Raw genomic sequence first — 72,089 nt, forward strand, 5'->3', positions numbered from 1 at the left:
AAAGGCTGCTACAAACCTCTCATAATTTTTGTTAAAGGTTAACTGAGCAGCTAATGAAATAAAAGTAATTCCCCCACTATTCACGGATATTGCAAACAGTGGTAAAAGCCGACCGAGCTTCTGTTCTTTAAAAACTACTAAAACGTATTTAGCCGTCATGGCCATGAATAGAATCTGTATCACGACAATATACACTATCTGTAACGAATTAACCAGTGCCTTCTTACAACTTTTGACCTCATTTCTTTCCCTGTACATTCCAATATATTTCATAAAGATGATCGCTGGTTTCAGCGTTGCTCTAGTGTCAACGATATCAATTTTAGGCATTGTGGAATCATTTATGCGATTGGACATGTTGGATACCTGATACGTTTACTGCCGTTAGTTACCGATTTGGTTCCAGTCAGTATCCAATCACGAAGAAATCGTCAACAACGACATAAGCTGTTAGGTGTTATAGAAAACACCTGTTATTGTTACTGCTATTGTTACGGTCCGATTTGGATATTCCGCTTGACAGTTCTTATTGAAGTTCTTCCCCACAAACACTGATGGACCTTGCTAACACCACAAACCTCGTCTCTGGATGTTCTTCCACGCAGACACTGATGGACCGTTGCTTATACCACACACCTTGACTCGGGGTGTTTTTCCACACAGACACTGATGGACCGTTGCTAATACCACAAACCTCGTCTTGGGATGTTTTTCCACACAGACACTGATGGACCGTTGCATATACCACAAACCTCGTCTTGGGATGTTTTTCCACACAGACACTGATGGACCGTTGCTGATACCACACACCTTGACTCGGGGTGTTTTTCCACACAGACACTGATGGACCGTTGCAAATACCACAAACCTCGTCTTGGGATGTTCTTCCACACAGACACTGATGGACCGTTGCTAATACCACAAACCTCGTCTTGGGATGTTTTTCCACACAGACACTGATGGACCGTTGCTAATACCACAAACCTCGTCGTGGGATGTTCTTCCACACAGAAACTGATGGACCGTTGCTAATACCACAAACCTCGTCTTGGGGTGTTCTTCCACACAGACACTGATGGACCGTTGCTAATACCACAAACCTCGTCTTGGGGTGTTCTTCCACACAGACACTGATGGACCGTTGCTAATACCACAAACCTCGTCTTGGGATGTTCTTCCACACAGACACTGATGGACCGTTGCTAATACCACAAACCTCGTCTTGGGGTGTTCTTCCACACAGACACTGATGGACCGTTGCTAATACCACAAACCTCGTCTTGGGGTGTTCTTCCACACAGACACTGATGGACCTAAAGAATCCAAAGAGGCACTGATTATTGCTTCCAGTGACAAAAACTCGGAGAAAAAGTAGACTAGCACACAACTCCGTGTATATATTTAAACAAAAACGACCGGTACTAAACTAATTTTGTTTTGTATGGACTAGTAATGGTTGCAACTTTTCTATTTATCATCAAACACGAGGTTGATTAATTGTATTCTAATCAGACATTATACAATGTTGACATTCTACTTAGGTATAGATGTACAGGAATTATAAACTCCAATTATCAATCAATAACATGTTTTAAACCATCATAGTTCGTTTATCCAATGTTGTTTATCGTATTAATGGTGCACCGAATTCGATGAAGCAGTGTGATCCATCATAGAATCGAAATTGGAATTTCCGTAGATAAAATCTATCAAAAGAAAAATCATCCGTCAATCAAACCAATAGTCAATGATTATACCCTTCTATATCTTATGGAGTTAGAGACACTGACTAAACTAGTGATATCAGTAGATTTATCATATTTATTTCATTGGTTCATTATTTCACAATAGGTAGTAGGTTAATTGATCATATATTAAATTTACCACTGTAATGGTAGCGAGTAATTTAATCATATCTAATTCTCTGAGGAAATAAAAGAAAATAATAGATCGAACAATCAACTATTGAGATTTTATTTGTAGTCTGAATCATTCAACTTAACAATTTTTTTCATTCACAATTCTGAATTATCTCCACTTACTACAACAAATAAGCTATTCTGAAACGACCCCGCCTTTATTCTTGTATGTCGTCTGCAAGCAACGAACCGGAAACGAGTCAACCCGCGTGGTCTTTTTGTTTCGCCGATTGAGTGATCAAATTATATTATAATGTAGTTTAAGGAAGGTTATAAAATATAGAACTCGTTCTAATCTAAAAGGTAAGAAAAATGTACTCTTTATGATATTGAAGCGTTGTCATATTGACGAACGTTAAGCTTTAGATGTATATTACCTATTATATTACCATATAGTTCTTTGTCTTGAATAACGTGTTTCATACTCTGTAACAGATTCTGTCATTCTATAGTGTATAAGTACGGTACCGTGTAAACCCATTCCTGTCATATATTATAGATATAGGCAGTAGCAAACAGTGGCAGAGCCAGGTTTACGTCCGAGGAGGAGGGGGGAGTGGGGGCGAAATTGAGTATGTTCGCCTATGATAACTGCTGAGCCTTGGCAGAACCTAGATAGAGAGATGCACTCAAGGATGTCTCAGTATACCATGGGTAGAAAAGTAGCTTTTTTACCCCAATATTTTATTTGATTATACAAATACAGACACATGCCGAGGCTAAAATGAATAAATAGCCAATCTTATATACTTAATATGTTGTTCTTTTAAGAAAATGACTATTAATCATAATAGGCACCATACGAGACTGTCCTCTTATTTGCTAATACTGGCCAGACTAGCCTCACTCAAGTTAGTGTTTTAGAGAAATCTGAAATTGACCTTCAAGTACATAATTCTGAAAAGCGTCTGGAATTCGAACGAAGTTGTAGAAGTAGAAAGTATCTGAAGGAGTTTCGTCTGTTTTTCAAGTGTTGTAGTTTTACCAGATGTCTTGTTAACCACGATGTGACAATTTTATCTTTCTATTTGTAATAAGATTGACTTCAAGGCCAACATGTATCTCAAGTTTTAAGTGTTGTTTTTGTTTTTGTTATTTTACATTTGTTGACTCTTAGAGCTTCGGGTCGCACAGTGCGTTGAACGCTAACTGAGGGATCTGCGACAGGTGAAGGAGGTACAGGTGGTTTCTCTCTTTTAGAGGTTGGGAACGGTAAGGCCCCATGAGAGTTACGAAGCTGCAGTTTGTGCACTAAGGTGTCGTTTTGTTACTGTATCTTGTCTACAGAAATGTTATACTGCTCACTTATTTATTTACTATCTGAATACTATATGACACATAAAGAAGTTGAATAGATTTTATTAAATCAATGTTTTATTTGGACTGAAGTCACAAATGAAGTTCGATTACACAGTGGCGCTCGAGTTATGATGAATATTATGTTCAAGAACAGCTTTGAGACTGGGTTTTGTTAACTCTGTATCCTTTTTATAGCTATCACGAAGTCAATTCTGCACTTTTCGCAGAGTTTACATGCCTAGTAACTTTACAACGGTACCGTATTACATGCCTGATAACTTTAAAACAGTATTTCTGTTTTCTTTAAAGAGTAATTCAATATTAGTACCAGATGTTCGCCAACATTTAAACTATTTTTAGTTGTTAGTTTCGACAGATGTCTCTATAACAAACCTGTGACAATTGACCTTGTATGTTTAATTTAAGGTTTACACCAACTCTTTGAGATCAACTGTTTTTAGTTTTTGTTTTGTTTTGTTATTATTTACGACCAGTGAGTTATGTTTTACGTTTCGATTAACTCCACCTTTTTGAGAAGAAACTGATTTTATATGCCAGTAGTTTGTTTATCTCTATAAGGGTTTTGATTCATGATCTTATCTCCTGCTTCCAAGTGTTTCAGATATACAACTCGTCAAGACATTGGATGATGACTAACATTTGTCAACATTATGAGTTTGGCAATAATCGTAGCAGGCTGACGATTTGGGTTTGGAAACAATGTTTGACTTTCAGAATTGATCTATCTGAAAAGAACTCACAGGAGCATCTGTTACATCTTGTCAATTTTGTAAGATCTTTAGTTCTGCAAATTTTTCATAATATCCAGTCTTTTACAGAAGAAACAATTAGACATCCAAAAAATTGCCTTTAAGATCGAATACTTTGATAATTAGGCTATATTTCGTTTGACCATCGTTTTTAAACCATTCATCACGATTCTTGATATTGTATCCACAACACGTGACTACGAACTGTAGTTAGCTAAAAGAAAAGAAATAGAAAGATTTATAATATGTATCTAATTTCATGGGATATTATTTCATTGTCATGTATCACGGTATAATATAAATCAGATAAATCTGGTAGTTCAGCGGGCTTCTGGTTTCTCATCAATCACAGGGTTCCATATCGTCGACCTACCACAGCCGGTTCTTTACATGTTCTTGGATGTATTACGCACACCATTGTTGGTGAGGAGGTCGTAGAGGTATTTTGACTATTGCGTCCTTGACCAAGTTTCATGCATTGAGGGGTTTGTGGAATTTCGAAATAGGGTGTCCAGAATCTATGCCATTGTTAATAGGCAGGGTACGTTTCAGTGTACTTTATGGCATTTCAAGATCAGTATATAGACAATCCAACGAAAACGGATGGATCCTAATGCTTGTCCAGTTTATTGCAGATTTCCCTATGGTTTCGTCCTCTTAGCGCAAGGGATTGATACAAGTGAAACGTTGGCATTATATGCAGGACTGATACAAAAACGGACAGATCTGACTCTTCATCCATTCAATGAAGATTTCTGGGATTGTCACATGGTTTCCTCTTGCTAGTGTTTAATTTGGGCTTTTTTGTTTTCTGGTACCAGTCTCATGTTGAAAATACTCGTACAGGACAACAATCATTTAAATAATAACAGGAATACGGCAGCACACTATCTTCACCTTCGATATTATCTTGCTAGGCTTGAAAGCTGATTGACACAGGTTTATTACTCTTACACCTTTCTATCTCATCTGTTATCATTGGCCATACAGGCTGTGGTTTTGAGACGGAAAACATCATTACATGTCTCAGTCTAAGACAATCTGTGAATATCTTCTCAGCTTCACGAGGTTAAGCCAGTTGTCAATATCTTAGGGAGACACCATCTGGTAACTAGCCGTGAATATTCTCCTGTGTTCTGATCTATCTGTTATTAGTCGGCTTATTGCCATCGAAATACAATACCCGATCAATCAGTCTAACAGACGGATTCCTGTGTAGAATCTCGAAGGTTTTTTTGTCTGTCTGAAAGCATAGGTTACCATGAGGACAGCTAACAATAGAAAGATGCGGAGCTCTACCCATTTTATATGAATTTTTTCCCCGCAAACGTTTTGCCACGAAATCGACTCTCAGTTAATGTTACCTATTGACACTATTCGGCTTGTAAAAATTGGTATAGGGGTTGTCTCCCTTGAAGTTAATACAGATGTTTCAATTTGATGGGTGTCATGTCTGAAGTATAAGATCGTATAGGGGCAAGTCCACTGGGCCGACTATGCTCACTCTCCCTTTCCTAGAATACCTGTTGATTAAACTTCCATCTTGAGCGATCCAACATAGATACTTGACTTGACATCTTTTCTGATCTAAATATTGTCAGTTTGTGGAGATTTGAATTGATAAGGACTGCCACCCGACACGCCACAATTGATTCTAGAACATTACATATTGGACGACCAACAAGAATGTATCCGGTTGTATACAAGGTATCGAATATCTAGCCTAAATGATCGATATGGTTTAATGCAGGATAAAACATTAATCCTGTGTCGATGTCCTCGTTATGTTATTCTCATCAGAAACAATGACATTATTAAACAATATACGAAATCAATATAGATTATAATATAGTTTTTTATGTCTATATTGCATATACTGGGTCAATTTGGTCCAATAAATTTTAGGCCATGGTGACATAGTGACATATCAAGCCATACCAAAAATATATAGGTACTACCCTAGATCTTCTGATGAATAAAATATTGGCTTCATGTATCGGTCCCGACATGTAACTTGGTTGGTACATGACAAGTTAACGTTCGCTTCAAGCGAATGCTGATATCGCAAACTTGGTAATTGTTGGTGGTCGGATTAATGTAACAAAAAGGATTGGCTAAAATACAAATACTATGTAGTTGAAATTCTGTTCTAATTAACAGGCGATTTTAAACAATTTAATTGTCAGTATTCTGTTAGTAAAGGTGTATTATATTAAAAGTTGTTAATCTTTTGAGCATATGGTTACAATAGTTGAAAGGGATTATAAAAAGGTTTTGTAAAATTTGTATGTGTATCTGGGTTACTCATATCATCAATTTACACCACTTCAATCTTGAGTCTTGAGGTATGTGGTTCCTGCAATTCCAGTCCCTGTAATGTATGTATGAACACGTTGCATGTTTCGATGCAAACTTCGTATAAGACTCGCCTCTGTATTATAATAGAGCTAAATGCTAAACACTAAATTTGAAAAAATGATGTTAGGTAAGTTTGGAAATTTCGGAAAATTATGGAAAATGTGAAATATGAGTTGTTTCTTAGAATGACAACAGAACAATTCTCATTCTCAATTTTCAGCTGTCGATTGACATGTATAACTTTTACAGGACTTCTATTTGTTTCTGCCAAGGATTATTGGATAGAACTATGCACTCCTAGACTCCTATGCAAACGCCTCACACAGACAACATACTAACTATTGGAAAACGCCAACATTGCCTGTGACGTTCCTTCACACCCTGTATGATCTAGGTCGCGTATACCCAAATCGATCTTAGCGGGACAAATACGCTACTTTTTGACCAATCGTACCAGTCTCAGAAACGGATTTTTTTTAGCTAAGCCAATCAGTAATAGTGTTTACAATTTGCCGTCGAAATGAGCCTTTAAATTATCCTCGTTTGAATGTTAGAATGACGAGTCGTCATTTTAAAATACTCTGTGATATATAGAAAAAGACAAATATGGAAATAGTGAGTAAAATTCCTAGTTTGAAGTATTTTTGAAGGAATTTTGCGATTTTCTTACATTTCTAGTACTTTGAAGACTATTTACATATATTTAATACTAAAATCAACTCCTTAACTTCTAACACTGTTCCTTGGATATCCTTCAGCTTGAAGATTGAATTCGAAGACAGGTTAGCTATTTCACTCATTTCAAATCAAATTTTTGGCGTACCTAGATTTCGGTTTCGACAGGTTTCTCTGTTTCTCCATGTGATAATGTTCGATGTAACATGCGTTGATAGTTATTATGACATTCTGTGATATGCAATCAGTTTGAGATGCATCTTCATATACCAAAAATATACAACAGAAAGGTCAAACACTATACTTATGTACATGGTAACGTGGCATTTGATTTTAGAAATACCACAATATGTGCACTAGAAAGTGATATCATTGTATTGTCATAGTGTTACCGGTATTTGATCAAGAGCCAACATTCTATCAATATTCCTGATAAACATATGTATTTAATAATATAAAATTATGTCTCTTATTAGGTAGAAATTAGCTTAATTAATTATAGATTAATACATATAGGTATGATTGTCTTGTTTACTCTTCCGCATCATCAATTGGCAATCTGAGATTCGACTTATCCTCTCAACTCAGGTTCCGTGTCTAAATTTCCAACTATACATTTATATTGGTATTTCCAGGTCGCCCAGATGTACCGTTGTCTTTTTCGTATGTACAAAACAACCAAAGCTGTGCGTTTGCAGTTCCTTTTGTTTTTTATTTTTGTTGTATGATAACCCATTTTGATTAAATGTTGATTTTCTGCTTTTGAATTTCAATTTATAAACGTCAAACCTACGTGAAATAACCACGTTGAAAGAGTTAATAATATAACACACTTCATCAGTGGAGTATATGAGGAATGATTGACAGTATAGAAACATAGATTATGTTATTTAACCCTTTGACTGGCAGATTTTTATTAACCCTTGACCACAAAACAGCGAAAATAATAACTGTAATAATGGTTTTCTCTTATCCGTCTTTTCAGATTGTACAGTCGATGGTGTTGATTGAGGATGATGGTATGGTGCAAGCAGATGAATCAGAATGCGATGTGATTCTCGTTCGGGATGTGACAAGCGTTTGAATTGGAGTGATCTGGTAATGATTGTGTAAAATGATGGGAACGTGTACACCGTAAACGTTGAGCCAGAACGTAACACATGGAGTAACGAGCAACTTCGTTATCCCAACGGTTGGTTTACTTGCCTGCTTATAAATTTGTCTCCTTGGGCGATGTTTATACGTGTATATCGGTTTTGCTCAGATACGTTTTGTGTGTTGGTGATGCAACGAATCTTATTTGTTAGATTATTCGCTACATTTTTCCACTGTGTAACGGTCTTATAAACATAGGTTACAAATCACGACGAGAAAAATATTTAAAGTTTCATAACGAAGTGTACATTTCATTTTTCAGAGAATCTGGTACTGCTTTGGAAAAAAAAGTTTCTCTGATCATAGACGACCATTATTTGAATATTTGACACTATTTTTGATCAAGTAGTGTCAGACTAACCTTCGTTACGTGTGTTGTGTATGTGTTCTTATATATATAATGTACAATGTATAAGGACAAAACAAACCATTAAATGTATAACTAAGTATATATTTTCTTATTTGGATACTGACCTGCAAGTGACATCTTCAGTGGATTTGAAGATTTGCTTTCGTAATGTCTTGCATGATTGATGTTTGAGGATCGGTATTAGTGACGTGTGTGGTCAAACGTTACGATGACCTCAAATACCACCGAGACTAGTGCTATATACAATCATCTCCATAATAATGTTCTCGAAACCACGGAATCACTCGATAGAACCGGAAGTGCCGTGAAACCAACAAACCCTCTGGACTCCACCAAGGTCACAGTCGAGTTAGAAGCAACGAATGTCTCAACGAACCTGGCCATACTTCCGGTTTTAGCTATTTTGATATTTTTAACGTGTGTTTGTTTAAAGTGTTGTAGCTGGTTTCGGGACAGTGTTAAAGATCGTGATGAAGGAGATGTTGAGAATTCGGGATTTATTATCCTTAACGAAGGAGACAACGAATACAAGGATGTGGAATTTCGTTCAGATACAAACTCCTGTTACGACACCGTTTCCTCTTATACGTCGTTCATCAAACGTAATAATCAGTACGATACGGTTACGTCTATCCGTTCGTTACAGCCATCCAGACAATGGGACGCGTACAATACCTATAATTCTTACCGATCATTTCTGCTGCAGCGATTAGACGGATCAAAATATAACACTGTCAATTCTGTCCGATCTTTGTTACGGAATGCGACGGAAATGAAAGACGCCGAGGTCCAAGTTGAACTCGTAGACCCAGTGCGACGAATAGCATTATCACATGCCAGTGCACGCCGCCACAATTCTATCGACGCAATTCCGTTGCACAACCGCAGTTCATCGGAATCTGGTTATACGGATGAGATCAAACAGCATCGTGATCTGAAACGTGGCCATCGACATCGTGTGTCATTTGTAGACAGTAAGGGTCCGAAAAGAGTTGTTGATGGTCGATCGTTGTCAATGGACGCTTCACATTTACCGCTGACTGATGATAATGTTCACAAAAATTCCCTTTCGTTGAAACATCTGTGGGGTATTCGAGATCAACCACGATTGAATCCCGCAAACAGATATTCCCCACCAAGGAGTCTTCCCAAAAGACCTTCACCTCCACAAGTCAGACACCCGCAGCTGGTTGACGCAGCTACGTCTCCGACCATGGATCATACTACTCCCAGTCGGAAACATAGATTTAAGGTTACCAAGGCTGATGAATCTCAACTTCCAACAAAGGTACAAAAGCAAAATCAAAAACACTGTGCATCGAAATCAGACGATCCAAATAACAAAATGTTAAACTCAGCAACGTCTACAAGTGAACATTGTGACACTAATGCACTTGCGTCTTGTGAACAGCCATCGCTTTTGCGTAGCTGTCATCGACACTCTACGAAAATCAACGAACATACGAAACATATCAAAACGAACATCTGTGAAAAATCCAATGGTGATAAACCTGCGAACCAACTTCACATCAGTTGTGACTCTGACGCACACGAACAGTTCAGACGGGAACATAACAGCTGTAGACCAGCTCAGACTTTTCATTCCAACGAATCCAACGACCAGGCATACTTATCTTACGAAACGCCAGCGGCATCATTCGTAAATGCCAATGAATGCCACAATGCTAACATAGATTTCGATTCAAACATCAAATTGGCGACTATCAATGATGTTTCTAAAGACACAGATGGTTATCCGGAAATATGCTCACCGAGACGCAATCAAATTGACGACGAGGAGCAGGACGTGGGGTTCTGCAGTGACGATACAGATAGTGGCGTATGTAATGAACTAACTGCATTCCTTAATGAAGAAGACACTCGGCTTTAATTTCTTGTTTGTCCTTTAGGCCGTACTCCTCTGTCGGTCTGCCCCATATTTTGATGGAATGTATACATCAAAGTATTTGTTTTCTCTGTCGATAGTGATCTTATGGAGATGAAAATATGACTCTTGTTGAGCACAGAAGGCGTTTATGAATCTTTCTCTCTACAGAAAGGATATACTATCTATAGTAGCTATTCTCGTTAATACCTACCTAAATGTTAATAACAACCTAAACATGTACGATTTTCGTAATTTGTTTATTAAATTGTAGCCTAAACCTGATTTGTCATTTTGAAGGGTATTGCAGATTGTTGGATTTTAACGCTATCAGCTCGGATAACAAATATTAGACGGCTATATACATTTGTATGCTTTATATATGTAAGACACTTGCCTTAATCAAAACTGTCTCATTTAATTGATGCATGTATTTTTTCTTTAAACGGTAGTTCAAAACGTTCAATATCTTTGATTAAACGTAAAAAAATTATCATGCTCAGCTTAGTTTATACTCAAATTCATAAATTTGCGAAAGTAAAAGTAACATTTAATATTAATGTGATAATGCCATTGTGCGCTAAGGAATTAATATATTTTTTTCTTTGATACAATCAGCTATGCACCTGTAATAGCTGCTTCAAATTTAAGTAAAATCTCCGCTGAGTATGAAAAGAGTTACGTGACCCTGAGCCCAGAGACCTGACAGCAGCAACAGGGTTGATAGTATAATTCTTAATCAACACACCTGCTAGTACATCAGATATCTATGGAGTTATCTACCATAAATTCATGTATCTCATGAAAGTTTGAATTCTGGTTAAAAGAAACTCAAGACAGAATATTTTCGATACATCGACCCCGACTTAATCTAACTTCCCATTTCAAGTGATGCAATGACTGTCTATGATATCTATGAACATCCAATGGTTTTTATCACTCCCTTTCTTGATTAAAGCCCCCTTTGCTCTCCACGGGTACTAGACAATTCGTCCCGGACACTACTAATGACTACTTAGTGTCCCTTTTCCAACCCGAACTGACGCAGAAGGTTACTAACTGGGTCTGAGCCTTGTTGAATATATATCATAGGTTTATTATAATAAAAATATTTAACAAATCTTGAATACCAAGAATATATTTTCTAGATATAATTATTAACCAACAACCGTCGTCATTTAAACAATTTATATTGGACCCAAATGATCCAGTTTCAGTCAACACCATATATTAACTTTAGAAGTCCCCAGCAAGAACACATCTTCACAAAAGATAAATATGCCATATTATTCAGAAGAAGTTCAAAACAAAATCAGTGTAACACTGGATCCTTGCAAAGAAAGTAGGTTTCCAACACATAAACATTAAATATGGAATCGATGAGATTTGGGAAATCATTGAGCACCTTTGAGCAGTTTCTTTCCGTCCCCAAAACAACCTTGGACCAACAACTGAATGTTGTCACTCAACCCGTTAAATTAATTGCACTATGGATAGATATTAGATTAATTTCAAACTAACTACCAGTAACGGCACCCATACCGAGCGTCCGTAACGCTGAGCCCCTCGCCGGGTATTGCTGTTCTCTGTTATACATTCCTTTAGCGAACTTGTTTGACACTCGCACTGGGTCCCTTGAAGAGTGTAACCAAATATACGGCTTCTCCTCAGCCTTGGGCGTCGTTGTTTCGATACTTTGACCATCTCTAAGAGCTTGTATTCGCTTCAATGCCCTCAACAATGTTCCTCTATCAATGGTAAGTTTTGGGGCTGTTTCTGTTGGTCTCTGACTAGCAGGGGATTCCAGAAGACCAAAATTCTGGTAGTTAGATAATGGTTTGGGTTGAAACGGTAAGTCTAGTTTGGGCTTGGATTGTGTGATAACGCTTCCTGGGTAGTTTGCTTTACTGCTGTAAGCAGTTTCTCCATATGGCTGGCTTGCTTGGGGTCTATTCCGCGGTAACAACCAAGATTGGGATGAACTACTCTGATACGAGGATGCTGGTCTGCGTTTGGGAATCGGGATATATTGTGAATTGGTGTACGATCCTGAATAAGATCCTCGATTCATAAATGGGTTTGTAGATTGATGGTGTGAGGCCGATTGTCCACTTCGTGAAGTATGACCAGGAATAATGCTTCCGTGGTTTTGATTTTGATTCGATGATCCAGAAGAGTATGACTGGGAACTTATAGAATGTGGGTCTGTATTCCGCGATGGCATTATGTTCTGAAATCCATAATACGTAGAGGATTGTCCAGGCTTTTCATGGACAGGAGGCTCGGGGTGTGTGCTTATAGGGTGATTTCGAGGCTCTTGATGTAGTTGGGTGATCGGTTCTTGATTTGGTGCCACTAAATGATTATTAGACTCCGGTTTCCATTGGCCAGATTGAGAATTAGTCGACGATCTAACTGCCGATGGATGAGTGATCATTTTTGTCAGCCACGATGGTAGAGTGTGGTAGGCTCCTACTGGATTGGGGTCTCGCAAAGATCTGACCAGCGTTGTAGATGAATCACCCACTATGATTGGATTTGCATATGGCAAGGGTGTCGTGGTCATCTGTAGGTGTTTAATTGATTCAAATATATTATGATATTTCGGACGCCTGGCAGCTGGGGCCATGGTAGTTGTGGCCGTGGTGGTTGTAGTAGTTGGGGCTAAGGTGGTTGTCGTTGGTGGCTGAGTGGTCGTTGTCGTTGGTGGCTGAGTGGTCGTTGTGGTTGGCGGCTGAGTTGTTGTAGTCGTAGTGGTAGTGGTAGTCGTGGCAACCGTGGTTGTAGTCATTGGCTCAATATTCATGCTACCAATATTGTGAGTGGTTGGATCCGACTTGTGGGGCAATAAGCCTTCATTAGCACTACCTAATTTCATGTTTAATTGCTGTTCATGTACACTAACTCTAGATTCGGTAGCTGCGGCCTTCTGGTCTAAAATTGCTGAATGCACAGGATCAAGGAATCCCACTCGTGGATTGGCACCGGACATGATGGTAACTTCTTTAGGTGTACCAACAACATTGCTGCCAGTTTCAGATGGGCCGATAGTATGTTGATCAATAGTTAACATGGCCTGGTCGATGGAGGACGAGTCGGGTTGCTTGGGTTTAACTGGGTACTGCATTTGTATTTCCTTCAGCTCTGCAGACATCCCTGGTAAATTGCTGAAGCTCTTGCTGACGATTCGACCGTGTATATCTTGGAAGGGTCGGTAGTTGTTACTCATGAATTTGACAGTATTGGTTCTAGAACTGGCATGAGGATACATTGGACCACCATGAACATAGTCTTTAGCTGGGGTATCGCCCTGTTCACCCATCTTTAACATTCTTAAAGCTGCCATCTGAAATGGAATGAAATGGTCTTTACGGGTCTGTCCAATCGATATAAAAACTTTCTGACTCTCTTCAATAGAAAAGCAGGTAGGCAAATGTGCGTCCGTGAGGACTTTTTTAAGAATATGTCAACTCACCTGTTTTGAGGATATTTTCTGAGGAACAGCAAAAATAGTCCAAGTTACGCTTTCAAAGCAAGGCGGGGTAGTAAGACTTCCCTTGTAGCGATAAAACATTTCTGGATTCTTGGGTAATAAGTTGGAAATATGAAGATTGGTGATAGCCTCCCTTTCTCCTGAAAAGATCAATTTTACATCACTTCAATATTTTCTAAAAATGTTGTCAAGGATATCGAAATACACGGCAACCTCTTAAAGATATTTCACTCTAGATTATATTTTCAAGACAGATTAAACCCCCTCAAAATAATTTCAACGGACAATAACTTCCGGTTTCTCAGAGATGCAGTTGGTAGTGTAATGATCTATGTCTTGATTGATATGTAAGGTCAAATGACTCTGTCCTCCATTATGGAATTTTGGTCCGCCTTAGACCTTGAGCTGGCTACGGGCCAGGAAAGATGTGTAAAAATATATCACCTTCTCTGCGTATATTATGTAGTGCTGAAGTAATCGGTTCAAAATTAGGATTGTCTGTCTCCGAAATCTACAAAGATATCACGAAAAATAAACTGAAATTTTTTTCAATATGAAATATTACATAAGATAAAGGCATCTTACATCGATTCCAATTTATCGTTCCAATATTAGGTTTAAATCACTTTGAAATTCAAGTCAAATTCGAGCTGCGAACTAACTTTTTAATAACTAAATTAAAAAAATACAAAAGTATATAAAAGTTGGTATCTGATTGGGATAACCTATTGATGGAACTGGAATCAACCTAAACCCAATCTCTGAATGGCATTAGATTTCGGGGTTCAAGCTGCAGGAATTCTTGCTATGGAACCAGAATACCAAAGACACAGATATCATCTTACCTCAAACATAACTCCTAATACAGCTAGTCCATCTGGTTGAGATTTAGCATTAGTTAACGTTCCATATTTCGTATTATAATGGACTATGTGCATCTGAAAATATTAACACAATTAATAATTTATTTTTCCGCATACATGATATATACAGACGTTTATTGGCAATTAAAATTCACGAAGAAGATTCGAAATTCGAAATTAGAATGCCATTAATGCCTTAGCTAAAGACTTCAGTGTTTTAATCCGTGGTGAAGCTGGAATAGGTCAGGAATGGTAGTTTGTGTCGGAGTCAATCGTGTCCGCATCGTTACTGGAACCGTATATCTTGTATTCGCTTTTTTCTATTTTGTACTGTATCGCACCGAACACCAATCTGGTCACCGTACCTTCTCTATCTGCACCTTAAGCCCGAAGACGCAATGAAGTTCTACTTTCCACCTATATTTCCATCCTTGAACATAGCTGTAACCGGACCCCTGACAGAAAGCACTAACCCACTAACCCAATCGATCCAAATCAGACCACTTACCTCTAAAGGATAGTTTTTCATATCGATACCATGTTCCGAACCTCTAGAATCATCCGACCCCCAGTGGAAGTGAAATTCAGCAGTTTTAAATTCTCCTGGCAGCCCTCCACCCTTGCAGTACATTTCATTACTAATAGCTGCACTCGCTGTAAAGAATATATACAAAATATTACCCTGAAGGTGATTGCTTAAAATAAACTATCATATAGGTCCTTTGAAATTCAAATTGCCTCATGTCATTGATTTTTTAATCATAACAAGCTAGATCGGGGATTTTCATACTTTAAATTTTTATTACGCCTTTTCAGGATCCTTGATCGATTGCATTATTACCCCCCCCCCCCCCCCGTAAATTCTTACAATTTCTCTTAGGTTTTCACTGTAATCCTTTTCATATTATAGTCTGTTATATGACTGAATAGTACGATTAACATTATAATTGTCCTAACCTTTATGCAAGACAACAAAGCAACCCATTACCCGCCAAAAATTTCGAAATCATGGATTATCCATAATTGGCAACAGTTGATAGCAAGATTGATTTAAATCTACTGATACTCCGTATTAAAGAATGGTTCCCTTATTTTCATTTATGAAAATGAAAATGCTAATACTTGAATAGAAAGTAGAAGTGTTCTAATGATTTGCAAATATACCAGTTTGTTATAGTCCATAATTAATTCATAATTAGCTAAATTAGAAGAGAATTACCAGCAGAATTCCTATTAGTGACCGATCAAGAAAGATCAAAAAGCATTTTTATTTTTGTTTATCCAGACATGGACATTTATGATTGGTTAAAACTCCTTATTATATGCATTAAGAACATCATTATAAACACCAATAAATCAAATAGTTTTCTTAATTTGACACTAAAAAATAAGATAACTCATCTTTAAAATTAAATATAGACCTATGTGATATAAATTTACCTGAGTGCCCATTATTGGTAATATTAAATACATGAGAATTTGAGGAAACATCGAACTGGGAAAAATCAAACGCTCCCATATCAGGATCATAGCTGACTGATTTTGTATCTATGTTGATGGGAGATTGTTGCATTCCTCCACAGTGTTCATATTGCTGCGGCCATGAATCTGGCCCTGAAAAGATATGTTACAAATTGATATAAAGCGTGTAGGGGGGCTAGTGTACCCGGGCACTGGCTATCGGCAAACATGTCAGAAAATGGTTAAAAGCGTAAAATGGTTTGATTTCGACTACCCAATGGCGAAGTTACAACTACGATGGTCACAGATTTCGAACGTTTAAATCGACGACCAGATCCATTTTGTTGTTAGAAAGAAGACCATCAGCAACTGATGACAATCGCAATGTTTATATCTTTGGTGCGCGGCGTTCGACTAAATCCAGCATTTGATCAAATGTTGCCAGTTACTAGCAGTCGTTAAAAATTCTGTTGCGTCCAAATTTAGCCAGTTGCAGGAACGACCTGAGTCTCCTTTGGTAGTTCACTTACAAAAAGAAAACCACAAAGAATAGAATCTGAGGTTATTGTCCATTCATTCATTACCTGTAGTCACTCAATAATCATTACATGTCATATGCTTCTTAAATTTTAAACTTTAATTGATTATTTGTCAGTGATTATGATAAATAGGTTTCTAGCTAAAAATATATTCAAAAACCTTGAGAAATAAAATGGCTACTCAGTCACACTTGCATCATAAATCTAAACAAACAGAATAGTGTCGCTTTGTCTGTTTTCAAATTTATGACGAAATAAACCTATTTAAGTAACTCAAACTTTCAACGGGAATTTAGAGTATGTTTTTCCAGACTAAATTGCCCTCTGGTGACGAAATTTGATTTTCTATGTCGTCAGCATGTCGCAACTTCAAGGTATGTTTGAAGCATGTAGTTTTTACAGGTCGAACAGCTGAATAAAAATCTAGACAAAAGTGAGTCACCATTATTGTATTTGACCCAGCTGTAAATAAATAGGTAAGGATAAACCAGGACAGATCAATACGAAGAGGTTTGGACAAGGACCAGCTGGTTGGAATGATCCTTGATATTGTTTAGCTTGTAAGAAAAAGATTGACTATTTTTTTAATCCTAGACCACAAGTAAGAAAAGTTTATAATAGCCATGTTTCCTTGGACTTTCCAATATCCCTCATAAAGTGTTCAATAGTATGGCCTAAAACTCCATTATCTTTACTATCTAAAACAATTATTCTAATTTCATTTCGATGACCCATAGGACTAGAAGCACCTACATGCGGTATGACGTAAAACTTCATTTTAATTAACAATATATTGTTTATTTCATTGAACACTGTTCAAAGTATACAAGCATATGTGCTCCCCCCCTCCCTCGCTGCCCCGAAGGCATGCATATGACTTAGAGCACCCACCCGCGTAAAACAGTATGGCATAAAACAGTATGGCGTAAAACTTCATTATCTAACAACATCTTGCTCGCCGTTCATTGACAATATAATAGCTGACTGTAGTAAATATAGTTATATATCCTGTTAAATTTAGATATTAACCTGTCACCAAGGCTTCATAAAGTCTGATTCAAAAATAACTATTTATATTTTCGTCTGACAGAAGTATGTTGAAGTGTATTTTTAGTTCTTTCATACCAGTTGCGACCTTCAATGGTGTTAAGATTAATACAGCAATCTTCCATTGATTCATTGACAGTTTAGGATCTAAATAGAGTTGTCTAAGACCACTGTTCTGGCGAAATTTCCCTCGTTACCCACTGTATGACGTTATCAATTTCCATACGCTCCATCAGCTCAATCAGGACCCCTTTTCTCAAAATCAGACGATTTATCTTGCAAGTTCAGGGAAAAACGTTTAACCTTCACTTAAATTTCAAAGAGGTACGGATGTACATCAATGGTTTTCAATCAAAAAATTAAGACGGAAAGATGATATTATATTATTATACCGTTAAATGGTAAGGGCTAATAAACGATGGAATCGTGTAAACTGTTACTTGAAGCAGCACGATTATCATGACTTGCTTCCGAACATCGTGAGGTCAATTTTAAACAACAACTTGTGAAAAAATGAAAATTTACTTAAACGAGTTGACATGCTGGGCTCTGTTAATTTACCATACTACTAACAAAGATGTAGTATAAGGTTTTTGTTTGGAGTTTGGGGTTATTGTTTTAGATACCATGGACTGATAGTCTGCTTTCGATCCTACTACAGTAGTAATAAAGCAATGAGAAGAGTTAAATAATACATACCACTATTTCCTTCGTAACTCCAATGAGCAGTTTTGTGGGAGGGACCTGAAATACATAAATATATTGTTAATTATTGTGTGATAAAATAGGTTCAAAGCCTACATCGAGTCGTACTGTTGCTCTTAGCCTTGAATTTGTCACCTTAAAGCTACATGGTCAATATATTCCACCGAGGTTACTCTTCTAGTAATTGATGTGTTCAACAAATCGTGTGGACAAGGAAGAGACATAAAGTTACAAGACCTAATAAATAACAGAATGTAAACCATGTTAGGTGTCAGAAATGACCTCATAGCAATCTTGTTAAAATTGTGTAACACGTTTGTTTTCTAAAATATTTGATATAAGTGTAGTGCACTATATGGTTACAAGACAGTACTCATTTTTGGATTCATGTATTATCATGGATATTGTGACTAAACTATTGAAAGGGACAAGTTTGCCATTTGTTTGACCGATTGTAACTTTGTTCCAGAGACGGGAACTTGAGCCTTAAAATCCATGTGTGTCCAGAATTCAAAGTTAAAAAGACGACTCATCTTTTCCCTAGACTATCCCATTTATAGAAAAGGCACAGTACAAGTACTTCTGAAGACTATATACATATATTCAAGACCCATATCAATCACCGAAAATGGCGAATCTGTCTTGTAGAACGTAGCTAATTGTTTTAACCCGAAATTGGTCATGAATCATATCATCTATATATTTGGTAACTGTATAGTGTAGCGTTATCTTTTTGGTCAATTGCTATTGTGCTGTGATTAAATAAAGTAATTAAGTGTTCTTGAAAGGTTCGTATCACCATCGCTCCAAACATTAATCAAAATCTTTTTCAAACGATTGGTCAGTTACGTTACTCGTACACAGTATAATCAGCCAGAGAGGCTTTACATGATGTCATTGCTTGGTCGAATTATTGTTTCAACGACGAAGGGAGCCACCCACGTTATTCGGTTTTGTCGAATTGCTTATCAATCAAATGCGAGACAGTACCATAGCTCCAACACAAACAAATACCGATCATTTATTAGTCATTTTATTTTCATAAACTTGTTGACTTTTACCTACATGTAGTGCCCCACAAAAGATAAAAGGCAATAACCTACAGTGAAGTCGATAGTTTATCAGTTGTACTGTCGTCTAGAAGGTGTCGAATATCAGCCATATCAGTCCGGACACTTAACCAAAATTAATTGATTATGTCAAACTAGGATTTACTTATGTCTATAATTAAAAGAAGATTTCTTAAAATAGGCGTAGGAGGTCAGAATTATGAAACAAGATGAGAGACGTATTGTGGTAGATTTATGAATAGAAAGATTATTTCGTCCAAAGGTCTTCCGGTTCATCACTAAAAAGATCTATTGATATATTCATTATACACCATGTGAGTGGATACTGCTCTTGTACATTCCCCCGAAACTTGATGATACTTTGAGATATCATAGACACCAAGTGATTGCGGTGGAGATGTCCCAAAAGCCTTAGTTTCGGTGAAATTTCAAAGCACAGAAATAAGAATAATAGTGCAATTCGATGCGAGCAGTGTCCCCGATACACATACAAATTTAGAAAACCTCCTTACAATCTCTTTACCAAATTATTCTTATCATATATAGGTACTTAGTGTAAATAATAATGATAACACGCCGTAAATAAAGACATCTATCAACCACCTCCCCACCGACTGTCAGCTTTCATTTGTCAGATTTCAATTACTAGTATATCTCTTGGTCATACTGTCATTCTATCATAGTTTATTGTTTCCGGCGTTTCTAAATTGAATTATCACTCACATTCTTACTTTATGAAGACGTTTCAAAATCAAATTAAGATTCATACGGATGACTTGACCTTAATCGATGTTTCCGGCGTTTGTAAATTACATGAATTACCACATATAATTGTTTACTATGGGCTCGTTTTCCTCATCAAATTGAAACTTCTTATCGATTTTTAACCGGTGATTAATTTTTTAAAGCTTGCTATCCATATCTTATTATAAGAAGCTATTTCTATACATTCTTTGACGTGGGCTCGTTTTCAATATCAAACTAGAAATTGATCCTTGGATGTACGGATGTCTTGAAACGATTTCGGTTCAAGTTTTAAACTCATTCAATATATCCAATTCCCAAATAGATCGAAAGAGGGTACCAAAGGATTTTAGAATACGGCTTTACTTGTGACTGTTGGAGGTGGAAGAAGGACATGGAGGTGCTATGTACCTCAACCCGCCATCAATAGTTAGTTAATATGAATGTCGCTGTCCTTGCAGAATTGGTTCTCAGCCCACATTGCGTGGCGTTCAGTGCATTCCATACATGGAATTGTTGGTTTTTGAATGGTGCAGAACACGTATTCACATTACCTTGCTTGATTGAACGCTGATGCATCATAAAATATTAATTTACTTGATTTCAAAAGGTGCAGAGCGGTAAAAAATCTACCCTGTCATGGAATAGCTAGAAACGACACGAATGGAGTTTTACGTCCTACTTTTCTGCAATGTAATAGCCAGAAACAGACAGGTTGTTTGACTGTCATCATTAACATCACTATTAGCGACTCTATGTCACCAGTTTAACATCAAACACGCGTTCTAGATCAATCACCTGTCAATCAGGATATTGAAATCGGAGACATGACTATGTTATCTGTAATGGTACAGAACATGTAGACATGCTTACAAACATGGTATATCTTGTTCGTCTATATAATCCATTATGTCGCTGAATTAACTTTTTTGTGATCCTGTGCATTGTCCTTCACAAATTTTATCTTTTTGTTGTTGAGTATTTCAGAATAAATGAAAAAGGAAAGTCAAATATTAAAACAATGCACTTCGCTAAGCTCTGTAAATACCCGATAGAAAATCATTTATCCTTAATAAAGAAAATCATTGGCATTAATAACCAACCACAACAGCTTCAACAAACCGGAAGTAAAAAAGTGCACTGGCGCGAATAGCCATTATTATGGATCGTACATTGAGGAATAAAATTGATACTATAACCGTTTCAAGGTAGATATATATGTATTTCGTAACATATCGAAAGGATCTAAAATCTAGAGCATTATATGCACTTGAAACAAAGTCATAGAAATTATTATTTTTCATCGAGCAAAAATTAGCTCTATTTTCATCAAGATTTCTCGTTTTGTACCTGCAGTTTTGACGTTAATTGCCTGAATATGCATGTCGGTATTTAAGATTTATACGACATGGTGCAAATATTGAGACAATTAAAGAGAAAGATTTCTAAGATTCAGCCTTTCAAGGTAATAAAAATAAAATGACGAATACAACAGTGAATCAACAGTGATCTTAACTTACATTCTTAATTTCTAGAAGCTGTTTTGAATGATATTACTACCTTTTTTCAAGAATTACAATTGTTTTAATATCTGAATTAGAAATTAATTGATACATTTTGCTGAATTTTTTTTCCCTAGAAACTGATGCTCTACTAATTGTCAAAATTGGATAAGTATATAATGACTTTTTTATTCATGAAATATACCGCATTTTAATTAGATGAATATGCTGACTTAAATGTGTTAAGAAGAGTAGAACGTAAAACTCCATTCATTTCATTTAAATGTGTTTCATGTTGGTACATACTGATAGGCAGCATAATGCATATTCACAGTATTGTGTTCCGTGCTTATCTGACAAGCCATATGCATTTTCAAAAAATGAAAAGAGGAACACACTGTTAGGCAGCATAATGCATGTACATCCTGATATCTAAAATTAAAACAAAATTTAAAGTTACCGTCATGGTGTTTTTCTCGGATCAAAGATAACAGAAACATTAGCGATATCTTGGCCATGTTGTTTTAAGAACACTGGTAGCGGCTATTCCTACTGTGAATTCTTTAACCGTCACTAGCACCCCTCCCACACCACAGACAATAATACAACCGACTCGTTCACAATGCCAGTCGCATCTAGTGTGTACTTCAACCAGATACCTGAAGTCTAGTGATATCTGCTCGTATATCAAGTACCTGTCACTCATCTGTCATTACCCACGACAACTAGAAATATGACAACCAGCACATCCTACTTACCACACATTTTGGATGCAATTGTTGATTTTTACAATGAATTTCCCCAATTAGCACCGTTTGAAATATATCTACCTAAAGTTAACCTGGAACATGCGGTTACAAGCAAGGCTTCTATACTCCACTTAAATCAGTGGAAATGAGGCAATCGTGTTCTTCCAGATCCATTTTACTGTACATTTCTGTACTGTACTGTTTACATTTCATTTTGCATGTTTTTTTTTTAATTTAACAATGGACTTTCCACAAAATTTGCCCTAACTAAATGAGTCATTCAAAACATAGAGACTTTAAAATGTTTTCAAATGGTATATTGCACGTAAATACCTTCTTTTAATTACATTTCACAATAAAAATTAAGATTATATCAACAGAATAGGCAGTGGAGCTTCTCCGCAATATATGGATAAATTCGTAAAAGATTCATGATTCATACTAATGGTCGGCTACTTGTAACAATATGTCGGTTAATGATTGTCATGTTTCATATTTTAAGAATCTACCTGTTTTCTGATAGAAGTCATTATAGATGTAAACGTCTCACATCGTAATTCGTCTGTGGTGAACTAAGATTCTCATAAATGATATGATAAAAATTATTATGCATACAATTTATGGGTCACTAAGTCACAAAATGGACTCATGGGTAATTGTTACCTTGGAAAATAAATTTCAGCAGGACCTCCGTTCGAATAAATCACAAGGTCTAAAAATAGAATCCACCCATAAGAAATTAATGTTCTTCGAGGTAAATGAGGATAGTCTTAAAATCGTCAGACAACTAAACAGAACAGAAGATATTTGAGCAAGACGACATATTTTAAATTATGTACATTGATTAATTACATGATGTTCAGTAATTATGCAAGCCCGGTAATTTATGTTGTACTAAGACCTTGAATGAACCCAACAGAACTTTCATGTAATTTGATAGAAAAAAATATAAAAGAAAAGCAAATTTGTAATAAGTGCTTAGAAATTTATAATAAATGAATATAATGATTAAAATAATCACAACAAACTAGATAGATAACATAGATACCTAGATAGTTAGCATAGATAGCATAGCATAGATAGCATAGATAGCATAGATAGTTAGCATATATAGATAGCATAGATAGTTAGCATAGATAGATACATAGATAGCATAGCTAGATAGCATAGATAGTTAGCATAGATAAAATAGTTGAAATAGATAACTAGATAGCATAGATAGTATAGATAGATAGATAGCATAGATAGCATAGATAGCATAGATAACATAGTTAGATAGATAACATAGATAGCATAGACAGATAGATAGATAGCATAGCATAGATAGCATAGCATAGATAGCACATATGTTATCATAATATGATAGCATAGATAGATAGAAGGAAAAATAGATAAATAGAAAGATAGATAGCATAGCGTACTTAAAATTATACTATGTTTTATACATAGGTAAATAAATGTGTTCACGTGTGTCCCATGCAAGAAGTTAATGCGGAACAATCCCAAATGTACTAAAAAATGTTTTTGAATCGCACAATACACATTGACAAACATGTCTATTACTGGAGTGGCTGGTACGACAGGACAGGGCGTCCAGACGTCGCATTTTTATAATAAAACGCGTGAAAGATAGCTTCTATTGAGATCTAAATAAACTGGTAAAGCCCATATTTAGACAACAAACCGTTTGATATTTTCTGAAAAACTGGTAAAATATTATAACAAATAAGGAAATTTCTAAAAACAATAAAAGGCGGGGTGGTGTACTTTATATTTTGTTCCGAAGATTTGAAAATAGCTCGATTTTAGTTAAATATACCTACATCAAAAGATGCAAGTTCAACTTCAAAGTCGATTGTTACTTCAAGGCAAGATGATTTATGTTTAAAATAAAATGTTAAAACTTGGTTTTAAAATGGGATAAAGAAGAAAGGTGACGTATAATATGTTGGCCGCCTATTTCTATATGATACCATAAATTTATAATAATGACATTTACTGTTTCTTTACTCTGTAAATTTTAACTTCATTTTAAACTTCAACTCTCTAATGGGCAAATAATACACGTAGTAAATCCTTCATATGCATCAAGAATTTCATTTAGATTTTTTTTTTTAATTTGAATGAAGGTGAAATTCCAGTGACATTGATATTATGGACAGTATAGTTATTGTGAAATTTATAATAAACCCTCAGACTGCTTATAATAACATATACAGAGCGTATACATTGACAAATTTTGTAAAATAATCATCGAAGTGATGGAACTTGTTTCGAAATGTAGACATAATATAAGTTCTACTTGTACATTGTACAACTTAAGGAGGGGCACCGGCTGAAAGATCTGAAGATCCATAGCATAAAACTTTGAGTAACAATACGATTCAAGTTCTGTTTTTATATTTCTATTTATAAGTAATAAATTTTTCAGAATCCATGCAGAATGCACTATTTTTGTTCCCTTTGGTAGTTTCGTGGTTAATAGTTATTTGTACGAGATGAATAATTAAAATAAATAATGTTATAATATAACACATAATTCAACATATAGCACATAATAGAACACATGTTACACATAACATATAACACATAGCACATAATGTAACACAAGTTACACATAACACATAATATAACACATACAAAAACACATAATAGAACACATGTTACACATATACTTTAACCTATAACACATAACATAACACATAATAGAACACATGTTACACATAACACATAATATAACATATAACACATGTCAAATGTTACACATGTGGCAATTCGATACTGTTGCAAAATCTATGGTTCATATCAGCTTGTAGAAGGAAAAATACATAGGATAGCGTTACTAAGCATGATTACTTTTTTTTTAGGGATTGTGGATAAACTTTGTTAATTAATATAGTGTAATTAGGGTAAACGTGGAATTTCAATGGAACAGAAGAAAAAAGTGGTTGAATCCGTTGGTTTATTTATATATTACAAATATATTTTATCGGGTGTTCGCATCCCTCAATGCTTGATTCAAACTCTTATGTTTTCTTACCTTTATAAAACGTACTAGCATGGTGAACAGATAGTAACAGAACTGCTATACGACTAAAGCACTGGAAATACATAGCTAGTAGAGGTCGATAAACTGAAGGAATTGGGAGACGTTTCAATATTTATACTCTACAATTACCGCTGGTTGCAAATCATTCAGTTAACATATCCTGAAATTTCATTCAAAACCTTATCGAAAATTGTATGACGTTGGACAAATTTGACTTATGAATATACATGTGCTTATAATTGATGGTAATTTCCTCTTAGGCAGAAATAAAACTCCGAATTTAAAACTTATCTGTCAAATGTGTGACTTAAGTGTGAAATTTGAATGAAAAAATGGTTAAATTTTATATAAATATCTATAAGTAATACATTAGAGCTGTGAGTTTTTTTGTTTTTTTTTTTTTCTTATGTGAACAATACTGACTTTTCTAATAAAATACTGAAGTAAATTAAAAAAGTTATCAATTAATGTAATAGATTGTGGTTGATTAACAAATAAGCTTTTGTTGTTTTCTTTTAGTACTTTACAAAAAAGTCAAAAACAGTGCTCAATGAAATCTTTTTTCGGCAATGGTAGGCTACTACACCGAATATTATCAAAAAAGATGTCTGTTATTGAGTTTGTATAGGATGTTGGTTTTTCAAATAACCCCGCCAGAGTAACTGTATATAAATATTGCCAATATTGTTCATCGTGATATACAATGTATTTCTACTATATTTCCGGTAGGCTTTAACATCCAGTCCGCATTTGATGACAGAGATATAGACCATTCGGCTCAACCTTCGCCAACCTTCGTTAGTTGAACTGAAGTAAAAGCGAATGGAATATAGACATCGATAGAGATCTTATACCACGAGTAGCAACCTAAGAGAAAACAACAAAATAAAAGAGATTGCAAAGACGTTTTCTGAACTTTGTATGTGTATCAAGGAGACTAATGGCATCGTTTGCTCTATTCTTTCACATTACAAATTTTTTCAGCGTTTGCGAGTCACATCATATACAGTCAGACATTTATATAATTACAGGAACCACAGACATTTGATGGGAAGTTGGAATTGGTAAATAGAAGCTACAAATTGCTAATTTACAAAAGAAAAAGAGACCCACGTCGCCTCCTAAACTAATGGCCTCAAAACTGAAGTCTTTTACCACCTCGACTTCAAAGCCGCAGGTAATCTTAGCCACCCCTTGATACATAAGGAACAATTTGTCTAATTAATCTTATGACGGTTTTAATGACTCTAAATAATGACAGGTATCTAATGTGTAAATCAAAGAGAAAAACTGCAGGTTAGGATAGTTCAACAACCTTTCTTATCCCTAATTAACCCTTCAACGACACTAGAGCCTGTCGTCAGTCCAATAGTTCACTCATTAATTAGCCCCCTCAACGGCATTCTTTAACAAGCAATATAATAGGACCCAAAACCTGCACTTTTTTTTAAAGTTTGACGCAAGTATTTGGCTACTAAATATTGTATAAGCTTAGGATTTATTGCTTCATCTTAGCTATAGATCATTGGAAATTGAGACGTCGCCAAGAATTTGACTGAAGATACATTTTTATGTCCATTTTTGCATAAAATTATAAAAAAAAAATTGACAGGTACAAAGACAACGCATCCTGTTGTTGATGTGCGTCAGGGATTACGCTATTTGCGTCCGATATTTTGGATCAAATGAAATTGAAGCAAATAAACGAGGTAGTGCATTGTCTATTTAGTCAAAAGCGAGTTGAGATATCTCTTTCTAGTCCTGACTGTGACATTTTGCAATCTTAAGACGACCAAAAAATGTATTGACGGAAACGCGAAGAAAACTCGAGAAAAAACTTTAAAATTTTTAAAAAAACTGCTACTTATGCGATTATATTGCGTTCAAGTTGCTGGTTTGTAATAAAAGTTGTCGCCATAGTCGCCAATATTTGCCGAGCCAAGGAGTTTAATTGGGCATTTATTCAGCGTTCCATAGAATCGAGAAGGTCGCCAGACAAGCGTTGTATCATCTCCTTGAGCGGTAAATATACGCTGTGCACGCGAGGCAAAGGCGCTTCAGAAACGTAAGAATTTACGCATTACTCCCTGTTTTTTTAGTTGTAATTTTTTAAGGATTTTTTTCTAGTTTTTCTCATGTTTGACTGCGACTATCACATTTCATATCGCTGTAAAATGTGATGGGATTATAAACGGACATTTCCGATCTCAATGGCGATTATTGGTGATCGTGCGCCTACCGTACGGATATGTGACGCTTCCTACACGCCGATACCACGCTTACGAGGACCTTAACGCGGTCTGAGCTAATTTTTCGTCGTCGTAGCCCCAAAGGCATGTTTTTCAGGCAAAAATCTCATAACTAGGTTAGAAAGTCGGGCAACCTCAGGTATTTGAAAGTAATGAAAATGAGTCATTTTAATTCAAGTTGTTAGGCCTGATTTACATCAAAATTATGGAGCTTTCTATTATTGAAATATGTTGTTAAACCCAAAACTTATAAGATACTGCAGAAACGAAAAGAAAAACCGAATTTAGTATGAAGTGTTGCTCTCATTCAACTCATTTAACTCAGCCGACTCAAGAAGTCACAATACTTGATGGATTTTCACAAATCTTGGTGATTTTATTTACAAAATATTGTCAAAATTATTTACAATAAATATAGTCAAAGTTAAATAATACAATATACAATATATACAAGAAGTATATTGAAATTTATTTGCACATATTTAAGTATGCATCTAATAAATAACGAACTTTTATAACTAATAAACAAACAAGTCATACATTCATATAGTCCAACAAATCTAGACCGACCCAGTTCCTTCGACGTGATATTCGTGTGGGATATCGGAACTGGGTCATCCGAATATCACGGGTAGGGCTAGATTTATTAGGCTAATATTCATATAAATATAAAATACAGCAATGAAAGTAGAAATAAAGTAACATAATGGGGATCGCTCATATTTACCTTTGTTAAATTATTTTACCTTCCAATTAGAGGTTTTAAATAACGGAACACAATTTTATGGCATACTACTCCTTACTTGTATTGTATACAGCGTTTCAACAATCTACATTGTACAAAAAACCAAGGAGTATTTTACCATAGCATCTCTTCTCCTAAATATCGATTTAGGATTATTTAAAGGTTTGATTGAGCGTTGGGTGGTGGATATACTAAACATTATAAGTTAAAATAGTATATCTACCTTACAGCTGATCTGATTGATGAAAGGGTACAGGGAATAAAATAAAAGTCCTGCAAATTACAATGTAACTCAATGAACAATTTCAAAACATGAACAAGAATACCCCTGATGTAAATAATTATATTTGCACGATTTGTACATAGTCAATATGACTATAGTCGCTAAATAAGATTACTGGACAACTTAAAAAAAATTCTGATGAATATAATTTTATTACTGTGGTCTGATATTCGTTTATTATGTGGTTTTCTCCCCTGAGTTGCAGGGCATTGTGGGAAGTCAAATCATTTGGAGAAAGACTGGATGCTTCATGTTATTCGATCGTGAAACTTTATTTTAATATCATTCAACACAAAAAGACAGCAAGAAGTATAACTTTTAGTTTTGGTCAATCACAAAAATAGATTTTAAGTTTTTAGTTTCATTATCCAATCCGATTACTGTATATCTCTTACTTAAGTTTTCGAGAATAAGGCGCCTGGTGTCACAAGTAAAAAGAAGAAAAAATGAAGAAAAAACAGATGTTAAATAAAAGAATAAGAGATTAAGTTAAAAGAATTGAACTAATTATAAACGAATAGCAGCGATAAGGGAGGTAAGCATTAACCCCAATCCTTTCAATGATGATGCACTGTTAATATTATGACTAGAATATACTTTACGACTGTGTAGCAGTTGAACTGGACGGTAGTTGTTCTGTAAATTTATTGTGTTGTTTTGACCGTCAACTTCAGATGAAAGCATGTCTCTGAATTTGGCCATCTAAAAATATAAAGTATCATTACAAATGACTCATTACTGAGAAAACATCAAAATATCTGAAAACATCTTCACAATGTATTAATTCTCTATCGTATATCCTGACTGTCGTGTTTCAGGATCAATATTTTGCGTTGGATTGCGGTATCATTTTGCGGTTGGGGTCGTCTGAAACGCTATACAGACTGCTGACATAAAACTCAATCAACTTGGTAAAGCACATATAGTACAACATATTTTCTAAAACGGTAAAACTTTGGATTCTTTATAAAATAATTTTGTTTGAGTCGTATTTTTTATAATACATATCAGTCGACCAGCAAATCTCAAGTACTTTACCAAACGTTATCCTGACTCGACAGCTAGTATTAAAACGGGGGTTAAATTCCCAGTAATCTGCGTGTGAATCTCGGAGAGAGAAATCAGGCTGACAAAATAGTCGCAGAATGTCATCATGCGTTCTAACAAGAACAGTAGACTGATTTAACTGTAGAGGAGATCACACTTTTTCAAACAGAAAGACCATTTACCTGGCTGCTTGAGATTTTAATGGTGTCTTCGAATACAGTCCACACGACAGTTTCAGAGCATGGTGGGGTGGTCAAACTACCAGAATATCTGTAGAAATTAGCCAACTTGCTGGGCAATAAATCTTCTAGTATTTGTGTGTCTAAGACAACCTCTGAGCTACCTATAATAAAAATTAATTTTGAAATGAATTTCAAAGCTTCTTTAAATTTCTGGGTGCACAATATATATTTATGTCGTAAAATATAGGACGGGACGTAAAACTATGAAACTTCACGCGTGATCTCGACAGAGTGTCACAGATTCTGTAACAAGGGAAGTAATTAGTGCTGGTACAATATATCGCGATACATGCCATGAACACATATATCGTGTATGGATATTTGACGATACCTTCCACGAAGAGTGGGGATATTTTATTAGTCGCCGAATGAAACCACAAATTTCTCTTTCTAACTGGACTGAAATTGTTGGTAACTATCTTTTAATACTGTTGACGTTAACCACTACTAACAACTACATTACCCCATATCCCGGTGAACCTAGTACCGCGATACATATCGTATCTTCACTCGTATATCGCGATACGTATCGTATGGTGACCCTTGTACCGCGATACATATCGTATCTTCACCCGTGTATCGCGATACGTATCGTATGGTGACCCTTGTACCGCGATACATATCGTATCTTCACCCGTGTATCGCGATACGTATCGTATGGTGACCCTAGTACCGCGATACATATCGTATCTTCACCCGTGTATCGCGATACGTATCGTATGGTGACCCTTGTATCGCGATACGTATCGTATCTTTGCATTGATTGGCGATAACCAGCACTAGAAATAACTATGAAATTACCTGAAGGATCAGTAATATTAGCCAAGTGATCAATGATGTTGTCTAACACTGTATTGTCAGTCCCGTTGATCTGAAACATGACAATTGAAATATTAACAGCATTTCTTTCGTCTTTATTTTTCTTGTAATTGTCTATTTTTCACATCACAAAGAGCAACGAGTCGTGCGAGCTGAACATGGTAAGGCGAGTAGGATATCTAACATGTTTTTTACGAAAATAATTTTTTTGAATACACATATCAATTCTTTTTTAACAAAAATTTCTTGCAGAAGAACTCTTATCAGACAGTTTATGAGAGGCTTGTGCCAATGGCGCTTCCACAGAGCTATCGCATTTTGAATCTAAATCTCAACAAGTGCCCCCTTTTCTCACCTCGAAGAAGAATCCAAGTACAGCTAGACCTTCTGGTTCGCTGACAGCGGCTCCGAGACTTCCGAGTGAATCTTTAAAGTGAACAAAATGAACCTAAAGTAGAAAGTATAGTCATTATTAAGACGGTTCGTTCTTTAGGTTTCAGATCTCTCTCCACAATCTTTAGAATTCAAATCGTCAGTCAACATCGTACGAGTTTTGTTTGTTTCTACTACGATGATTTGATGTCGATATTGAAATTCGATATGTTGTTGACAATTAGAAGAAGGAAAATTTAACTTACTTCCATTGGATAGGCGTTTCCATTAATAGTATGTTCTGAACCGTTCGTATTTGCAGATCCCCAATGGAAATGGAACTGATCAAGTTTATATTTAGCTGGAAGTCCACCATTTTCTACGTACAGATCACCGTTGAATACTACCTTGGCTGTAAGGAAAATCTGACAATAAACAAGTAGCTTTCACACCATAATTATAATGGCTATTATTTCTAATACCGAAAACTCATGTTTGAAATTGGTTTAGCCAAGCAATTTAAATTCTGAACGCTGTTTCTGGAGACCAACTTGACACCGCGATGTGAAAATCCTAAACGGCTATAGTGCTTATTCGCTTCTTCGCGAATAACGAAAGTGGTCATGAGTACTGAACACAACTCACAACTCAGTTGCCTGAGAGTTGCGTTCGAAATATTTGACCACTTCTTATTCACAAACATCACATCTAGTGATCGGTATGGTGTGAGGACCCCTTTAGTCTGCTTACCAGTGTATCCGGTGTTGCTCATGTTCATTGCAATACTTCCACCATAGCCTGTTAACGTGACGGTTCCGAGATCCTCATTGACTACAACACCTTCAGTTTGTATGTCTATAGGAGACTGAGAGTTCAAACCACATGTTGCGAACGTATCTTTCCAGGTCGCAGCACCATCGTTTTCATAACCCCATGCTTGAAATAGAAAGATAAGGACGTATTTCAAAGGGACAGTTTCGCCATTTTTAAGGGGTTGATTTGGGTCTTGAATATATGTAAAATGTCTTCAGAAATACTAGAAATGCACGAAAATTGCACAATTTCTTCAGAAAAACCTTGAACTAGACATTTCACTTTCTATTTTCTATATATACCAGCAGGGTATCAAGAAAAAACGAGTCACCATTTTAACTTGAATTAGAAAGAAAAATATTCAATAAGGGCGTGTTTTAAAGAGAAATATCAAAAATATTTCAATACTGAAGACATAACATGGTGCTATGAAGGTATAGTAGTATCGAATCAAAACAATAGCTGTGGTCAAAACGGACTTTCCTCGTTATTAAAACGGTACCGAACCCAAAATTTCAAAAGTGTGATGTATTAACTATGACATATTATGAATTTTGGTATAGCATTCAATCCCACAATCTCTCGAATTGAAAAGGGTTAAGGGTGAAAATCTGAGAAATGTGATTTCTGTTATCTCTGTAATTCCTTACTGTCGCTAAAATATTCATTAATAAAAATTACTTACAAGCTGCCGAACTATATCCCAGCATAGACAAAGTCAAAATTAATGTAAAAGCCATTTTGTGATTCCTATAACAATAATTGTGGATATTGGGGAATGCACTAGCTGTCTATAGGTTCTATAGATCCGAGTGACAAATATCTCACATAGTTATCATCGCACTAGTCAGTGCTTATAAAGCCTATTCAGTCACGTGATAATTTTAATCACTATTAGTTACTAGTAAATAACTCTATGGAGATTTGAAAGATTACAAGACAACTAGAGGTGACCACCGCCTAGTTCGGACATTATATAACACTATTATGATTATTTGATGATTATTATTAAAGTAACAGAAGCGCCATTTATTTTGGTTGGGGAAGTGTAGGGGGTTGACTTGGGTCTTGAATATATATAAATAGTCTTCAGAAGAACTAAAAATGAACGAAAATTGCGAAATTCTTTCAAAAATACCCCAAACTAGGGATTCCTCTTTCTATTTCTACATAATTATGTAGTTTCTATATATGGCAGAGTTTCAAGAAAAGACGAGACGTTTTATGAGAGGGATTGTAAAGAGGTTTTCTAAGTTTTTAATGTGTTTCGTGGACCATAACAGCATCAATTTGCACCTTTCCAATTTTCAATCAGAGGATTGTGGTTCCTGCAATACAACTAGAACTAAGTGTATGACGTCACTAATCGCAAAATATCCTTTATCACATAAGGCCCTTCGCAATTAGTTATGTCATCAAACACTGAGTTTTAGTGGAATTACAAGAACCACGGACGTCTGATTGAAAGTTGGAATGGTGAAAATGGGAATGGTGCAAATTGATGCTATCATTGTCTCAGATACACAAAGCCTCTTTACCATCCTTTTAACTTTCAAACGCGGATAATTGGACATACATGGATTTCATGGTTCAAATTGCGACGGTGAACTGTGAACACTATTACTGATAAGTTTAGCTCAAAATTCCCCTTTCTGAGACTAAAGTACGATCGGTCAAACGAATGGCGAACCATGGAATCTCTTAAAGAGAGATTATCCTTACTAATGAAACAATGATATCTGAACCTGCGTCATAGGTAATTACATAAAAGGATAATGCGTAATATGACCGAGATCGATTAATTGACTTAATCTGATTTAATTGGATTGGTCAACAATTATCACAGAGCGTTTCTAAGCAATTGTTTATGGCAGTCGTCACGTGACCTATAGTGACAACGAGCAGATGGTACAAATTACTGATTTAAAATCAGTACCTTAAATTCATTTATTTATAAGGCTGTAAAATTCGTTATTTTAACTCTGATAGCTCTACTCTTTATTCTATAGTTGGACTGACTTGGAACTAGTGAACTCATGAAAATGAGCCAAACTAAATAATCCATAATAATCCATGTTAAAAAGTTATTTTAACGAGTCGTCTTAAAAGAGCCCCCATTTTGAAGAACGGTTAAAGACTTGAGAGAAATAAAAGATAATGATGGCGACGTCATTGGTATGTTCTGCTTTTGGAGAAGCTTGTTAGCCACATTAACTCTGGATTGACCAATTAACACAAAGTAGATTACAGACCACAGATAATGTGGCACCGTTACAAATTGTAAAGCACAGCCACTGGGACAGGGAATGTGACGACATGAAACAGTACATGTCACCCTGAATATGACGACCAAGCATAGATCATTGCCGGCGTGTGAGAAAGTCACACAGCATAGATCACCTGAAGATCATTGCCGGCGTGTGAGAGAGTCACACAGCATAGATCACCAGAAGATCATTGCCGGCGTGTGAGAAAGTCATAGATCACCAGAAGACCATTGCTGGCATGTGAGGAAGTCACACAGCATAGATCAACTGAAGACCATTGCTGGCATGTGAGGAAGTCACACAGCATAGATCACCTGAAGACCATTGCCGGCGTGTGAGGAAGTTACACAACATAGATCACCTGAAGACCATTGCCGGCGTGTGAGGAAGCCACACAGCATAGATCACATGAATACAATTGCCAACAATAACGTAAATCATCGCACAGCCCCAACCACCTGGCCTAGGGGATACAGGGGAAAAATCGATTGCCCCCTCCCTCTCATTCCTGCAACCACATACTATCTAACAATAGTCTGGCTACGGGCCTGTCAACCATAGAGGCCTTGGATTTAACGACTCTTAGAGCAATTGCTACTGTCTAGTAATATAAGAATATTGTAATTATGTACCCAGGCTTTCAGTAGTAATGGAGTGCACATTCTTTCGTTGTAGCTGAAGCATCAACCTTAGACCCCTCAGATAAAAACTGCTACAGTGATATTATTGGAGTTCTATTACAAATTCGCAACTCTCCGTGCCAGCTTGAAGGTGGAGATGTCACACACTGAACGAGGGATGTTTCGTGATTTCCACAAACCGGTAATTGAAGGCTGGATGTACAAGACAATGTACATGCATAATGATAATAAATTGTATATCAGATATAGAAATGTGTTTTATTCACAAATAGCAAAGTCACCAACTGTAACAACTGTGCAAATATAAACAAAGTAATAACACGATCGTACGATTTCTAATACAGATGACAAAACAGATACATATTGCATACATACACACTCGTAATGTCTAGTAATTTGAACGAGAACATTAAATTTTGTAAGAAATAAAAAATATATTGAAAAAAAAGGAAATTTCAAGATTTCAAAATATCAGGAAAACAAAATGAACACAAAGTTGAAATAAACGCGTACAAAAACATGGCATAGGCATAAAGGGAGGTAACTGAATAAAGTCATATTGGGTTCTCATCGGAGTCTTTCTTTGAGATAAGATTTATGGTACCGGTAGTTAGTTTCATACACCATAATGGAAACTAATGCCGGGTATGTAAACTCGTCATGTGTGGTCTCAAGGGACATAATTCAGAGTGAAAAAAAGAACCATATTGACACCAATCGATGCTTTTAAACCATAACCAATGCTTTGAAACCGTAAACGAATGTTGATATCGTAGTAAATGTGTTGATATCGTAACCTATGTGTTGATATCGTAACCGATGTACTGATTTCGTAGCTAAAGTGTTGATATTGTAGCTAATGTGTTGATATCGTAACCAATGTGTTGATATCGCAGCCCATGTGTATTAGCTGTGTATTATGCAATGTCAATTATTCTAATTTTAAACACCGTCTACTTATAAAAACCCACAAATTAAACACAAGATTTATAATAAACATAAAAATCACGTGACACTTTATACAATATAAATATAGTAAGTGACAGAATTTCGGATTATTCATCAACTTAAAAATCATCCAAATAATTTAATCCGAAACTTTTTTTCATTTAAAATTCACAAATATATAATGAGTGATAAAGTTTCGGATTCTCATTATTTGAAAATATAAAATTGAATTAATCCGAATATCTGACTTTTTTCATTTAAAATTCACAAATATATAGTGGATGATAGAAGTTTCTGTACTCCGAATATCTAATATTTGTTTATTTACAATTTTCCTAATATATATTTGAGAAAAGATATCTGCTTACATCCGGAGACAATACAAATCATTTACACAAACAGTCTTCTTTATTTGGGGTGAATACATAGTAATTAAGCTATACAAGATAGATTTACTTTGTGATCAGAAAGAACTGAACTACCTAGAACTGCCCATGTTCATGTTTGGCATTGTTCCCCGGATGTGATGTGCACAAATATTTATACTTATACATTTACAATACAAATGCTGTATAGATTACTACAACTAAATACCGACAATTTCGGATTAATAGTTAAATAATATTAACAACAGAACAATTGGTAATCTGAAATTGTCTGTATGTATCTATGGTACAATTGATTATGTATATTAATATCAAATCACAGCTCAGAGGAACCGCAGTCATCGAGGTTTTTTGCCAGGACATTAACTATCGTAACAGTCATAATACCACCAATATGATTGGTTAATAAATATCAATTTAAAATACATCTTAGAAACCAAACCAATGAAATGAACTAAACGCCGATTTTCAGTTTTTGAGATATAAGTCACAGAAAAAGTAAATGCATCTTCAATCATGTGATCTGATTGGTCAATGGTATTACGATATTAACCAATCAGATCACATGAAATAAAGAGAGTTGTTTGTCCCCGGTTTCCGCCTAATTGAACTAATTATAAACGAATAGCAGCGATAAGGGAGGTAAGCATTAACCCCAATCCTTTCAATGATGATGCACTGTTAACATTGTGACTAGAATATACTTTACGACTGTGTAGCAGTTGAACTGGACGGTAGTTATTCTGTAAATGGACGTGGTTGTTTTGGGCGTCAACTTCAGATGAAAACATTTCTCGGAATTTGGCCATCTAAAAATAAATAGAATCATTACATTTGAATCATCGATATGAAACGTACCAAAATTATGATGTCATTTGTAATAACTGACCTGAACATTTTAATAACGGCGATGTCAGATTTTATATCTGAAGCCCAAATCGCAGACCATCTGCACAATGTCAAAATATTACGAACTTCGTCTTATTGACTGCAATAGCCAACTTTCTTGCGTCACAGATGTTGTGATGCAACGAATTGGTTAGATTGTATTGTATGGAACCGATCAGCGTTCTGGAGAAAGGAAAACACTACACCATCTTTTGTAAATAAGCTAACACCCACACGATTTGAAAGACCATTTACCTGGCTGCTTGAGATTTTAATGGTGTCTTCGAATACAGTCCACACAACAGTTTCAGAGCAAGGTGGGGTGGTCAAACTACCAGAATATCTGTAGAAATTATCCAAATTTTTGGGCAACAAATCTTCAAATTTTTGTGCACTCAAGACAACCTCGGAGTTACCTGCAATAAAACTTATTTTATAAATTTTCAAAATTTGTCAAAAATCTAGACTAAAAAAAACGTTCAGTGATTGGATGAGACAATAAACAGGTACATTAAAGATCCGTTAACAGATGGAAATAAGCAAGAAGGGTAGTATCTCGTCCTTGTAAAATGTACCTATTTGCATGGATGTTCGAAATATGGGACAAATGCCGTCAATTGACATCCTTGGAAAATTGGATCAAACTTTTTATAAGACAAAACATGCAAAAGTGAGTAGTTTTCTGAATGCTAAGATCTATAACCTGAATAACCGTTACACATTTATTCAGATATACTTTAGAAGGCATCATTACAATGTCTAATTTTCAACATTTCTTTGTCCCCGGTGGATTCTGCGGATGCTCTTGCGTGTTTGTCATTGCTCGCTCAATGGAAGACAAGAATAAGAGATTGTGTAACATTAACAAGGGAAATAACTATGAATTCACCTGAAGGATCAGTAATATTAGCCAAATGATCAATGATGTTGTTTAAAACTTTATTGTCAGTCTCGCTGATCTGAAATATAACATTTGATATATTAACATTATTCCTTTGCTTTTCTTATTTCTTGTGAATGTTTATTTATCGCATCAGAAGGTGCAACGGGTAATATACAAATTCAACTCGGCATTCATAAGACATAGGCTAACAACAGTGCGACAGTGGATTTCCCTTTGTTTTGTTACATGCAGTCAAGTGATAGAACCTAAACATTGTTAGCAGCACAGATTATCAATCACATCATGTTCAAGACTAAGGATGATAATATAAAAAAAATTCACATCAAATTAATAACGGACGTCGCTTGTGAATTAAAAGAATAGAGATTAAATTGGTTTAAGATGGCATTTTTACTGGTTGTTCATTGAAAGATCCTTTTGTATACGGGGGACCTGTTTGACTGTATTCATTTACCTCGAAGAAGAATCCAAGTACAGCTAGACCTTCTGGTTCGCTGACAGCCGCTCCGAGACTTCCGAGTGAATCTTTAAAGTGAACAAAATGAACCTAAAGTAGAAAGTACGTTATGTTATGTTATTCTATATGTTGCACTTTGTTTGTTTTTCTCTGTTAAGCTCTGTTATGCTTAGCTATCAAGTAACGTATTGCTGGACTGTAATAACAACACGTGAGAACTTACAAGTACATTTTCTTCAATTTTGACGCACCAAATTTTGTTTCACCATCGGGTGAGCTTCCTTTTGATTTCCAACAACAACAGTATTGAAACAAAATCGTGCAAAGTTTTCCTTTTCTTTATTTGTACTCTTCAGATTTAAAACAATGATAAAATTTAACTTACTTCCATTGGGAAAGCGTTTCCGTTGATAATATGTTCTGAACCTTTAGTATTGTCAGATCCCCAATGGAAATGGAACTGAGCAAGTTTATATTTAGCTGGGAGTCCACCATTTTCTACGTACAGATCACCGTTGAATACCACCTTGGCTGTAAGGAAAATGTAAAAGATTTCATAGACATAAAACAGACTGTAGTTTATACACCATGCTCTTCCTATAGGCACTGATCTTATCGCTGTCATTGAAAACTGTTTCAAATAACATTTATCTGAACTATTATCTAGGACTTCCTAATTTGAAAAGAGATGTCGTGTGGCTCAGTTGCAATCATTGTCACTACTGCGTATCTCCCGTTTATCGCATCAGTAACTTGATGCTACGATACCAAACGCTAATGGCCTTTAGATTACTTACCAGTGTGTCCGTTGTTGCTCATGTTCATTCCAATACTTCCACCATAGCCTGTTAACTTGAAGGTTCCCAGATCGTTTTTGACTACAACACCTTCAGTCTGTATGTCTATAGGTGACTGAGAGTTCAAACCACAAGTGGCGAAGGTATCTTTCCATTTTGCGGCACCATCTTTTTCATAACCCCATACTTGAAAAAGAAAGAACGATAATCAATAATGTTGTATTTAAAAAAAATCGTCATAAATAATAATTCAATAATCTTAGCTAAAAATACATAACCTTGTGATCATAACGGACTCCAAATATGGTCATTACCGATCTTTAAAAAATCAATTTGAAATGAAACATATTCTAATGCATGGAATGCTAAGCAAGATCACACACATTCTCAGACCCTTATGGTAAACCGCTGTTGCTACAGATAGTGATTACAATTATGCAAATTTCATGACCATGGATGACCATGCTACGGATGATGGTTAGAATGATGATCAGGAAGATGTTGATGATTCTGCTGATGATGGTGAATATGATGATCATCGGAGAAGAAAGTGGAGATTGACATGCTGTGGATCAAGGTGATCATGAAGATGTAGCTGCGGATGACAATGGTGATGATGCTGGGACTGATGCCTATCACTATCCACATTCTACTGATCATTATTCATATTTTTACGACAATAATCGACTTAGCCTCTGGAGGATACTATCAAATATTGATTGCAGGATTATACGAACCCATTTTAGAGCCTAGTCAATTGAATACTATCGAAATGTTAATCATTTTGACCGAAGATTCAAGTAGAAAGATGGTGAATATTGCGAAATATCCTTTACTTTATTCTGGACATAAACAACACGAAGACGAGTTAGAATGATACACTCCTCATTTAAAAAATAGTATCTCTGGATTTACTGCATGTTTCTAAATCACGATTCAATTACCCAACACGAACTATCATTGAAATATTTCTAATGTTAAATTATTTCATAAATATTTAACTTAATATTAAATTATGTTAAGAAAATCTGGTGTTTTAAAGGGAACTAGTCGGTATTATTTTAATTAATGTCTTGTTGAAATTGATGAATTCAAATTTTGAGTCCAACTTTTTCTTCACGGAGGTGTTTGAAAATTATTGCATTGTTCCGAAAGGGTTAACATTCACGAGCGACACCTACCACAGAAATTACATTACTGAAATCCTACCCTTAAAACAAGAAGCTTCGTTGGCGAAATGAAAGAAAAAAAAGACAGTTGACAGCAGAATCATAATGGCTTTGCTGCATTGGCTAAATTTCAAACATTTTAGAAATCTGGCTAATAAGGTATTGGTAAAGTATTAGGCAAGTAAAGTATTGGTAAAGTATTAAGCAAGTAAAGTATTAGTAAAGTATTATGCGAGTAAAGTATTATTAAAGTATTATTCAAGTAAAGTATTATGCAAGTAAAGTACTAGTAAAGTATTATGCAAGTATTAGTAAAGTATTATGCAAGTAAAGTATTAGTAAATTATTATTTAAGTAAAGTATTAGTAAAGTATTATGCAAGTAAAGTATTGGTAAAGTATTATGCAAGTAAAGTTTTAGTAAAGTATTATGCAAGTAAAGTGTTAGTAAATTATTATCCTAGTAAAGTATTGGTAAAGTATTATGCAAGTAAAGTATTAGTAAAGTATTATGCAAGTAAAGTTTTAGTAAAGTATTATGCAAGTAAAGTGTTAGTAAATTATTATCCTAGTAAAGTATTAGTAAAGTATTATGCAAGTAAAGTATTAGTAAAGTATTATGCAAGTAAAGTTTTAGTAAAGTATTATGCAAGTAAAGTGTTAGTAAATTATTATCCTAGTAAAGTACCGGCAAAGTATTATGCAAGTAAAGTATTAGTAAAGTATTATGCAAGTAAAGTATTGGTAAAGTATTATGCAAGTAAAGTATTAGTAAATTATTATCCTAGTAAAGTATTAGTAAAGTATTAAGCCGTTATAATCGCTTTAAGCAGAGTTTATATTAGAACTTGAGCCAATTCTAAACAATTTACATTAGACTATAACACGGTTTCCTCGTTTACTCTTTTCACCAGAGCATCGTAAATTATCTTCTACAACTTTTAACATTAGTTTTAATTAAAACCCAGACCCCTTGTCTTGATATGGCATCACAGACACTTAATGATTGGAATAACAGCTCGGTTTTAACAGTTCTGGATCATGTTCCACAAAGATAAGAATTAAGTCGTAAATGTGAAATAATACATTGAGAAATGCTATACTTGCGACACAATTGATTGCAAATATTTTTGGGGCCCTGCTCCTTACAATGAGGTAAACTGTAGCTTGTTATGGAAAGAAACTCCTAAGCATTATCAATTGTATTGCAATCAAACAGAAAATGTTTTTCTGTTTTTTAAGATTCCATTTACTATGGACATTCATTGTGAAGTGTGTGATTCATACATAACAGTAAATTCAGATCATAATGACATTTTGAATTTTTTATTACAAACATTGCTTTTAAATATTGAAACATGCAGATTAAAAATGATTTTGATCTAGAATTAATTAGCATATATCATTAATATTAATTAGCATATATCATGAATATTAAGTTCATTAATCATGAATATTAAGTCTTATTAATCAGTGTTTTCATCTGATTATTTTTCTATTTTCTTATCATTTCATCAAAATATAGAATCTTGAAATCTCTGTTGTACATATAGATTAACAATTATCAGATCGATCGTCAAAACTTGCGATCCAGCCAAAGATTTAATCTTTATCAGAAATGGATTTTTACGTTTTATAATTCCGCATCTGCTTGGCAAATGAAGACGGGAAACGCCATGCAGTGTGCAATGAGGCAACTTTTGCCAGGACAGTTGAATTAATCTGCTCTTTTTTCGATTTCGAACTGTGGAGTCCCTTGATGTATTGTTCCATCCGAGCTATTGGAAGTTTTTTTTTTCATGCCCGCCACTCCAACCTGCATCACTGACAGGGAAATATCAAAAGTCATTATTTCGACCTATGCCGAATTCGAACCCTGAGCCCTCGGGTTAGCCAGCAAGCAACAGCAGTGGGTCGCCAGAAGACGGGTTATTTCCCCAGTCCATGGCCAGGATTACGTCCGAATTGCACGAACTTGTCTGAATTGCACGAATTTCTAACCATTTATGAGAGTTTTGCCCAAAAAACTAGCTTTCGGGGCTGCGAGGGGGCGGCTGCCCTCTCTGTCTCTCCTTTGGCTCCGCCACTGCCCTAGTCGAATGGTCAGATTGACATAAATAGGTGGCAGTGACACTTTATAGCTGCTGTAAGGAATTTATTCGATTTTAAACTATTCATTCATTGTGATAAATAAATAATATCAAAATCTCAATATCGAACATGTTTCCATCGTTACAAGTTTTTTTGTAATCATGAGTACAGTCGGGTACAATATTTATATAATGAGGACATATGTACTTACACAAAACATTTAGAATATCTCATGTTCGTAGGGCAGAACAAACTCAATCATGACTTCATTACTCAGTTCAATATCGCTATTTCTATAAACTGTAATTGCCCTCATTACAAAAGAAGGAGATGTTCCCTCGTGATCTGAGGCCCTATAAATACTCAGAAATAATTTACAGGTATTTGAACTCTCCTACCAATACAACACCCGAATCTGTGTGAACCAAAGTATCAAAATAATGTCCTTTATTAAAGCATTCATAATGATAATAAACTATTTATTTTAAACGAGTCAGAATTAGACCCAATTCATGGTCCTGTCTAACATTCAGACCATGGTGACAATATAATAAATGATTGCAAAAAATCGTAATATATGAAATATTAAGTATTTCTCGTATTATATAGCATGGTATTTGCGAGAAAGCAACCCATGATACAAACACGTGTTTCAGATAAACAACCCATATCAGGATATCTTGCTTTTGAGAAGTTGTATTGCATCATCTGGAGTTTGATTAATATATAGACTGTACATTAGATCGGGTGTAGTTAGTTTATCTGTATGTCCTAAACCTGGCCTGTGGCAGTGTCACTGCTATCGATAGTCTTGTCATTGGTATAGGTCATCCTTAATAGGAATTAGACGGAGGGTGATTAATTTAAAGGCCTGGCTTATGCTTCTGATTAGATCGGAAGTAGTCAGTTTATCTGGCTACCTGTGACAGTGACAGTGTCACCGCCAATGACCTGCTGTCGATTGTGGTATCATGATTGTCATTGGTGTAGGTCATCTTAAATAGAGTTATGGTGACTTTATCACCAGCTATATCTGATACGTCTAATAATCGTGTCCAATCTTAATTAAATTAAATGAAATGAAGTTTTATATCCTAATGATATCCAGTTAAGAGAGAACAGCCTCGATCCTCATGTATTTAGTAAGCTTAAATCAAAATTTTCTTGAAATTTTATTGGCATATTGGGAATTATGATACTAACAGTTTAACATAACGATTATAATCTCAAAAGAATTACATATTGAAAAACAACGTGATCTAGAACATAGTAACGAACCATAATACGTTACAAAGATAGATCATGTATAACACTGTAGGTTGATGTAGGAAAGGTGAAATGGTCATGCTTTCGGCTCTCGAGCAAGGACCGTCCATGAGTAAAAAAACATACGAAAAAAACATCGTTAATCTCCTGCTGCGACCCTAAACTGTCCGGATAATCCTTGTAATTGAGATATAAAAACCTTAAACGAGTTTAGTCGCGTAACCCATCTCTTAAGTGGTAAATAAGATTTAATAATAAGTAGACAAACGACATGTACCTATCCAAATCTTCATCTATAAGAAAAGACCGGACGCTGACAAAATTTAATTAAAGAGACCTCAATAAGTCTAAAAGCTACCCTGGGTCATTGAAGATAAAAATGAGTGACAAAGTCAGGGGTCTACCAAAAGAGTATGCGCTTTTTATTCAAAGCACTGCAATTGTGGCTTCCGAAATCAAATCTTATATGTATAAGAAACCTGGTTAGTATGTAATCTATAAGAAATAATCTACCTCGCAACCGGAAGTGGCGAAAGTTTCAGTAGTCTCCCTTTTTAGAACGGTTTGACGTTTAACGTCGCCTTTGTAAGCTTTTCGGGAGTTCTATTCTAATAAGAAGACACGAACTCCATCCCAAACATCAATGATTGTCGAATAATCACCGTTCTAAATATTCAATGTCAAGTACGATTATTTTTGTCGATAAACACGAGTGATTTATATTGTTTTGTAAGTATATTTTGGGGAGAGTTGTAAAAATAGTAACAATAAAAGATCTGATTTCTCAAGGTATCCGCCATGGTTGAACGAGATTGTATATAAATACGTTGAACGGGTTAAAGAACTCTTTCAAGGCCTGGGATCAAAATGTTTGATACTATCATTCGGATGAACTAAAACATGTATAAACAGTCATAAGAGAAGGAAAGTGATATCAATGGGCATTGTACGCTTCATACAGGTTCTTTACATCAATTAATCATTAAGTTTAATGGGTGTCACCTTCAATATATTCTCGCCTTCATATGTTTTGGTTCATAAGCATTCTAGTCCGAAATCGCCTGACCCTTACGGATAGCGTATTCTTGTCCAGATCGTTAAATTGTATATCAGTGGTTAGATAAATTTCAGCAAGTTTTATACAACGGAAATTCTTGAATTACCCTATTTTATAGTAATATAATTTATTTAATTTTAAATCAAAAAATTGGCAGAAGAGTCAATGCTCTATTTAAACTTCCTCCTAAGATTTGTTGCATATTGAGGGAAAAAGTCCAAAGCTTTGTGAATCCTTTAATTCAACATTTGATATACAGAAGACCAAAATGTCGTCAAAATTTCACCATGTATCGTTCAAGGAGACATGGATATCAGTTATAAAATGAAATCGATTAAGTGTTTTGAATACTGCCATGTGATCGAACGTGTCTGTTACGGTTCATTAAACAGTTGATAGAGCTAGATTACTCCACGGGTATTTATACATGGTTTTTGTGATAAAGAATACGGTGCAAACAGGGTACAACCATGCCTATTAGTCAGGAGACGAAACTCGTGAAAAGACACGTGCCGATGCAATAGATTATATAAACCAATGAATAGCATAATGTTTAATTATTGTAGTTGAAGTATTGTAGCTCCCTTTTTGGACTTAAAGCCAATATATTGAATGATCTCTGTGACAGACTCACAAAATAATTCATGGCAAGTTGGGTTGTATCTGGTAAATAACTGCCAGAGGACTCCAAGAAGCCAAGGAATTGCAGATGACCTAAGATGATCATCAAAGTGCTCAAAATAGAACAATTACGGACCTGAGGGGAAACTAAATACGTTATTGAAGGGAAGCGATTGAAGTATTGACCATCTTCACCTGACTCCACAAAGGGGGTACCGTCGGTTTAAAAGCGTACATACAGACAGGACGGAATCACAGCCAAATCAGAAACCTAAAAGGGCATAGTGGTGATATATAACATAACATATAAGATAATAAGAAAGAGTTATTGCTTTAAATCTTTATAATATTATTAAAAAGAAGTTAAAACTCGCGGTGAAAGGAACTATTAGAAATTTATTATTGAATCATTCAATAAAACTAGCTACTTATACATTTTATCTTATAATTCACCCTTCATAGGGCATTATACGGCTTGGATAATCCGTCACGTACAAGGTAGTGGAGTTCTTCATTTCTCTTGAAAACATAGTTCGGTCTGTATACCTTAATTGCTTCATTTCAATATAAGAGTCATTTTAAATGTCAACACAAGATTTTATATTTATAAAACAACATAATAAACCATAATAACTTCGCCCTCGTGAGACTGGCGTGTTCTTTTCAGACAAGATGGGAAAAAATACAAATTACATAATCATGTATGAAAGAAAATTTTACTACATGAACTTATTCAAATGGAACGCACCCTTTTAGACTGATATTGAAGTGCAGAATTCGCTGAGGGAAATTTTGGGCTAATTAAAAGGGCTGCCTTTTGGGATTATAACACAGCAATTTGGACTTAACAGCACTTGTGTTCTCTTTTTCAATGTCCAACTGCACCAGTCTTATTTTCTTGGTTCAGCGATCGAAATATTTCCAGAAGCTTTATAACTACACCCCTCCCCCCTTAAAAATTTCTTCGTTACTCGTATTACATAACTAAGCTAATATTTCCTTGTCATACACTAACCAACAGAGCATATTACAAACAATGTGCACCAGAAGAACTCTGTCAAGGTCTCTAAATATCACCAGCGCGCCGACACATGTATCGTATCTGATATTATGTTATATATCTCTCACAGAATACCAAACGAATTTCTCTTACATTCTCTTGATTCATTTTTTTGGAAATTGTAAATGTTACGTACAGATTTTTTGCCTGAAACAAACTGATTCTGATGATGCTCCCCCATAAATATCAACGTCCTTCGTCATAATCGCCAAAGACTCTAGTACAAACAGAACAAAACCTTGACATGCTGTTAATCACTTACATGGTCAAGGAGAAAAAAACGAACGATCAAAAATGCATTTATAAAGTGGTTGATTCGAAGATCAATTGAAATTTGAAGTAACAGTGATCTTATCATCTTCACAATGTCAAGCTTTTACGAACTGCATCTAAACGCAGCCAATCGTAGCCCATGATTACACGCTGGCAATTTTTTTTACAGACTCTGATTGACTGTATTCTCAAATCGCTGCCTTTACAAACTTTTGTGAAACAAGAAAGGTCGCTATTGTAGTCAAGGGGAGTAGACGAGCGAGAAATATCTTGACATTGTGAAGACGTGCATTTAAATGATTCTGAGGTATCTAAACGACTGTATTGTATATCTAGCATCAAATCGTTATGCAAGTCTCATTCATTAAAGCCCTACGATTTAAATATATAAGAACTTTATTTGCTTGACTCTTGTGCCTATGAAAATCGAGACCAAAGAAAGAACGCTGTCATTACCTATATATATTCATTACTCTAGGTAATGAAGTGTGCACAGTGAACAAGATTAAAAACGCGCCTCTTATCTTGTACTTAAATGTTTGTACTTTTCACTTGATAGTTTTTTTGTCAATCTCGACCTTTGTTGAATTTAAACTCGGATATAAAAGTATGTGTACTGTGGTGGGTTAAGCTGGCAAGTACTTGCTGTACCGCGTTACGTCTTCATGATAAATTGTTTGAAACCCAGATATACCTATACCATTTGACAGCAAGGAAGAATTTATTCAGTGAATGTAGAAAAGACTGTCTGGAGAGTTATGTCCTGGAGGCAAATATAAGAGCTTGGTACTCAAAAATAATGAGATAACGGTTGTCTATTAGTGGCAAACACGCAAAGGCTGACAAAGTCTGGTGTAAAAACCTATAGATTTCAATGTTAGAATGAGATGAGAATAGTATTCTAAATAAGATACTGGCGTAGGTCATGAAGTAAGAAACAAAAACAAAAGGTTTGAGATGATGCGTGTAAAAATAATAAACAATAATTGGTTTAATGTCAAATATGTCGTAATTTTACTATTTTATAACTCAACTTAAAGAAAATGAATTTATGTAAATCAATGTAAATTGATGAAATGTTGTGTACATTAAATCTCAGGAGTAGTAGGTCTTTGCCATAAAATTGTGTTCCGTTATTGAAAAAAATGTAAACAATGCGTAATGTTATCATTCTATCATAAACTAAACAAATTCACCTAATGATGATAAATGTAGATTTTTGAAACGTTGTGTACACTACAACTTGGGAGTAGCATACCATAACATTGAGTTCCGTTATTTAACGAAAAAACTGAATATAAATAAAACGTTATGCTACCATTGCTATCACTCATTAATAACAAATTAACTGTAAATAAAATATTTATAGTTTAATCAACAGATGCATGGCGAAATTCAAATGAGTACATGACCAACTCAGAATAATGACATGTATTTACAAATATTGACACTTGCCATGCATTGCAAACTAAGTTGCTTATCATTTATATATTATCAAATGCCATACTCAAACTCTTCCATTTCATTAACCCTACCTTCCTCCTCATAAGGACATGAGAATGGTCGTTGCTCATAAAAAAATAAAATATATTATATTAGCTCTATCGACTCCATTTCGATTTCCAGCTGTCATGAGGGATTTTTAACATGCACACCTGAAGCACACATGGCCTCGGTTTATTGTCCCATCCGAACGAATAGAGGCTTTTACAACGTCTCTTCCTACCAGAGAGTCTGAAAGATACTCTCTCCTTTAAGCAATAGGACGTAAAACTCCATTAATTTCGTTTCTTTTAAGTAGAAATCAATAACCGGATGTGATAAGTCTGATACAAGCAAATAAAGACTAGAGAACCATCCAAAGTTACATCGAGGAAGCTGACTTGTACCGGAAGTGGCCAACTATTTGATCTACGTCACTGTTTCCTTCGGGCAGATGATAAAGCTATTTGATCTGTGGAGACAGAAATCACCTCTAATAAATTTGTCATCGAGTTTTATTTCCTTGATTGGGAAGATAAGTTTTAACACCACGAAATATCGGGGAATACAGGTCTCTTCTATTGAAAGATGAGTTGTACATTCCGTCTCCTACAGGACTAAAACAGAAACCAAATGAGTGTGATATATCTCTAGGCTGTAGGTGGAACGTATCTACTATATCTATCTAGATCCTCAAAGCATGAGATGTGGGAAGGGTCTAGGCTGCATTTGTGCAGCCGTCTCAATAATTGCCTGCAACCTATAGCAATGGTAGGCCTAATATAACTAGAGAACGCACTGCAATTAGGATTTATAAGTTATACTTATAATTCGAGCGTTATTGCCATTCAGTGTCTAGGTTTTGCAATGGAAGATATCTTCAATATCTAGTTTTAGTAGTTATAACACTACAGGCGATTGTGTTATATACATTAACCCCACGCTTCAGTTACATAAATCTTGTTAACTGTTTTTCTAATTCCACAATAAACTATATCACCAGTTGCTATAAATTCTTATCTGGGGTACATTATTAATAGAGAATTATTTCTTTTACTAGCCACCTGGAGTCGAGCTGAACTCGAATATTCATTTCCTAAAAATAGTACTGGGCGAAATCAATATCTGAAATTAGGATATCACTTTAAGAGTAAGTTTGTTTTTTGGTGGAATATGGCGTAATGATAGGCTATGATTCACCAAATCTACATGTTCACTAAACATATTAACATCAAACTTTTTATTATTCTTGTCGTAAAAATACAGAAGAGAATGTCATCACAGGTTAGTTTAACATTACTGGTGTTCTGACGATTGTAATGACATTTACAGTCGCCTATATTACCATCTGGTAACCATTGTTTATAGAATAAAATACCAAGTTACAGCTGGTAGAAAACAGTTTGGTTTATATTCGCAATTTTCTGAATACCACATTTATAAGATAATATTCGTCAGGCGCAGCTTTTGCTTTCCTTTTTGTTTTCTCCTACTATTCGGTAATTATTTTGCACGCAGTATACAACAAGGCTTCAATTCGTCTCTCTACACAAGGGGTTTCCTATACGCTCCGGGATGCATGTAATATCATTTCAGATCAAATTGCTCAAATTATACAGGAAAGATCAATTTCAAGAGATTTGGCCCAACGGCAAGCTGGTAGACAAGATTCTCGACAACATCAATCAGTCGGTGTAAAATAAGTCATATTTTTCATAAACAAGAGTACCCATTCACATGAGATACATAAAGAGACCAGTTAATAATTTCATCGATGTACTGGATGAATTTAAATTACGTTTCCCCACGCACGTAATACTCTGTATATTATGGAATGTCTGTAATGCCAGTAGGTATATGGGAATGTCAGTTTGTATTATATCATATAGTCAGAACAGGCGGGAACATTATACAGCCTCTAGGTAGAACAACAACTGTCAGAGATTGATACAATACGGTGTCAATAACAGACATCATCCTGGTTTCTATAATTCTGATAAACAAACTTTCAATTCATCTTTCTAATCAGAAGTTTGTTCAAATGTTCCTCCAAGCATAACACCTCAATGGATCTCCAACATTGTACACTGTAAACCACTGCCGTCTTAGCTTAATTAGAAGCAGAAATGTTCTCTCTCCGAATACAATGCACGGTGGTGATTGTCATTAGCTTAATTAGGGTCAGAAATCTTTCTCCCTATTGCGCAATGCATGGTGGTACACTTCCATTAGCTTATTTTACGATCACAAATGTATGAAATAAACGAAATTTGTTTAAATGTTTTTTTTTATCTAATGACATATTATTAAATCAGTGCTTCTATTGAAAGGGAACTTTTCACATTTAATATGTATGACAACTACCTATTTATCTACTTGAACTAGAGTTTATTCTATTCTTTTAATGCCGTTTCAACTAGCAACTCAAATATTCAAGTTAATTTCCATTAAAAATTGTCATTTTTAAATAACGTTGTCATTAGCCTACAGATCAGATCTCTACTGCCCACTTACTCCAAGCCGTACTAATTAAAATTGAGAAATATTTTACAGGAGTTCCTTAGTGGTATTTTGTCAAGTAATACTATGAATATCATGAATACATTTTGAGCACTGACAACTTTGTGGTGTGATTGAAAAGCGCAAACGAGAACTACAAAGCATTTACAAGAGAGAACAAGCCTAGCGCAAACATGAGCAAACTAGCGCATACAAGCGCAAACAAAGTTAAAAAGCGCTGTAAACATAGTTGATGAGATGAATGATATGTCATCTCACTCTCAACATATTTCATATTCTATTTTAATGTATTAGATCAAACTTTGCCAAAATAAATACCATTGATATTCTTTAGAGTAAGTTTAAGTGGATGTCTACATATTTCAAGAATAAAATCGGATGATAATATTAATTTAAATATCCAGAATTCAGCACTCTTAACGACATTATAGTTTGAGACCTTCCCAAGTTCGGTGTAAACGTTTAAGTTGTGACCCTGTTAATATAAGCGGTCATTTCATTAAGATCTATCTTTACCTCCCGCGAAGCTTCATTAATTATTACACAGCATAGCATGTTCGGTTCTCAAGTGTATGAAACGATAAGATTATAAATTGTCTCACAAGCAAATGATCTGACACGATAAAATAAACGATTAATTTTTGATGCACTGGAGTTTTACGCCCGATAGTTAGTATCAGACAAATATAAAGCATAGCTTAAGGCAAAGAACATTATGGATAATGCTATTCCTGACGTGATTTACTCATACATGCAATGCTAATTCTAAATTTATTAACTAAACCTCATACAGACAGTGTTATCAAAAAGTTATTATGAATCATTAGATATATTAATTTTTCTGTCAACACAAAGTTCCATATATTCATACAGGAACCTTCTGTAGATATACTATTTCTAAATTTATTAATTCAACGTTGCACATGCTCATACAGACAGTCTTATCGAATAGAAAGAGTATATCAATATATTTTATGTTTCTGTATTAGTAATGTACTTTAAGCATCTTATTCTCTCGTATGAAATATAGTCGCCTTAAAAAAGAAAATAAAGTGAATTCGATACTTCTTGAGAGAAAAATATTAGATTCATCCATAAAATTCGGTGTGACCTTTTGACTTGAAAAACAAACATAAGTGTCTTCCGCGGTTGGATTATCACGGAAAATAGTCCATGGTTCGCTTATTTACCAAGAATCATTTCGGCCATTTAAGACCTTATGGGATATATCTTTTATCGTTCATTGACCACCAAATACCTCATTGTGTGAACATTATATTGTTTGGTCTATTCTACTCATGGGAATAGTTCAAAAAAACATAAATATATCAATTATATGAAGTCCATATTTTTTATAATAGTAAACTAATTTTATTGGCTAATATTACAGGTCCAGTGTTAAATATTGTCCAATCATATGACAGTAACACTGAACTCATAAAATTAAATGTCCTTTTAAGGTATAAAAATATAGCGTCAAAACAACTCCAAACAAACATGATATTAAAAAAATTATTAAATTCTCCGACATTTCTGTCTTAAAATAAAATTCTGATCAATGTGTAAAATAAAAAGTGGGTAAATCTCCTTTTAACTTTAAGTCCACTTTCATGACGAACATCTAGTTTTCGAGAATAAGAATTTCTGTTTTTGGCGAAATAGAAACATGTAATTCTAGTCGATAAATCTTGGGAGTCGGGTCATTCGGTCATCAATCGTAACTTACAAAGTAGCTTTTAATTACACTTTTAACATTTTTCACTACTTTAAGTTTGTAAACAGATTATAAAAAACTTAACACCTATTGCTTAAATATTGACATTCTGAAAGTGGACATTGACATATTTCGGTCCATTGAAAACAAACTGACCCTACGAAAGAGAAAATGTTAGATATTAGATCGAATAAGTTTAAGTGATTGTAAAGAGGTTTTTGTTTAAAACAAATTGACGTGTATCGGCGACACTTAAAGCGTCGATTTACACTATACCAATTTTAAGTCAAACCTATGTGATTCGTGCTATTCCACTTAAACAAATAGTTATGTGACGTAACCATCCCAATTATTATTCTCATTTTAAATGCATAAACTTATCGAAGCAAACTGTTGATCACCAAATAAAGAACCAGTCGTAAGTCCCATTTAAGAGACTCCGAGGTTCAAGAGATAAACGAAACTCATCAATTATCTCATGGTTATCTCTTTTGTCAACTCAGTTTCCCTTTCACACAGCTAATCAATGCCAGGCAAGACCCTACTGGCGTCCAAAGTTTAATCTGTTTAATCGTGTATTGATAGTTTGATAGATGAGGAAATAAAGGGAACATTCATTAGACCATGGGATGAACTCTTGGAGGTTACAGCATCTAAAGTCAGATTTAGATTAACACCTCGCTTTAAAGTGATATAAAATGAGAGTTCAGTCTTATCTTCAATCTCAGACCAACTGGGTGCCGTCTTGAAATTTTATTATTGCTCTTGATGACAAGAGTCTAAATGGATTCCTGTGTGCTACAGCCTTGGCGCGTTAAGAAAATATTCGACGGTTGGAGATCGAAAATAAAATTAAATTTTTCTACTTTCTGAACTTGTTTCGGTTAATGACAATACCATGCAGTGTGCATTTTAACAGGACAGCGAAAGGAGTGGGTTTAGTTGTGTCAATTTTCATTCAAGATAATAATAACTGGACATTTTTATAATATAAATTTTGAAATCCGGGTTAGAAAGGGATCGGTCGTCTTTTTTTGTGGCCGGAGCACTGAAAATACTGAATTCCACCAATCCTTTGATGAACGCCAGTGACCTTCAGATAAGATAATTTTAAGCACCACACTTTATCAAGACTTATCATAGTGGCTGAAACCATTATCGTAAACCAGAAATAATAAATGTCTTAACACTTCCCCTTGTCTTACACCCTAGAGGTTTTGATAAAATAGTAATCAGTAAGTATATAATGATAAGTATTTCAACTACAGATCTCTTGGGGCACAATGTCAGACATTAAATATCCTATTTAAATATTGTTCAAGAAATTTGATTGGTTGATATAGTGATTGTAATAATATCAACCAATCAGAGCTTCTAATTTTTATTTGTAAGGTCATGTTTCCTTTAACACATTCTCGATTGTGATAAAGTTTGTATCTTGTATTAATTAATAGTGTACGCCTGCTTATTTATATTAAAGCATCAAAATATTTTGATGACAAACAACCATGATTTAGAAATTGATATCAAACGGTTATTGTTGGGTTACATCCGCACTTGAAAAGTTACAAAATTTTAAAATAACATTAAAATTCTTACTGAGTCACATAGCTCATTAAAATTCTAAACAATAGCCTTACTAGTGGTAATATAATAATTGTGTATTCATACGGTTTTGTTCATTTGTTTGATGTACGGATATAACTAATCGAAGCCTGAATGTTTTGGTACAACCTAGAAAGGAATATCACTATTCAAAATCCAGAAATAGGCATGCAAATTTAAAATAGACGCGGTTTAAATGGAATGCATTATTCAGATATTATTTAGAGAAGCTATTACAATTTGAATGATTTCGAATCTTCCGGTGCAACTTTTAGGTCAATTTACAGAGCTAACCATGAGAACTTAAATATTGAGGGAATGCGCTAATATTTGTGTTGTCTGTACCGTTTTAAAAGGAAGTTCTTGCCATTGTATTGAGGAAATGACCAAGATATTTGATTCTTAACTATCTCAAGCTATTACGAACTAAAATCCAACCTTTCCTCTTTAAACTTCATTTATGGAGAATGTGAAATACCTACTTCGGGATACCTGATTGACTGTATTCGCTGGCGTACAATGAAATCAACTCGGTGCATTTACAAACTTCCGCGATACAAAAAAGGTGACTATTGCAGTCAAGGTATGAGACAGTTTGTAATAGCTGGACATTGTGAAGTTGAGTCGATCCAGAATATCAATATCTCAGAGATTAGTATCATAACTTCTCATTAACATCATTTCCGTCCGAAGTCAGGATATGATTTAATCAATTCAAATTCTACACAGATTGGTTATTGTGTTATTAGTGGTCTGTTCCGGTTGGTAGTAACGGTCAAGGGTCCGACTTAAGTCATTAAATAGTGTCATTTCCTAATAAGGAACGGTGGATTATTAATGTCATTTGAATTCTTAATCGGCCAATATCAACAGTTCAAAGTTCAAATATCTATATCGAAAATATTTTCTTCAACAATTCATATAGGCGTTACTTTATTTGAAGTCATTCTTTGTAATTATATTTAATAATAATGTTGCTAAGATATCAGCACAATTAGGGGACCATTGAGCAACTCTATGCACTATAGAATCAATGGGTCTCCTGAGGCCACCATCCCAATGACTAACTGAACGTTAGAATACTCTAACAGATTGGATCATTTTATTAATTCAAAACGACAAAAATGATACTGCTTTTGAATAAAAATATTCCTTGAAATTATTTCAGAGTCGTAGCACATCAGACCCCTCTGAGCTCTTGGAACCGAGCCCGGTGATCTGACCCCATAGTTAACACATGAACACAGTAAATACTGGCCGTAGGTCAAACTGACACAGATAATGTCCAGTGTTAACTCGACCATATCGAACGTCAACTTTCTAATCCAATTCAATGACCATCCTGTCCAAATAAATTAAGAGATTAGAAGAGAAACAGTTAGTCTTTGTATATCGTTAAGAGCTGTGATGATTTATCGGTGATTTCTCCTCAATGATTCACCGGGAGTATTGATCGACTGCTGAGATTTCTAGTCAGAACTTTAACTATTATTACTTCTAGCAAGAGGACTAATTTCGGCAATTACTATGGACCAAGTAAGAAAACACGTCAATATTGTAACTATAAGTTTGTCTTCAAGCTAGAGGAATAATAATCTACCATTACTAAAGTATAAACTAAATCAGGAACTCCATCAATATTTAACCCAAGGACTGGAACACGAGTGATGGATCTTTTGACGGGTGGCTATCTTATGCAAATGTGCTTTTAGGAATGCCGGCAAGGACAATGGTGTTTCATTAATCCCCTCCACTTCTCCCTCTTATTCGCATTTCTGTTAGGTTTCGGATCGTATTACTTAAGTTTCTGTTGCCTTCGACATGTCTGTGGCATCTTCTTGCTCATAGTCGAAGTGGAAAGAAGACCAGAGTTGACTAGAATTGTCTCAATACATCAAACAGCCTTTGTAGGTAGTTTAAATTTTAAATTGCTATGTGTTAAAATCATTATACAGTACAGTAAATAAAATAGATCAGATAGAAATCTTTGATGTCCCTTTAAATTGCAGTGAGATGCTTATCAGACTTTTTAAGTGAAATTCAATTTTATAACAATTGATATTAACTATTTATTCAAGAATGTCTGATATGCATTAAAAACTTTTCATGTTGCCAAGTTACGAAACGAAACTAAAGAGGTGACCGGGAATGATGCAAATAAAGCACGACTCCATGCTAGAAGTGTTCCAAAACCCATGGAAAACCTCTTCAGAAAACGGATAACCTAATCTCTTGACTTACCGATTGACTTAAATCAACTTAAGAAAAGGATGACTTTACCCTTGAGATTTATTCGGGCTTTGAGTGGATTAATATCGATTTAAAAATTTGATTTGTAAAATTTATAAAAAATGAAAAATCATTTTAGTAAACACTTAGTACTAATTAATTACATACAATGTATTTGTACCAAAAGACCTATTAAGAAATTATTCAAAACGATTAAGACAGTTAACCCAAAGTAGTTAATGATTTGACAATCGGAGTTCAATTATGTAGTTTTGAAACAAATAAGAAAGCGAGCATCCAGTGCATAATAAATCATATTTTCAATAAACTTCCACTGAAACATCGTCATATTAATCAGAGACAATCCCTATTTAATAAGATCTCAAAATGATTTCACCGCTTCTTTACATTATGATTATCCTTTTTAATGTTTTCAGAACTTTGACACTTAATTACCTAAGCATATCTTTTTTTCTATTCAAAAGAACTTTTCAGTGCCTGTGCTTTCGTATTTTTGTCCCTTCCTAGTATGTCGAGAATTCCAGGTTAGGTTTTTAGCAATAGGCAAGTAGGTAACACGAGGTTCAAGTATCAGAATAATTGAGATAATCAAACGATTAATTTTTATTAAAAATTTCAAACTGGGGAGTCGTTAAGCGAACCTCCCCTCACTCCATCCCTCAAAGTAGCCAATGAAGTAGTTTTCAATCCATTTACATAGTTTTGAGCAATATCATATTAATTTTACTGTTTTGCAAATTTTAAAAGGAAATCCTAAGAGAAGCGAAAAGTGTCAACTCTTTCATTTAATTTTGTGCCTCAATTTTCTTCTCTTTTCTATTTATAATGTTTTTCTTCGAGGAATCTTAAAATATATTTCTTATCATGATGTTAGAAAAACTAGAATCTGTCTCAGACATTTCTGTATTCCCCATCGATTTCTTACTGTCGTGAAAATGATTTTACAGAATAGTGGAATGAATGACTGCATAAATTGAAAGAATAATTAAAATAACTTACAAGATCCACCAGCAGCCGAACAATATCCCAGCATAGACAAAGTCAAAACTAAGGTAAAAGCCATTTTATGAATGTAAACGAAGTGATTCCTATAACCGAGTGACTTGGTACCAAACTAGATAGCTCACATGGTTATCATCGCGATAGTCAGCGTTTATAAACCCGCGGTGGGCTGGACTATTCAGTCACGTGATCGAATTTAATCAACTTCCACAAGTTATTGGTAAATTTTTAATGGAGATTTCAAAGATTACAATATAACTAGAGGTCGACCATCGCCTAGTTCGGACATTATATAACACTATTATGATTATTTGATTATTATTATGTATGAAATATAGATATTTTAGAACGACTCAATGAATATTTTATTTATGTTGGTTACCTATTGACTAGAGATCTTGAATCAAAACATTGTCACGCTAGATATGGATTGTTAAAGCCACACTATGGAAGAATATGCATACAAATATCGCTCATTACAGATGAAGCCAGTGCCGTTTGCAATGAGGTGTGTGTATTGGGGGGAATTCAATTTGTACCATCCTCTAAATTAAGGGTTGAGATTTGCTTGGTCAGCGGGCATAAATTTGAAAACAAAAGGCTTATATCCTACATTTAATGCAATTAATAGAGTATTCTATCAATATTATTACAATATTACGATGAAATAATATATATATTTCACACAAAAATGAGCCACCACTGTTAATATTCTCCTTCAGCGACACAGCAACGACCCTTAAACTTGTCCTTGAAAATAATAGCATAATACAAATGTATGAAAGAATATTTGGGTTCATTCATTGCAATGGATACACTCTTTAAACGCCCTCGTTTTACAGAAACATAATGCATTAGCAACAATGAACACAATGTCCAGTGAATAGCCTTTGTGGTGGACTATAATACAGTTCACATGTATTCATCGACCATGCTCAATACACGTCAGTGAAAAATATTAAAAATTCTGAATATTGAAAATCATTCGTAGAAACAGAAGGCGGAAACCCGATATCAATAAAGATCATAGAAACTTAAAAGGGTCAGGGGAAATAGAAAAAAGAACCAAGGCATGGTTAGTTTTATAATAGTACAGTAGAGACTGCCTACACATTAATTTCACTGAAACGAAACAAATATGAAACGAAAAAAACATAAATATGAACCGATGCAGTGATCCGAAAAGTCGAGCTTGCGCTGTTTTGATACCACAGTGAAAATTGTCCGTCGAAATATATCCGTATTCTGACAAAACTTATCGCAGCGTATACTTTGTATCTCGATATTTATCGTACCGCATACCTTGTTTCGCGATATTTATCGTACCGTATGCTTTGTTTGATATTGTTCGTATCATAGCCCTCGTATAACGGTACTTACCGCACATTATACACAGTATGACGATATCTATAGTACAGTATATTTTTATGGCGATATTTATCGTACCGTATATTATTATTATGTATGACGATATTTATCGTATCGTATATTATTATAATGTATGGCGATATCTATAGTACCGTATATTTTTTATGGCGATATTTATCGTACGTTTACTTTGTATGACGATATCTATAGTACTGTATATTTTTATGGCGATATTTGTCGTACTGTTTACTTTGTATGACGAAATCCATAGTACCGTATATTTTTTATGGCAATATTTATCGTACCATTTACTATGTCTGGCGATAATTATTGTATCTCATACTTTGTGTGGCAATATTTATCGTACCGTATAATTGTATAACGATATACCTTCGTGCTTTTTATGATGATGATATATCGTAGCATGGCCCTTGAATAACGATGCGTTTCATACGGTATAATTTGTATGACAATACTATCGTATTTTAGAATAATTTGAAACATCAATCAATATAACCAGTATATATAAACTTGTTTACTAGTATAACTATTTCTGATATTTTGTGATAAGAATGGATAGGAAATTGAATATTCATTCCACAGATTATCTTCAAGATAGGCGTAGAATGACATATGTCAGAAAACGTGAAAACAGTTTTATATCAAAGAGTATCAATTAAATAACAGCTCTAATTTAAGGATCTAAGGATGAGTAGCTGAGGGTAAGACTACACTCTACAACTTACACTTTCTTAAGAAGGGTGCATTATTTATGATTATTCTTCATCTAATATATCACTGGTATTTTAGACTAGAATATTATAGAAAAAGAGGAGATCTTCAATGTTTTGATTATGAAGACCTAAGCTGTACGTCATTGTGACGTGATGTTTTTGGGGGTTTATTTCCAAAACAGTCCTAATTGAGTTGAACCTGTATGTTTCAATCATCTAATGTACCGTAGAATATTCCCTTACAAACAAACAATTTAACAATTTCTACACGATAAATTCATCTAAGCTGATATTTAATAGAGCAGAAAATATATTTGTTACAAATTTCCTGTTCTTCGCTATCAAAATAAACATAACAGTAGCCTTCGTTAATGGACGATTTGGTAAAAGACAACTTCTTCTGTCAATCCGGACAAAATAATGGCAAAATTCTGGTCATAGAATGATATACATGTATATGTAGTTCGATGAGTTTTACCTAAAGGTAATAATGTAAATTGTTGAAACGTTGTATACAATAAAACTCAAGAAGTATATACTATATAGTTTAATTCAATATATCTCAATATATTTAACTCTCGTTTGAGTGCACATTACATACCAGGTTGTCGTTGATATGTTCTATCAGATTTACGATCAGTACTTATGTGTTTTTCAAATCAAAATATGAATTTTACGGTGATAAACAAGCCAATGTAATTTTACTTTTAAAGTATTCATTTATTCTACGGTAAATATTCACGATCAATTCTGATTCTGTCCTGAATTTTTCGTATAGTCTAGGCTGAAGGTCAGATAGATCAACTCTTACAAACCGTTGAACAACACACAGCGATAATACCTTGCGACTATGGTACGTTTGGTCGTAAATCGTAACTCTTTTTTTCTGATACGAAGACATGGTCCCAATTAGCTTTTGTAGTTATCATTTCTTGTTTTGTTGTTAGTTTATTAGAAAAAGTGATAATCGCATCAGGCTTCTATCGTACTGCTATCCTATATTGCTTATATAATAATTTTGAATATTAGATTATTAAAATTTAGTTCTCATGACATTAGTTATAGGTGACCAGTTAGAAATATGTCACCAGGATATAATTCGTTACGAAAATAAGATAATTTGTTAAATCCCACTTTTAAGATGTGACGTATTGTTTGACCAAGGATTACGAATTTGACAATAAAAAATTCCGACCGCTTAGGTCAACGACCAAATCCAATTTGACTAGATAGGTAAACATGATCTCCTTTATCAACAACTGTTATTCAGTCTTCGAAGGGCTCTGGAAATGGCGGCGCAAGTGGGGAAACTGGTGGGAGGAGGTTGACTTTGCCTTTACAGATAAACAGTTTGTACCCTCAATTATACCCCCACCCCCGCTCCCACTCCATTTCTTGGAAAATTTGAAAATATTTTATACTTCTTTGTCCAAAAATATGTTTCAAAATGCACCAAATTTAATCTACACTAGGTGAGAATACTCACAGAACCTCCAAAGAAGGCTTGCACCTCCTCATGTGGAATTTCACCCCGAGAGTTGTTCCCCATTACGTTAGTCTGCCCCTTATTTATACCAGCAGACCAGCAGTTACCACTGTCAGATTCTTTAAGTACCGTTAGTCGCAGGAGCCCTATTGAAACTGCGTCAGGATGGACTCCACCAGCTTTTTGCCAAAATTTTACAGTATGTATGAACGTCAATATCATTCAACCAACCAGTTTTTTTAATCATGTACTGACACTGACACTGAAACCCCTAATACCTACTCTTCTTTTTCTATATGGGTCCAGGAAAAAAACAGCATTGACCGAAATAAACATAATTTAATGAGGACCAAAGTACCCTCGTCTATGATGACGTAGACCATTCCGCATAAAATCCTGAATTACTGGAGCAAACGACAAAAATTTCAAAATTGTCTTTGATGATACATGTATTTAATATAGTAACGAGGTTGTTATTGAAGTTTCCCATTGAACCTTATCCCAATTTGTAAAGAAAGAATATCTGTAAATAGGACTTTTACTGATCTACTTCTCAGCAACTAATTACCTTTTTTTTCAATTCATAATTTAAAAAGTGTACCTTTAATGTGTGAGTACTAAATAGACTCATGTACTTTTAATGTGTGAGTACTAAACAGACTCATGTACTTTTAATGTGTATGTACCAAATAGACTCATGTACTTTTAATGTGTGAGTACTAAACAGACTCATGTACTTTTAATGTGTATGTACCAAATAGACTCATGTACTTTTAATGTGTGAGTACTAAACAGACTCATGTGCTTTTAATGTGTGAGTACTAAATAGACTCAGGTACTTTTAATGTGTGAGTACTAAACAGACTCATGTACTTTTAATGTGTGAGTACTAAACAGACTCATGTACTTTTAATGTGTATGTACCAAACAGACTCATGTACTTTTAATGTGTGAGTACTAAACAGACTCATGTGCTTTTAATGTGTATGTACCAAACAGACTCATGTACTTTTAATGTGTGTGTACCAAACAGACTCTTGTACTTTTAATGTGTGTGTACCAAACAGACTCATGTACTTTTAATGTGTATGTACCAAACAGACTCATGTACTTTTAATGTGTGTGTACCAAACAGACTCATGTACTTTTAATGTGTGTGTACCAAACAGACTCGTGTTCTTTTAATGTGTGTGTACCAAACAGACTCATGTACTTTTAATGTGTGTGTACCAAACAGACTCGTGTTCTTTTAATGTGTGTGTACCAAACAGACTAGTGTACTTTTAATGTGTATGTACCAAACAGACTCTTGTACTTTTAATGTGTGTGTACCAAACAGACTCATGTACTTTTAATGTGTGTGTACCAAACAGACTGATGTACTTTTAATGTGTGTGTACCAAACAGACTCTTGTACTTTTAATGTGTGTGTACCAAACAGACTCATGTACTTTTAATGTGTGTGTACCAAACAGACTCATGTACTTTTAATGTGTGTGTACCAAACAGACTCATGTACTTTTAATGTGTATGTACCAAACAGACTCTTGTACTTTTAATGTGTGTGTACCAAACACACTCATGTACTTTTAATGTGTGTGTACCAAACAGACTCATGTACTTTTAATGTGTGTGTACCAAACAGACTCATGTACTTTTAATGAGTATGTACCAAACAGACTCATGTACTTTTAATGTGTATGTACCAAACAGACTCTTGTACTTTTAATGTGTGTATTCCAAACAGACTCATGTACTTTACATGTTTAACAAATTTAATGAACCAATTCAAGATTGTTCAACTTGATTTTACATGATTTGAGACATAGATATCAGTCAACTATTCAATAGAAGTCAATGGTCATTTTACAGATGGAACAAGATTTCGTTTTGAAGGGTAATAAGATCAAATGTAGCTAGAGGGAAAATAAACCTAAATTTAGCGAAATTTCTGAGATAATATCAAATTTATTACGTTGATAGCCATATCATATCATTGATACAAATTCTATCATTATTATCTTTTCAATTTTATGATTGAACTCCAGTTTAGCAAGTAATTGACCCATTTTCAAAGATCGGCCAAAGTTTTACTTTTTAGGTTTACTGGGTTTAAAACCACAGGGGAAATATGTCGTTAAACATTAGTAGTAAAAAACGATTCTCATAATTTGTATATACAATTTCAAGGGCATACATTTTTTCTTCAATTTTGTATGTTCACCTCTTGAGTGTTCGCTTTTAAACCCGTTACATGAATGAAATTCCTTTTTTTTACTTTCAGCAAATATTTAACTTGTCATCTGTCTCATCTGTCTGAAACCACCCAACATTACTTAAGAAGTCCTAAAGGGATTGCAAAGAATTTTTTTGTAAAAATTAATATCTATCGGGGACACTAGTAGCATCAATTTGCTCAATTCCAGTTTTCAATCAGGCGTCTGTGGTTCCTGCATGAATGTTTGAAAATTAAAATGGTGCAAATCTATGCTATCTGTGTCCCCGATAGACATATAAATGTAACATATGGAATGCAGGAAATGTTCTTTCTACTATTTATTTGGCTGACAAAGTTGTACAACTCCTTGCAGTGTGCAATAAGGAATCGTTATCCAAAACAGCAGCATCTTAATCCAACTGCCCAACTGAGAGCAGTTAGCCGTAATTGTATATTATTCGTGAGTTTTGTATGTGTGATTATATTTACAAAACAAAACGTAAATTGCAACGGTTAAGCGTATTGATTTGCCGATTCATGAAAATTGATGATATCTGTCCCAAATATGAGATTTACATGCTAGAGTAAAACCCGATAGAAAAATGTAATAACATAACCCGAAGTTCCGGTCTGACATTTCGGACAAAATTTGAAGATACTTGACGACAATGACCTCAAACAGATGGAGTTATGTAAGAGCATTCAATATATAACTATCGTAAAGTAAACATCTTCAAGCTGAAAAAAGTGGCAGCTTCAAGGAGAAAAAAAATATCTCAAGAGCTACATATTCTGATATTCAGTGACGGCGTCAGTGAGAATGGAAAAAAGGGGGGGTGCATTTGCCTCCAAACAAATAAAAAAATGGTTGTGCCTCAGTTCTAATCCCCACTCTATTTCAAGAAATTTGCCCGAAAATGTGCGTCAGAATGCACCAAATTCATTTCATATTTCCAAAATTGTATACCCCTTCAGACTCTCGATTGGATGCTTGCGGTTGTCGGGATTCTACAGCGCTGTCGCATTTTGAATCTCAACCCAACAGTTGTCTCCCATGTCCAATTAGTAGTCTGCCCCCTATTTGTACCCCCAGTTCCGGAAGGCTGGTCCCGCTACTGGGTTTATTATATAATATTATACCCATAATTTGTATTCAATTAAAGATATTTGTAAGTGTATTTGTACATGTGCTTCTTTATGTATTTTTATTTACACATACTCTTACTGCCTACTTGACCTAAAAGCCCGATTATTGTCATAATATAGGATTTTTAAAATTAGGATACAAAAAAGCAGATGTAAACACACGAGAGTGATTTTCGGTACAGAATTTCACAGGTGAACGCACAGGTATGACTACGAACAAGGCGCGGATCTGTGAGCGCTTTTCGGGATAAAGCAATCATCAAGATGACTGTTTTCCGTGTGCTTTGTAGTCTACCATAAAATATTTTGAACACTTTGTACTTTTCTTATTTGGCTTATTCGTTTTCAGTCTTTTAGTCGATGGCTCTGATGGCTCTGATTGGTTGTATTCACTAGCGTAAAATCCAATCGAATCGTTCCATTTACCAACTTCCGTAATATTAGAGAGGTACATTAATAAAATCAAAACATTTTTCTAGAGCACCCCCCTCCTCCTCTCCCTGTACCCCCACTGGTGCCGAGGCTGCCTAATGGGCTAAAACAATGACTTTATGAACCACATAACCGATGGTGACTTTCTAGAAGTTTGTAAATTGTCAAGAATGTTGGAAGGTCAGACGAAGAGGACCCATGTACCGATATCCCAGGGCTTTTCTTAGAGGCATATTTAATACTACTATAAATAACATTTTTCATGGAGATGATATTCACGATACATATTTATTCCTAGTTAATGATAAGTTATTCATATTTGACGGTGTTTTTTATCTGAATACCCATCTGTACAACATCAATGGTTGACGGTAAACTATAGCCGATAATATCTATCAGCATAATATAGGTTATTACAGACGTCAAAACCCTCTTTATAGAATATATTGTGTAGACAAAATGGAGATTTACGTTCAACTTTTCTGCTCCAGATTCGACTTTTTAATAGAATCTTAAAATTTTGAATGTTAAAGGATTGTAAAGAGCTTTTCTAGAAATTGTATGTGTATCGGAGACACTGATGGTATCATTTCACACCATTACAATTTTCAGTCAGTCATACATACGTCTGTGGTTCCTGCATTCCGGTTTTGATGAAGTCACTTGTGATACAGCATATTTCGAGATTAGTGTCGTCATCCAACTTAGTTTGGAATTGCAGGAACCACAGACGTCGGCTGACTGAAAATTTGAATGGTGCAAATTGATGCTATCAGTGTCCCCGATACACGTACAAATTTAGAAAACCTCTTTACAATCTCTTTCATTCATTTAGTTTCTGATATTTGTGTCAAAACGGCGATAGGTCTTCGTGTTAACGTCTCATACAAACAGCTAGCTAGATAATTTTCATTACACAATGCAAAGTGGAGCAGTGAATGTCTTTTAAGTCCTTGAAAACATTCTTCACCGTCAAGGTACATTGGTGTACTGATAGGCTAATTGCCACACAAAAATCGTGTTTCATATATGTGCAGTTTTAGGTTAATTGCAACAAAAACTTCTTAAGAGGTTTTCGTTTTCTATACACTCAATGACTTTCAAAAGCTGCAAAGTTTTCGTCTTATTGTTTAATGTTTAATGCTTATTCAATAGTGAACGTTCCACCCCGTTCTATTGTACATATTTCAATGTACTCGAACTGTACTGCTCATAATATAAATAATTGGTTTGTTTTTAAAAATGAATAACATGCATTACAGGCCTTATCTTTCTATTTAGTACGGTATTGAAATACAGCTTTATTTCTATATTCGAGCAGTCGCACATGGTTTTGTTTTAATTTTGTTTTGTTTTTTTAATTAGAATTAGGTTCTATAACCTAACTACTCTTCATGTTTTATTATTTCCACTTTCATTTTATGAAACTTATTTGATAACATGATTATATAAAGATCTCTATTAATATAATAGAAATAAAACCCGGACGCTGAAAAGTTTTTGTTTTCAAAGTGTATCAAAAATTTAATGGTGCAACACATGTATAAACATACCAATTTACTTATTTTAAAACATGCAGTTTTTCTTAGATAAGTTCTCAAGGATAAATGCGGGATACAAAGCAACTTTTATTATTGTGTGGTCAGTAACCTTAAGTTGTGAAAGTAAGCACAATAAACAATGCTTCTTATCAGAACGATGTTTGATTGGTCATCTGAAACGATGGATCGTCCACCTTCATGGGTCAATGATAACCAATACAAACTACCAATTTAGTCAGTGAACTTATCTGTTCAACCAATGTAAAATTTGCTGGTTGATCTAATCATGCCCGTTTTTTGACATTATCACTATCATCATATATCTGTAGACATTTTAATCAACTGAAAAATTTTAATATATTGACTGATCTGATCGAATTTGATTTGTGGATACTTCTATCTTCGCTATTCACTATAATCGAAGACCGTCGGCTATTTTTCGTCATTTATCAGGACAATTATCTCCCTTAAATGCCTCAACCAACACAATTACATCGTAATAATAGTTAATTAAGATATTCAAATTAAATCAAATCAAATGAAAGTCTGACTTGCTCCTAGTTGTGTTGGACAAAATGGGCAACACTAGTAGGTTATTGTAGGACTTTTATTTCATATCAAATATTAGAATTTAGATGTTATATTGCAGAAAAAGAAGGGCAAACAAAAAACTCCACTTCATTTCATAGTTGTTGTTTTTTTTATTGGATAAACAAAAAATATTTTGATAAGATTAGGGAATAGGCTTCCTTTTATCGATTGTCGCCCTTGTTTGTACATATATCATTCAGCTTCTTCAGGATCAAGGTATATATTTGATCCTATTGTGTTTGAATTAAGACAAATTACTGATATCAGTATCATTTGAATAGTTTGACAACTCAATGTCATCTTCACACTGTTTCATAAGCTTAAGGTGGAAAACAACCTAGTTTACGCTTAACCAAGCATGATTAGAAAAATAGCCATTTGAAGAAACATAGAGAGATAGATGGATTATGGTATTTTTTTGGAGGATTAATGAAAAATATGACACGATGCGAGGATAATAAGAATGTGAAAGGACTATGCAATTAGTTTTAGGCGATCAACCTCGAGGTCACGTTCAACAGTTGTAAATGTAGCTTTAAATCCCACACAGGTAAACCGAGCCGCTGATCAGCCTTCTGACGTAGAGGGTTACATATTTGTCCGAATAGGTCACCGACACTTTTAAATCGAGGTGTAAACATCGGGTTGTATAACAAGAATTAACGAATAAAGGTATTGAATACGGACGTAATGATATTTGATCTTATTAATAAGATAATATGCTTAGATGGACACATACAGTGTGAAAATAAATACACTGTAAAGATAAATGAAGAGTAATAGTTGGTATTGTGACCACTAATGGACTTTTACCAAACATATAGTACCTGAGCCAGGTTTACGTCCTAGAGGAGGGATGGGGCGAATATCCCTTTGGGCTCCGCCACTGCAAACATACAAATATTACTATCTTCACACATTAAAATTTCACAACGAACAAACTTATAGTCTCAATACGACTTTGCATTGATTAAACTATAGAGTTGAACCCACATAAAAACTTAAAATGTGCTTTTACAGAGGACACTTTTTGAGGACATATTTGAATGCAATTTCTGAAAGGAAAGTGTTTTCCTATTCAATGTCAACTTACAAAAATCCATTTGAGTTTATTTATTGATAATCTTTCAATTAAAATTGGTTTACAAAGGAATTGTAAGGATGTGAAATTTCGAAACATCAATAACGGTGTACAGCAGGGCGTTATATTAGGACCTATTTTATTGCACTTATTAATTGATGAACTTTTTGGTGAATATTTTTTAACATTGACTTCATTGCTTGTGTGTTTATGAGAACTCATTACGGTACACCACACGGATCTGTGCTGACACCAGTTTCTAATCTATTAGACTGTTAATAACCACTGACTCCTTCATTCTCTGTAACCAAACGGTGTGAACGTCAATGAGGCGAGAGGCTATTTGTAGATCTTTTAACCAAGGTTACTGGATCGTTAAGCCACCCAAAAACTCATTCAGTGATCATTACTGACCATAAAAACGACATTTAAGAGACTCACTTTTCCTATTGAGAAACCATATTTTCTCATACGGTGGGGTGTGGGCCCGTGGACGTGTTTCAACCAGTCCCTATGGTAGTGAGTCCACTGATGAAATTTCAGAATGCCAATAAGGGTGTACTGCAGGGATCTGTTTAATGACCTATTTTATTTCACTTATCTATTGATGAACTCATTGATGAATATAATTACTTTTCTCGGGTTTTTAACTCTGACTTCAGTGCTTGTTTCTTTCTGAGCATCAAGGATCTGTGCTGACACCAGTTTCGTTCTATTAACTGCCAATAACCATTGACTCTTTCTTTCTCTGTGACCAAACGATGTGAACGTCAATGGGGTGAGGAGCTATTTGTGGGTCTTCAATTTTAACCGTTCAAAACTAATTCAGTGACCATTACTGACCATTAAACGGCATTTAAAGGACTCGAGGTCACCTTTCATATTAAGAAACCAATTTTTCTTATATTAAGGGATCAATAAGTCCTTCCGAGACTTATCTTTTATTGTCATCACAGATGAAAACATAACCCCCACCCAACTCGTTGTTTTTGAGATGAAAACAATGAGCTACTATTGAACAAAAATCTGTGTCCCAATAGAACTTGCATGGTGATAGTTGTCTAAAGGGACCGAACTCTTTTCCAAGCTAAGACCACAATGAAAAATTCTCATTATATAGGTCGGTCCCATACTGATTTGAAGGATTGATCCCATCTAAAATTTAAATAGAAGTGTATAATATGTTGTAATTTTACATCTTCATTCAATTAATTATTTTTTTTTAAAACCTACGGCTACATTTCCGAGAAAAAAAAGTCACAAAAAGAAGCATATATATCTGCATTTTAATCAAATTATCAATATATTGACAGGGGAATCTGCAATTTTGAAATTAGTCACTGTTTATAATGCGTACCCCCACTTTGGCTTTGGCTAGCCCCTTTATTGTAAAAAATCTGCGCATTATACACGCAAATATACGGTACTTTAAACAACGTTTCAAAGCTTTTATTTCCTTGGGCAGACATGTCAATCAGCAGTACCGTACAGCTAACAATGTGTAGTATGTATTATTTATTTCATTAAGTAATCGATGGTTGTTTAAACTTCATTTGCCGTAATCAAAAAACTGTTCATTTAAATGCCTTATTGCCCGTATATACTGTCTTATATTTCAAAGATATCGCTAGGAGGTTTCAAAGACTTTTTAAGAGATTTTGGGATAATGATAGCAACATTCCAATTGTCAGTCTACTGATATATCTCGGAGCATTAAATATCACAACCCCTTTAAGACTTTTTGTCTATGTCTGCAGTTTTCTAACCTGTATCAGCTGTTGAAGCCAGGTGGAGGTTTTACCCTATTGTCAACAGAAGTCTTTTCAAATTGTTTAAAGCCAGGCGGTGGACGTTTAGCACTAGTTATATCACTATTATTATTATTGTTATTATTGAAAGACATTGGTTTTGATTCAGAGTTTTGTGCGTTTTCACTTTTCACAGAGGTAGAAGAATCACTGACTGACGATGGTTTTTCACTGTATGAACTTTGACCTCTCCCTCTCCCCCTTCCCCGACCCCTTCCTCGTCCACGATGGTCTCTGTTAGTTTCTACACTATTTGAATTATTTTTATCCCCATTTCTATTTGGTTCTTTATCTGGACCATTTCTATTATGACCTTGGCCTTTACCATAGTTACCGCGACGACCACGCCCTCTACCTCTTGCAGAGAATGACCTACTTCCTTCAGCCATTTCCTTTGGTGTCACATCATCATTGGACATTTTCGACTGACTTTCATCAGATTTTTCCGATTGTTTTTGTCTCTGTGGGATTGTGTCCCTTTGACTAGCTCTATCACTGTCATCAGTGCCTCCACTTGAATCTTTAAATACGGTGTCGTCTCTTGGTGATTCCTTTCTAGTTTCTTTATCATGGTGAGGCCTCTGCTTGCCACTCCTTCTTTCATCTCTGTAGCTATGCTTGCTGCCATTCCTATCATGTCTGTCTCTGTAGCCTTGTTGAGAGTTCCTATCATCTCTGTCATTCTTGTCTCTGTAGTTTTGCCTGTCATACCCATCATTCATGTAATATCTAACCTCTTCCCTATGTTTTCCATCATATTCATACCTGGGGCTCTGCTTTCCATTCCTATCATCCCCGTATCTTTGCCTGTCTTTCCTATCATCCCTGTGCCTTTGCCTATCGTTCCCATCATCCCTGTAATATTTATCCTCATTACTTTGCTGTTCACTCCTTTTGTAACCCCCTCTGTCACTCTTATCATCCCTGAAATATTTATCCCTGTAGCTTTGTTTAAAGTTCTCATCATCCCTGTAGTACTTATCTCTGTAGCTCTGCTTTCCGTTCCTATCATCCCTGTTGCTATGCCTGTCGTTCCTATCATCCCTGTTGCTATGCCTGTCGCTCCTATCATCCCTATGCCTGTGCCTGTCGTTCCCATCATTCCTGTAATATTTGTCTCTGTAAGAATGATGAGGTTTGTCTTGCGGATGCCTGGATCTGGAATCATAAAATCTTCTGTCTTTAGAAGAGGTAGGCATTGTTATTTTCTTGGTATCTAAATCTGTTTTTGCACCATCCACTACATCTTGGCTGGTTTCTTCAGTATTTGGTAAATCCAACACTGTGTCCTAAAACAAAATTTAGTAGTATGTAAAACTCCATTCATTTCATTTATATAAACAAAATTAAAAACTCAATAAGATAAAAGTAGGCTTTCAGAACAGAGTAAGAAACTTTACAGATGGATGATATACATTTTGCTGTTTGATTTGGGCATCTAGCGATTTTCTAACAGGGTTACCCTGGTCAGCTAAAAAAGAGCCTCACACGAACAAATCAACTATAGTAGTAGGTAAAACAAGAGTCTAGAGTATAATATTAAAATTACCTCATTTATAAGAAATTTATTCTTTTCAAAATCGAGGTCAATAATTCCACCATTTTCTTGTTGTTTGATATACAAATCTCTCATCTTTCCTACTGCCTGTCTGATAGACTCAGATATTTCAAATGTTGGGGTGTCTTCTATAGGGGGTGGGGCATCACACAGTTCGTTCAGGTTATAGTCTATAGGTGTTCTACAAACTGGACAACACACCTGTAATAATAAACAAATAACCAGACCTCAAAATGTGTCTAAATCGAGGACAATCCTGAGTGTTTCTGGCAAAAGCAGTCTAAGAGGGTCCTAATATTATAGGGTCTACTCAAAGTTTAAATACAATGTCCCTGTTCTGTTGAATAATCACATGCAAATATTAATTTTACCTGTCACAGGCATTGGGCAGTAGACTACTTAATCTTATCTTGTATCTTATTAATGCGTTTGTGTCAATCCAATAAAACCTGAGTTAACACAAGTCTCAACACACATCAGGTTGGACACTTACGTGAAATATTGGG

General features: G+C 35.0%; 7 protein-coding genes across 7 annotated transcripts in view; 1 reads left to right on the forward strand and 6 right to left on the reverse strand.

Annotated features, from left to right (window-relative positions):
• Positions 1-330, reverse strand: part of LOTGIDRAFT_174896 (hypothetical protein) — a gene marked incomplete at both ends in the record, with an annotated part of 7,481 nt that extends 7,151 nt beyond the window's left edge. Inside the window, one exon of the mRNA XM_009054769.1 lies at positions 1-330. This exon is cut by the window's left edge and continues 624 nt beyond it. Coding sequence (XP_009053017.1) covers positions 1-330 — 330 coding nt within the window.
• An 8,424-nt stretch (positions 331-8,754) lies between these two features.
• On the forward strand, positions 8,755-10,437 carry LOTGIDRAFT_174897 (hypothetical protein; the record flags this gene model as incomplete). Its single annotated transcript, XM_009054770.1, has 1 exon — positions 8,755-10,437. One exon carries the CDS (start codon positions 8,755-8,757, stop codon positions 10,435-10,437), a length of 1,683 nt encoding a protein of 560 aa, XP_009053018.1.
• A 1,068-nt stretch (positions 10,438-11,505) lies between these two features.
• On the reverse strand, positions 11,506-13,777 carry LOTGIDRAFT_239339 (hypothetical protein; the record flags this gene model as incomplete). The annotated part of the gene is made up of 1 exon (XM_009054771.1): positions 11,506-13,777. The coding sequence occupies one exon, from the start codon at positions 13,775-13,777 to the stop codon at positions 11,948-11,950; it is 1,830 nt and encodes a 609-aa protein (XP_009053019.1). The 3' UTR covers positions 11,506-11,947.
• A 126-nt stretch (positions 13,778-13,903) lies between these two features.
• On the reverse strand, positions 13,904-16,405 carry LOTGIDRAFT_66515 (hypothetical protein; the record flags this gene model as incomplete). The annotated part of the gene is made up of 5 exons (XM_009054764.1): positions 13,904-14,064; positions 14,369-14,435; positions 14,770-14,862; positions 15,296-15,425; positions 16,209-16,405. Coding segments are annotated over 5 exons (648 nt in total), but the record flags the coding sequence as incomplete, so codon positions are not given.
• An 11,848-nt stretch (positions 16,406-28,253) lies between these two features.
• On the reverse strand, positions 28,254-33,038 carry LOTGIDRAFT_202179 (hypothetical protein). The gene is made up of 8 exons (XM_009054772.1): positions 32,909-33,038; positions 32,161-32,346; positions 31,677-31,822; positions 31,394-31,486; positions 31,021-31,090; positions 30,160-30,320; positions 28,630-29,632; positions 28,254-28,605 (listed from the first exon to the last, which is right to left on the reverse strand). The coding sequence occupies exons 1-7, from the start codon at positions 32,961-32,963 to the stop codon at positions 29,438-29,440; spliced, it is 906 nt and encodes a 301-aa protein (XP_009053020.1). The 5' UTR covers positions 32,964-33,038; the 3' UTR covers positions 28,254-28,605; positions 28,630-29,437.
• A 2,332-nt stretch (positions 33,039-35,370) lies between these two features.
• Positions 35,371-57,737, reverse strand: LOTGIDRAFT_239341 (hypothetical protein). Its single transcript, XM_009054773.1, has 7 exons — positions 57,618-57,737; positions 39,512-39,697; positions 39,100-39,245; positions 38,712-38,804; positions 38,243-38,312; positions 37,609-37,769; positions 35,371-37,274 (listed from the first exon to the last, which is right to left on the reverse strand). Exons 1-7 carry the CDS (start codon positions 57,679-57,681, stop codon positions 37,080-37,082), a joined length of 915 nt encoding a protein of 304 aa, XP_009053021.1. The 5' UTR covers positions 57,682-57,737; the 3' UTR covers positions 35,371-37,079.
• Positions 57,738-71,526: 13,789 nt separating this feature from the next.
• LOTGIDRAFT_144138 (hypothetical protein) overlaps positions 71,527-72,089 on the reverse strand; it is a gene marked incomplete at both ends in the record, with an annotated part of 2,643 nt that continues 2,080 nt past the window's right edge. Inside the window, one exon of the mRNA XM_009054774.1 lies at positions 71,527-71,784. Coding sequence (XP_009053022.1) covers positions 71,527-71,784 — 258 coding nt within the window. The remainder of the gene's footprint in view (positions 71,785-72,089) is intronic.

Source organism: Lottia gigantea, assembly GCF_000327385.1.
Source record: "Lottia gigantea unplaced genomic scaffold LOTGIsca_224, whole genome shotgun sequence".
In the NCBI taxonomy this organism is placed as follows: domain Eukaryota; kingdom Metazoa; phylum Mollusca; class Gastropoda; family Lottiidae; genus Lottia; species Lottia gigantea.

Coding starts and splice junctions, on each gene's coding strand:
- LOTGIDRAFT_202179 (XM_009054772.1), bottom strand. CDS start 32,963: ATGGCTTTTACATTAATTTTGACTTTGTCTATGCTGGGATATAGTTCG. Junction 31,823..32,160: donor GAGCAACACCGGATACACTG/GTAAGCAGACTA, acceptor TTTTCCTTACAG/CCAAGGTAGTATTCAACGGT. Junction 30,321..31,020: donor TAATATTACTGATCCTTCAG/GTAATTTCATAG, acceptor TTTTTATTATAG/GTAGCTCAGAGGTTGTCTTA.
- LOTGIDRAFT_239341 (XM_009054773.1), bottom strand. CDS start 57,681: ATGGCTTTTACCTTAGTTTTGACTTTGTCTATGCTGGGATATTGTTCG. Junction 39,246..39,511: donor GAGCAACAACGGACACACTG/GTAAGTAATCTA, acceptor TTTTCCTTACAG/CCAAGGTGGTATTCAACGGT. Junction 38,313..38,711: donor TACTTGGATTCTTCTTCGAG/GTAAATGAATAC, acceptor GTTATATTTCAG/ATCAGCGAGACTGACAATAA.